General features: G+C 38.1%; 6 protein-coding genes across 18 annotated transcripts; 3 read left to right on the forward strand and 3 right to left on the reverse strand.

The window, feature by feature from the left end:
* Nucleotides 1-8863: 8863 nt before the first annotated feature.
* On the reverse strand, nt 8864-17392 carry LOC113282158. 10 transcript variants are annotated; one of them, XR_003326655.1, is made up of 5 exons: nt 17219-17392; nt 14922-15292; nt 13798-13988; nt 13473-13559; nt 8864-9970 (listed from the first exon to the last, which is right to left on the reverse strand). XR_003326655.1 is itself a non-coding variant. In XM_026531103.1 (4 exons), the coding sequence occupies exons 2-4, from the start codon at nt 15095-15097 to the stop codon at nt 9963-9965; spliced, it is 375 nt and encodes a 124-aa protein (XP_026386888.1). In that variant the 5' UTR covers nt 15098-15292; nt 17219-17392; the 3' UTR covers nt 8864-9962. The 10 variants fall into 10 exon arrangements, 1 of the variants encoding a protein (XP_026386888.1); XR_003326656.1 differs by lacking the exon at nt 8864-9970 and adding an exon at nt 13026-13266; XR_003326654.1 differs by having other exon boundaries at nt 13473-13988.
* Nucleotides 17393-18637: 1245 nt separating this feature from the next.
* LOC113282160 lies at nt 18638-21699 on the forward strand. Of its 2 annotated transcripts, none has more exons than XM_026531108.1 (6): nt 18638-19079; nt 19617-20019; nt 20108-20179; nt 20271-20333; nt 20642-20854; nt 21016-21699. In XM_026531108.1, the coding sequence occupies exons 1-6, from the start codon at nt 18745-18747 to the stop codon at nt 21625-21627; spliced, it is 1698 nt and encodes a 565-aa protein (XP_026386893.1). In that variant the 5' UTR covers nt 18638-18744; the 3' UTR covers nt 21628-21699. The 2 variants fall into 2 exon arrangements, with proteins under 2 accessions (XP_026386893.1, XP_026386894.1); XM_026531109.1 differs by having other exon boundaries at nt 20642-20837; nt 21016-21171.
* A 74-nt stretch (nt 21700-21773) lies between these two features.
* LOC113282161 lies at nt 21774-23273 on the forward strand. Its single transcript, XM_026531110.1, has 4 exons — nt 21774-21914; nt 22036-22743; nt 22862-22980; nt 23157-23273. Exons 1-3 carry the CDS (start codon nt 21900-21902, stop codon nt 22868-22870), a joined length of 732 nt encoding a protein of 243 aa, XP_026386895.1. The 5' UTR covers nt 21774-21899; the 3' UTR covers nt 22871-22980; nt 23157-23273.
* Nucleotides 23274-23298: 25 nt separating this feature from the next.
* Nucleotides 23299-29042, forward strand: LOC113282159. Of its 3 annotated transcripts, none has more exons than XM_026531105.1 (7): nt 23299-23431; nt 25431-25943; nt 26332-27094; nt 27285-27343; nt 27435-27917; nt 28433-28471; nt 28565-29037. In XM_026531105.1, the coding sequence occupies exons 2-7, from the start codon at nt 25608-25610 to the stop codon at nt 28748-28750; spliced, it is 1866 nt and encodes a 621-aa protein (XP_026386890.1). In that variant the 5' UTR covers nt 23299-23431; nt 25431-25607; the 3' UTR covers nt 28751-29037. The 3 variants fall into 3 exon arrangements, with proteins under 3 accessions (XP_026386890.1, XP_026386891.1, XP_026386892.1); XM_026531106.1 differs by having other exon boundaries at nt 28573-28743; XM_026531107.1 differs by lacking the exons at nt 23299-23431; nt 25431-25943 and adding an exon at nt 25960-26222 and having other exon boundaries at nt 28565-29042.
* A 14222-nt stretch (nt 29043-43264) lies between these two features.
* Nucleotides 43265-44090, reverse strand: LOC113277624. Its single transcript, XM_026526670.1, has one exon. It carries the CDS (start codon nt 43811-43813, stop codon nt 43343-43345), a length of 471 nt encoding a protein of 156 aa, XP_026382455.1. The 5' UTR covers nt 43814-44090; the 3' UTR covers nt 43265-43342.
* Nucleotides 44091-44949: 859 nt separating this feature from the next.
* Nucleotides 44950-48410, reverse strand: LOC113282162 (guanine nucleotide-binding protein subunit beta-like protein). The gene is made up of 2 exons (XM_026531112.1): nt 47462-48410; nt 44950-45403 (listed from the first exon to the last, which is right to left on the reverse strand). The coding sequence occupies exons 1-2, from the start codon at nt 48302-48304 to the stop codon at nt 45302-45304; spliced, it is 945 nt and encodes a 314-aa protein (XP_026386897.1). The 5' UTR covers nt 48305-48410; the 3' UTR covers nt 44950-45301.
* Nucleotides 48411-71839: the final 23429 nt, after the last annotated feature.

A 71839-nucleotide genomic window follows, 5' to 3' on the forward strand; every position in this document is an offset into this window, starting at 1 on the left:
GGATGTTCTTTGGGAATATAAGACCGGATTATCAATTGGTTCATGTTCACCTTGATTTATCAAAAGACGGAACAAAACTTCAAAAGTACTTCTGTGGGAGAAAGATTTGTCTATAAGAATATACTTTTCTGTGGGAGACAGATTTTTTTATAAAGTCTTCGAATTTGGGTCGTAGCAACTCTTAGTTGTGGGTGAGATCAGCTATGGGAATCGAGTGCGTAGAGTCCTGCTGGGATTCAGAGGCGTAAGCAACGTAACTGTACCTTAATCGGTGTGAGATTTTTTAGGGTTCAACTACATTCCAGTCTGAAGTTAACTTGTAGTATGCTAGTGTCTGTAGCGGCTTAATACAGTGTGGTGTTCAAATCTGGACTAGGTCCCGAGGTTTTTCTGCATTTGCAGTTTACTCATTAACAAAACTTCTGGTGTTTGTGTTATTTCTTTTCCGCATTATATTTGTTTATATAATTGAAATATCACAGGTTGTGCATAGTTCAATCAATTGGTAAATCCGACCTTTGGTCTTTGATTGAAATTGATTGACACTATAACATTGGTCTTTGGTATTGTTCAAGTTATTTCTCATATCAATCAGGATCACAGATTTCTATTTGTTCGATTTCAAATTGCATTGAGAAATTGAGATATAAATCTTGGATGTTTTTCCTTGATTGAGTCTTACAGTTTAGTTGTTTCTCTTGGAATTCTCTTGTAGTTTGTCCATACAGATTGTCGAACGAAATATTAGGTGTGGTTGTTAGACCCTCATTTTTTCAATCGGTATTAGACCAGGAAAACATGCCAAGACCTCATAAGTCTGTGTTTGTAGCAATCTGACTCCATGGACAGAAGTGCTATCTCAAACAACGGATCACCAGTTCAGAAATGTTCTGACTTGGTTCAAAGATTTGTTTCTCCTGAGAAGTCTCTCACGTCCTCTCCATTGTCTGAAACTCTGTATAGCTGGGAAACTCGCCTAGATGAACAATTGGATGACCTTTCTGATGAAAATGATTCAGACGATGGAAAAGATGTTGATGAGGAAGTCTCGCAATACATCAATCTTTTTGACCATCTCATAAAGAAAAAGAAGTCAACATCTTGCTTGATTGATTTTCTGACTCCTCTATGTCTAGAAAACAAGAAAATAATAAAACTCTTTAAGGGTTACGATTGTGGATACAATCTCTTCTTAAAGATCGTGAAGAAGATGTGCGTTCAAAAAATTCTGAATGTGAAAATCTTCGTTGAAATCTCTTTGTGTTAAAAGAAGAACTTGCATAATATGAAACAAGATGTAGCTCTCAACAAAGTTGTTTTAATGACAGAGAAAACATTTTTCTCTCACGAGAAAAACAATTGGAGGATGACCTAACTGCTGCTTAGAACAAGGTCAAGTTGCTGGAAGAAAACTTGAAAAAGTTTAACTTTAGTTCAACAAAATTATCCACTATGCTTGGAGCATGTAAGAAACATCGTGATACACGAGGTTTGGGATATGAAGGAATAGACGCTCCAAGTAGTTGTATTGATTTTGTTTGTACTAATAACAATTTCCAGCGGAAAGATTTCACTGATGGCAAAAGTGAAAAATTACCTTCAGCAACAAAAGTTTCAAAGAACAAGGGTAGTCAACCTCCAAAGACAACTTATATGAGAACAATTAATAACATTCCTTTCATTTGTTATTATTGCGGAAACAAGGGTCACTTTGAAAGGAGATGTCGTTTTCGCTTGTACAATGAAAAATTTCATAACATTCTTATCTGGATGTCTAAGGACGTTATCAAACATGTTTCTCATATTACTGGGTCTAATTGTCCAACCTTCAGACAAGGAAAGTACTGTGATGAGCCAATTCTTACCTATAAGGATAACACAACCTTTTTACAATTGTAAAAAGAATAGTGTTATAAGGATAAATGACTGCTTTGCTGGTCCAATGAGTAGAAAAATTCTTCAAACGAAGGAATACTAAATTTTGACACTAATACATCATTTGGTTTAAGATTTTCAAAACTAAGGAATTTGATTGGTCATCCTTTTCTTAAAATTGTATTCCAAGGAATGGATTTCTTAATAAAAGAAATAGTGTTTGGTTGAACCAACTGAATTACATGGTAATCCGAAATATTAAAATTAATTTAATTCAATTCACATATTTTTCTTCCGAAATTAAAGTGTTTACCATAAAACTTACATCGCGAACGAAAATAAATTTTAATGGTATTATATTCCATGGGAATCCAATTTTGAATTTCGAATTGTATTCAGAATCTAATTCCCGAGCTTCAAAAAATATGAGCTAAAACGCATTGTAAATGTTTCGTATCTTCTATTACGGTTTGGGATGTCATTGAAACATTTTTTTGTGGAGTTTGTACTTTATATGTCCATTATTTACTGTGACCTAGTTGCACGGCAATGCGAACACGACCCGAACGGCGACACGAACCAATTCCGAAAAATTTAGGACGCGGACACGTATATATAATATAATAATAAATAAAACATAATATAAATAGGTTTTAATTTGTACGCATAAGATAATTCATAATGCAATAAATGCCTAACATTAAGATGTAAGTATATAATAAATCTGAAATAGGTACAATTAATATTAAACGAATGAGTTGGTGTCATGGTTAAGGGTTATTATAAGAAGTTAGGTGTTCGAGGATTCGAATCCCTATCATGGTATCTCGAGCTATTCATGTTTATGGGGAAAAATATTGTCCAATTCCAGAGTTCTGCGTCATCCTCGTGTCTAGCATGCGCCCGACTTCAGATTCACGTGGGTCGTACAGTGTTGCGTTATAGCCGCGTCGGATCTGTGACTGTTTTGGATTACTAACGTAATTGGCATCTCATATAATGGCTCTGTTCATTTTCATTTGAGCCATACGGCTCCTCTTTTGAACTTTCATTATGTATGTTTCTTTCACTCTCGGAAAAAAACACTTTTCTTATTTTTTCTTTTTTCTTTTTGTCTAATTCACGGATGGCAATTTTCTCCACCTAAATCCATCCATGTGGGTACCCACTCTGTTTGAGTAGAATTTTTTCTGCACAAACAGGGGCGGGTCGAGTGTGAGTAATACCCGAAAGTGTTGTTACGGAGATGGGGCGTGGATGAGATTCAACGTCCCCGCCCCATAGCTTTCATATTCAAGGATTTAGATTTTTTACATAAGAATTTGTATAGTATCTATTTAGTATTCATTAAAAATTTCAAGGTATAAGGTAGAATTTCTCCATAACTCTAAACCTTTATGCCAATGTATGTTGTTTTTCTTGCCGATCTATTTATTTTATTTATTATACTCGTGATTTTTTTTGTCCATCCATCACTTTCACTTTTTTATACTGATAACTGATCAAACACATTACTTACAATTAAATAAAAATAATTGAAGTAGATGATAATACGGTTAACGAGGTGGAAAATGCTTAATAATGAGGAATTAAAAAATACTGAAAGGCTACTATATATGGAACAATCTTTTCCTTTGTTCGTTTTAAAGAGAATTTCTGAATCTAAAATTTTCGAATCCATTATTTTAGGTTATTATTGTTGTTTGAATCATATATTAACTTAATATTATGGATAACCCACTCAGATATTCCCCGTATCCTAACCGCCCTAATTCATGTGGGTAATGTGGAGGATGTGAGTATCCTTTTAGGGTCATGTTAACTTGCGTAATCGTATACAAGTTAACATGGGTATATTTAATTTTTTGTTACATGGGAAATATAAAACGTTAATTAAATTAATAATAAATTTATCAGTAATTGAGACTATGTTCCGTTGATACCCTTTAGATTTTTTAATAAAAACTAATAAAGACAATTACACAATCACAAGATTTTCTCCGTCTTAAACTCATTCCTTTTTCCATTTTCATCTTCCTCTTTCGATCTTCTTCTTCTTCTTCTCCATTTTTATTTTACTACAATATCCTAAACTAAATATTAAAGTATATTTATTTTGTTTTCTCTCTACAAAACTTTAGTATAATTTCTTCTTCATCTTATCTTATTAAAACTCAATTTACTTTTAGTCATTCAATAGAAATTTATTGCCACCGTCTCTTTTTTCTTATGTAAAAATTCATATCCACCCAAACAAGGGTAATCAACTTCCAAGTTTTGTTAATTATTGGTTTATAATCAGACAAATGTAAATCTTTTCATCAAGACTTAAAGCTTAAATTAACATGAAAAAAAGGATTTTCTAACTTTTATAAATCAAATATTAAAAATTAGAATTTTGATGGTATCAAAAAAATTTTCTGATTTAGTAAATTTACCATCATGAAAACACTACATTTCTATGAGGAAACAAAGATCATGAAGATTCGATTTTTTTCCTTTTTGATCGGTTGCATTAGGTAAGGAGATGATAGTTCTAATGGTGTGATTGAAATAATAATTAGGTATGGATTAAATTTGTTTGAGTTTTTTCTTTTTTCGTGGGTTTATCTGTTACCATTTTAAAAGAGAAGAGGAAAAGGAGAAGACATAAGAAAAAGAAGAGATTGTTTACATCCATAGTCTCAGTGGGGTTGTATAAGAGCTAATTGTTTGACTATTATATGAAGATAAGGATAATAATGGAATAAAATACTTTTTTGACATTCATATGGATTGTTATCCCGAGAAAATCAGAACTCCAATAAAAATTATGAATTCCAAAACAAAAAATAACTTATTAATCTCTCCTTACCATATATCCAAATATATAAGATAATAATTTCCTTTTAACAAACAACACGGTGATTGGGATTGGCATACCCATCCCTCCCATACCGGCCCCATCGCCATCCATACCTTAATGGTATAGAGTTACCTCTGTGAACGAGTTTTGTCTATTTTTTTGTGTCACGACAAATTAAATTTTTTGTTTGTCCATCTCCACTGGACTTGCCTTAAGGTTTTGCATGATTGCTAAAAGGGGTTCCTGGAATTAGCAGCGGTGTCGTTTCATCCGATCCTAACTGTCAGATTAATCAAACGGTACTCTTGTTAATTCCGGTAACCCCTTTAGAAATCACGAGGTTTCAGCCTCATGGGATCAAAAACGAAAACGGAGTCAACCCCGGGTGGGGCAGAATCTGAATTTAGTTACCCGCTCCCGTTTTTCTCGTGCGACAAAAACAACTTCACTTTGGACTTCTTCTTCAGTTCTCAATATTTCGTCTTCTTACTTATGTTTCCATGGATTCAATAGTGTCAGCCTAACAGAGATATGTTCACAAGGCATTAATGGAATTCTCCTCAAAGTTTTATGGCCAACATTACAAGATACTCTATCTTCATCCGGTCTTAGTTTATGTGATAGTAGTGTGAAAACCACAATTTATGATCGGCTTGTTAAAACATCTGGTCTTGAATTCAAAGATTCTTCCACCGCTACTAAAAAATAATCATCATCATCATCATCTTGTAATTCTTCATTTGGAAAAACTTGTTGTTTTCAAGAAGCTGAGAAATTAGGGTTGAGGATTGTTGTTGTTGAACATCTTAGAGATAGTTTTGTTGGTGTTTATGATCTTAAAGTTGTTGATGCTTGTATTTTATTCCTCAAAGATGTACCCTTGAGAGACCTACTCGTGCTAGGTTTTTTTAATTCCGTCTTTTTCTTTTCCTTTTCAACTATCAATTTTATCATATTTGATTTGAAAAAAATTACTAGTAATGGTTGCCGTTTGTGCAGACGTAAGTTTTGACGCGAAATATATTTGAGAGGTTTCAAAACGAATCAATGAACCTCAACAATCGCGATGCCTACGGGTTGAGTCAACGCTTCAATACAATCAATAAGGAAATTATTAAGTATGTTGCTTTAGTTCAGCAATCGGGTCGAAACATGAGGGATGGTGAAACCATGATGGACCTTGAACAAAGGTGTAACGGACCAGAGAATCTGGACTTCCAAGGAACCGGGTTTCGACCCGCTTGGCCAGCTCCGACTCTCTGATACGCTACTCAAGTAAATATTGTGTTCATTCATAATCCTGCACACAGTAAAAAATCTCATTAGTCTTAAGATCAAAATTCTATGAGCATATGTCCCATACCATAATACTCATAGAATTCGACCAGGGTTCCAATTTCGAAAAATAAGAGATGTCCGATTGCCTAAATAACAGACGGCCAGTTGCCAAATAAACACGGGCCAATTGACCAAAGTAACACATGGCCAGTTAAAAAATTAACACGGGCCAACTGCCCAAAAATAACAGACGGCCAGTTGCCAAAACTAACACGGGCTAATTTCCCAAAAATGAGAGACGTCCAGTTGCCAAAACTAACACGGGCCAATTGCCTAAAAATGAGAGATGACCAGTTGCAAAAACTAACATGGGGCAATTGCCCAAAAATGAGAGATGGCCAGTTCCCAACTCTAATAATTTACACGGCCAGTTTCCAAAAGTGAGAGATGGTAATGATCATTTATCACTAGGTAGTATGAACAACTAATACTGCAACTACCTCTTCCTGCCAAGATTACAATCATCTCAAAATGGATGGTATGAACTACGAAATAGCAACCAACCCATTTTAGATAGTATGAATAACCTCGCGTATTTGTGTTAAACCGCATAGCGGCTACCTACGTACCCTTTCCGTTGCTCGAAGGGATCAAGCACGACCGTAGTTCGTCACATATTTATTAAGATGATATGAACTACTCATTATGGTAGCAATTATGTCTTACTAGATGATCTGAACTGTCCCGATTGGATAGCAATCATCTCTCAAGCAGATTTGTATGAATCGCTTAGAGTAACAGAAACTATCTCTAGTATTGGATAATATCAGCCGCACACATTGCTTTACGAATAATCACGTTAAAGAACACCAACAAATGAAAAGATGTCAAACATCCGTGTCCTTACCTATACCTGCAACTTAAACTCCGTACCTATACCTGCAGCTTAGACTTAACAGTAGACTATAATTGTTTTATACATGCCGCCATACATTTACATTTTGCAAGTATCCCAAAACAGAAAACTATGTTAAGGTTGTCGGGACAACACTTCCATTCTTTAACTATCAAAAAAAACATCCCTACCACAAGCACCATTAGATTGACACTTTCTTATAATTTCATTTACGTAAAAATAAGGTCATGAATGGATGAATATTAAGAATAAATTCTACATTCGCACCCACTACTAAATATACAAACCAAAGTAATTTAGTAGGCTAGCATAAGTGGAGTAAACTCTTCATTTAGCCTAGCAAGCCCTGATTCCCTACCGTTACTGCAACCACAATTTCAATTATGAATTGAAGACTATAGACAAATTTATCAAGAAATCTTACGAAAATGATAGGTTGTACAAGGTTACTGCTTGCCCTTTATTATGGCAATTGCATCCACTAAATGATTACATATTCCTCATCCGTAATCATGTTTTGACATGTCCACTAAAGGCAACGTCCACACTATTATATTGTGGAAATAATTTATGAATGTAGACTATAAGGGACAATCTCATGACTCAAATATAACTTCATGACATATTTTATTATCAATAATCAGATTAAAAGCACCACGTTATTAACATTTCACCTGGCTGTGCCACCAAAGACGACAACCATACACACATATATACCAAATGCAAAATGGATAAGCCATGTTCATAAATTAAAACAAACTCAGGGACCTATCATGGTTCTTATACTAAATAAAATGCTTGGAAAATAAGAATTATTTAGGAATTCTTCCCTACTCACACAGTATATATCAAGAGTCTTTTACATGTTAAAAACATCTACCTTATTGCAATACAAAGTCTCTTAATTCCTTTCTTCACCGAAAAGTTCTCATAAATACCTAAAATTTCTTGGTTTTAAGTCCTGAGCTAATTCTTGCTCTAAGTTGTTCAAAAATATGGGAACACACTATGAGAACAATCCCTACAAAGCCATTTTCCAGAAATTTCAGCACCAAGATGTTGTTTTTGCAATGCAATAACTCCTAACTCAATGAACTGAATCAAGCATGCTACACCTTTCCCGAAAGCTCTCACAACCCTCTACAACTTCCTAGAAGGAACTCATTCCAAATTCAAAGTGTTAATGATTCAAAATCACAAGACAAGACTGTGTCAGGTGCTGCCTTCAGGAAAAATCAGCTGCGACTACATGTACGTTTCAAACTGTAACTTCTAAATTATAAGTCCAAACATCATGCTTTTTTAACAAATTATAGAGAAGACCGAGACGATCATTTCTCGTGAAGAAAGCATTCACAAAATCCCAGTAAAAATGTACTTAAACTGGACTCCGAAATGGTTGTCCATGCAATTGTAGGAGACTTATCATTTTGTTGCTTTTCATTGCATACACTAAATTATGTATATATTCCTAGGCATTCATCCAAAATCGACGAGAAATAGCTTCCTAAAGTCGTTGGATAATTACCTATAACTATCTTGTTCAACTCGAGGCTAACCCATGTCATGGTATCCATCATGGAACTACAATCATGCTACCAATAGTAATTCTTTGAGACATTTCAACAAACAATTATAGGACACATTAGAAAAGTAAAATCTAGAGACTTTCTTGGTTTGAAATCAAACCATTTTATACACTTCTTGAACATGCCTTCCATTCTCACACAAACCCAACAAAATATACCATTCACAGCATGCATTTCATAAGCTAAATACATCATTTGTGCACTTGTAAAGATTCACTGACAATTCAAGGATTAGCAAAACCAATTCTCATCTTCACTAACTTCCATTGGTGAACCCACCAATTAACCAAATCTCATGTCATATGAGGATAAAACATGTATAACATAATCAGTATAACTAAATTCATGCAACTAAAACGATTAGCCATACACTAATTAAATTGCATGAAAAACCAATGTACACCAAAATCCAACAAGTATCTAATTTGGAGAAGTAGTAGAGCATTAATATAAATTAAAACATGAATTTAGAGAGACTAAAGACACTAGCCCCTATGCTTGAATAGTAATTAAGAATTAAAGATTTAACATTGAATTAGATAAAAAAACCCAAATTTTTAACATGAACCCTAGCTTTAAGGTTTCACCTAATTCAACCCATAAATCAATAATTCAAGGTGATAATTAAAACCCATTTTCTCATATAGCCAAAGTACATGGATCATGATGAAAATCCATGAAATTTGCTAAACAACAATTTCATTGTAAAATCCCCACCGCAATTGCATCTCATTCTTCAAGAGCTCTACAACAACAATAGCATGATGATTCTGTAGCTATAATACTCTTCGATTCTTAACATTTAAGAACAATTTCTAAAGTTCATTACTTTGTTTCATAGAGAAATTTTAGTGATAAAAGCAAAATGATAGGGGAAGAAGAGAAAGAGAACCCTGGAAAAAGAAAAGAAAACATCCCCCCTCTTCTTTTCCATGTACAATATTTATTTTACCTCAAGGAGAAATTACCGAAATGCCCCTTGATGCCTTCCCTACTCAACATGTGTACATATGAGGTGTCTTGGTGCATGCAGCTCTATCTGTGCACCCAAGGTTTGGCTAAAGACAAACCATTCAATCTAGGCACAAACACATATTATTTGAGGCAACTTCAGTGATAAAAATACATGAATATCATTATAGGCACTCAAGGTGCAGAATTCGACTAATGGGTTAAGTTAAACCCGAGAAGAAAAACTTTGGCTTGTTACCCCATTAAATCCTTAAAAAGAACTTCGTCCCGTAGTTCAAAATAAAACTACAGGTAAAAAATGTTACCAGTGATCACCGCACGAGCAGAACGCTGATGAGTTACCAATACGCACAATCCCGTCTGAACCGAAACTGCTCTGATACCAACTGTAACGGACCAGAGAATTTGGACTTCCAAGGAACCGGGTTTCGGCCCGCTTGGCCAGCTCCGACTCTCTGATACGCCACTCAAGTAAAATTGTGTTCATTCATAATCCTGCACACAGTAAAAATATCTCATTAGTCTTAAGGTCATAATTCTATGAGCATATGTCACATACCATAACACTCATAGATTTCGACCAGGGTTCCAATTTCGAAAAATAAGAGATGGTCGATTGCCTAAAATAATAGACGACCAGTTGCCAAATCAACATGGGCCAATTGCCTAAAATAACAAACGGCCAGTTGCCAAATCAACACGGGCCAATTGCCCAAAATAACACATGACCAGTTGCCAAATTAACACGGGCCAATTGCCCAAAAATAACAGACGGCCAGTTGCCAAAACTAACACGGGCCAATTGCCCAAAAATGAGAGACGGCCAGTAGCCAAAACTAACACGGGCCAATTGCCTAAAAAATGAGAGACGACCAGTTACCAAAACTAACACGGGCCAATTGCCCAAAAATGAGAGATGGCCAGTTGCCAAAACTAACACGGGCCAATTGCCCAAAAATGAGAGATGGCCAGTTGCCAACTCTAATAATTTACATGGCCAGTTGCTAAAAGTGAGAGATGGTAATAATCATCTATCACTAGGTAGTATGAACAACTAATACTGCAACTACCTCTTCCTACCAAGATTACAATCATCTCACAATGGATGGTATGAACTACAAAATAGCAACCAACCCATTTTAGATGGTATGAATAACCTCGTGTATTTTTGTTGAACCGCATAGCGGCTGCCTACGTACCCTCTCTGTTGCTCGAAGGGATCAAACACGACCGTAGTTCGTCACATATTTATTAAGATAATATGAACTGCTCATTATGGTAGCAATTATCTCTTACTAGATGATCTGAACTGTTCCGATTGGATAGCAATCATCTCTCAAGCAGATTTGTATGAATTGCTTAGAGTAACAGAAATTATCTCTAGTATTGGATAATATCATCCGCACACATTGCTTTACGAATAATCACGTTAAAGAACACCAACAAATGAAAAGATGTCAAACATCCATGTCCTTACCTGTACCTGCAGCTTAAACTTCGTACCTGTACCTGCAGCTTAGACTTAACAGTAAACTATAATTGTTTTATACATGCCGCCATACATTTACATTTTGCAAGTATCCCAAAACAGAAAACTATGTTAAGGTTTTCGGGACAACACTTCCATTCTTTAACTATAAAAAAAACATCCCTACCACAAGCACCATTAAATTGACACTTTCTTATATTCATTTACGTAAAAATAAGGTCGTGAATTGATGAATATCAAGAATAAATTCTACATTCGCACCCACTACTAAATATACAAACCAAAGTAATTTAGTAGGCTAGCATAAGTGGAGTAACCTCTTCATTTAGCCCAGCAAGCCCTGATTCCCTACCATTACTTCAACCACAATTTGAAGAATTGAATTGAAGACGACAGACAAATTTATCAAGAAATCTTACGAAAATGATAGGTTGTACAAGGGTATTGCCTGCCCTTTATTATGGCAATTGCATCCACTAAATGATTACATATTCCTCATCCGTAATCATGTTTTGACATGTCCAGTAAAGGAAACATCCACATTATTATATTGTGGCAACAATTTATGAATGCAGACTATAAGTGACAATCTCATGACTCAAATATAACTTCATGACATATTTTATTATCAATAATCAGATTAAAAACACCACGTTATTAACATTTCACCTGGCTGTGCCACCAAAGACGACAACCATGCACAAATACATACCAAATTCAGAATGGATAAGCCATGTTCAGAAAGTAAAACAAACTCAAGGACCTGTCATGGTTCTTATACTAAATAAAATGCTTGGAAAATAAGAATTATTTAGGAATTCTTCCCTACTCACACAGTATATATCAAGAGTCTTTTACATGTTAAAAACATCTACCTTATTGCAATACAAAGTCTCTTAATTCCTTTCTTCACCGAAAAGTTCTCATAAATATCTAAAACTTCTTGGTTTTAAGTCCTGAGATAATTCGTGCTCTAAGTTGTTCAAAAATATGGGAACACACTATGAGAACAATCCCTACAGAGCCATTTTCCAGAAATTTCAGCACCAAGATGTTGTTTTTGCAATGCGATGACTCCTAACTCAATAAACTGAATCAAGCATGCTACACCTTTCCCAAAAGCTCTCACAACCCTCTACAACTTCCTAGAAGGAACTCATTCCAAATTCAAAGTGTTAATGGTTCAAAATCACAAGACAAGACTGTGTCAGGTGCTGCCTTCAGGAAAAATCAGCTGCGACTACATGTACGTTTCAAACTGTAACTTCTAAACTATAAGTCCAAATATCATGATGTTTTAAAAAATTATAGAGAATACCGAGACGAACATTTCTCGTGAAGAAAGCATTCACAAAATCCCAGAAAAAATGTACTTAAACTGGCCTCGGAAATGGTTGTCCGTGCAATTGTAAGAGACTTATCATTTTGTTGCTTTTCATTGCATACACTAAAGTATGTATATCTTCCTAGGCATTCATCCAAAATCGACGAGAAATAGCTTCCTAAAGTCGTTGGATAATTACTTATAACTATCTTGTTCAACTTGAGGCTAACTCATGTCATGGTATCCATCATGGAACTACAATCATGCTACCAATAGTAATTCTTTGAGACATTTCAACAAACAATTATAGGACACATTAGAAAAGTAAAATCTAGAGACTTTCTTGGTTTGAAATCTAACCATTTTATACACTTATTGAACATGCCTTCCATTCTCACACAAACCCAACAAATATATCATTCATAGCATGCATTTCATAAGCTAAATACATCATTTGTGCACTTGTAAAGATTCACTGATAATTCAAGGATTAGCAAAACCAATTCTCATCTTCACTAACTTCCATTGGTGAACCCACCAATTAAAACATGTATAACATAATCAATATAACTAAATTCATGCAACTAAAACGATTAGCCATACACTAATTAAATTGCATGAAAAACCAATGTACACCAAAAACCAACAAATATCTAATTTGGAGAAGTAGTAGAGCATTAGTATAAATTAAAACATGCATTTAGAGAGACTAAAGACACTAGCCCCTATGCTTGAATAGTAATTAAGAATTAAAGATTTAACATTGAATTAGATAAAAAACCCCAAATTTTTAACATGAACCCTAGCTTTAAGGTTTCACCTAATTCAACCCATAAATCAATAATTCATGGTGATAATTAAAACCCATTTTCTCATACAGCCAAAGTACATGGATCATGATGAAAATCCATGAAGTTTGCTAAACAACAATTTCATTGTAAAATCCCCACCTCAGTTGCATCTCCATCTTCAAGAGCTCTACAACAACAATAGCATGATGATTCTCTAACTATAATACTCTTCGATTCTTAACATTTAAGAACAATTTCTAAAGTTCATTATTTTGTTTCATAGAGAAGTTTTAGTGATAAAAGCAAAATGAGAGGGGAAGAAGAGAAAGAGAACCATGGAAAAAGAAAAAGAAAACATCCCCTCTTCTTTTCCACGTACAATATTTATTTTACCTCAAGGAGAAATCACCGAAATGCCCCTTGATGCCTTCCCTACTCAACATGTGTACATTTGAGATGTCTTGGTGCATGCAGCTCTATCTGTGCACCCAAGGTTTGGTTAAAGACAAACCATTCTATCTAGGCACAAATACATATTATTTGAGGCAACTTTAGTGATAAAAATACATGAATATCATTATAGGCACTCAAGGTGCAGAATTCGACTAATGGGTTAAGTTAAACCCGAGAAGAAAAACTTTGGGTTGTTACACCATTAACTTCTTAAAAACAAATTCGTCCCGAAGTTCAAAATAAAACTACAGGTAAAGAATGTTACCAGTGATCACCGCACGAGCAGAACGCTGATGAGTTACCAATACGCACAGTCCAGTCTGAACCGAAACTGCTCTGATACCAACTGTAACGGACCAGAGAATCTGGACTTCCAAGGAACCGGGTTTCGGCCCGCTTTGACAGCTCCGACTCTCTGATACGCCACTCAAGTAAAAATTGTGTTCATTCATAATCCTGCACACAGTAAAAATATCTCATTAGTCTTAAGGTTATAATTCTATGAGCATATGTCACATACCATAACACTCATAGATTTCGACCAGGGTTCCAATTTCGAAAAATAAGAGATGGTCGATTGCCTAAAATAATAGACGTCCAGTTGCCAAATCAACATGGGCCAATTGCCTAAAATAACAAACGGCCAGTTGCCAAATCAACACGGGCCAATTGCCCAAAATAACACACGACCAGTTGCCAAATTAACACGGGCCAATTGCCCAAAAATAACAGACGGCCAGTTGCCAAAACTAACACGGGCTAATTGCCCAAAAATGAGAGACAGTCAGTTGCCAAAACTAACACGGGCCAATTGCCCAAAAATGAGAGATGGCCAGTTGCCAAAACTAACACGGGCGAATTGCCCAAAAATGAGAGATGGCCAGTTGCCAACTCAAATAATTTACACGGCCAGTTGCCAAAAGTGAGAGATGATAATAATCATCTATCACTAGGTAGTATGAACAACTAATACGACAACTACCTCTTCCTGCCAAGATTACAATCATCTCAAAATGGATGGTATGAACTACAAAATGGCAACTAAACCATTTTAGATGGTATGAATAACCTCGCGTATTTGTGCTGAACCGCATAGCGGCTGCCTACATACCCTTTCTGTTGCTCGAAGGGATCAAGCACGACCGTAGTTCGTCACATATTTATTAAGATAATAAGAACTACTCATTATGGTAGCAATTATCTCTTACTAGATGATCTGATCTGTTCCGATTGGATAGCAATCATCTCTCAAGCAGATTTGTATGAATCGCTTAGAGTAACAGAAATTATCTCTAGTATTGGATAATATTAGCCGCACACATTGCTTTACGAATAATCACGTTAAAGAACACCAACAAATGAAAATATGTCAAACATCCGTGTCCTTACCTGTACCTGCAGCTTAAACTCCGTACATGTACCCGCAGCTTAGACTTAACAGTAGAATATAATTGTTTTATACATGCCGCCATACATTTACATTTTGCAAGTATCCCAAAAAAGAAAACTATGTTAAGGTTGTCGGGACAACACTTCCATTCTTTAACTATAAAAAAAACATCCATACCACAAGCACCATTAGATTGACACTTTCTTATAATTTCATTTACGTAAAAATAAGGTCATGAATGGATGAATATCAAGAATAAATTCTACATTCGCACCCACTACTAAATATACAAACCAAAGTAATTTAGTATGCTAGCATAAGTGGAGTAACCTCTTCATTTAGCCTAGCAATCCCTGATTCCCTACCATTACTGCAACCACAATTTCAAGAATTAAATTGAATACGACAGACAAATTTATCAAGAAATCTTACGAAAATGATAGGTTGTACAAGGATACTTCCTTCCCTTTATTATGGCAATTGCATCCACTAAATGATTACATATTCCTCATCCGTAATCATGTTTTGACATGTCCAGTAAAGGCAACATCCACACTATTATATTGTGGGAACAATTTATGAATGCAGACTATAAGTGACAATCTCATGACTCAAATATAACTTCATGACATATTTTATTATCAATAATCAGATTAAAAACACCACGTTATTAACATTTCACCTGGCTGTGCCACCAAAGACGACAACCATACACACATACATACCAAATTTAGAACGGATAAGCCATGTTCACAAAATAAAACAAACTCAAGGACCTATCATGGTTCTTATTCTAAATAAAATGCTTGGAAAATAAGAATTATTTAGGAATTCTTCCCTACTCACACAGTATCAAGAGTCTTTTACATGTTAAAAACATCTACCTTATTGCAATACAAAGTCTCTTAATTCCTTTCTTCACCGAAAAGTTCTCATAAATATCTAAAACTTCTTGGTTTTAAGTCCTGATCTAATTCGTGCTCTAAGTTGTTCAAAAATATGAGAACACACTATGAGAAAAATCCTTACAAAGCCATTTTCCAGAAATTTCAGCAGCAAGATGTTGTTTTTCCAATGCGATAACTCCTAACTCAATGAACTGAATCATGTATGCTACACCTTTCCCGAAAGCTCTCACGACCCTCTACAACTTCCTAGAAGGAACTCATTCAAAATTCAAAGTGTTAATGGTTCAAAATCACAAGACAAGGCTGTGTAAGGTGATGCCTTCATGAAAAATCAGTTGCAACTACATGTACGTTTCAAACTATAACTTCTAAACTATAAGTCCAAACATCATGTTGTTTCAACAAATTATAGAGAAGACCGAGACGTACATTTCTCGTGAAGAAAGCATTCACAAAATCCCAGTAAAACTGTACTTAAACTGGCATCCGAAATGGTTGTCCGTGCAATTGTAGGAGACTTATCATTTTGTTGCTTTTCATTGCATACACTAAAGTATGTATATCTTCCTAGGCATTCATCCAAAATCGACGAGAAATAGCTTCCTAAAGTCGTTGGATAATTACCTATAACTATCTTGTTCAACTCGAGGCTAACCCATGTCATGGTATTCATCATGGAACTACAATCATGCTACCAATAGTAATTCTTTGAGACATTTCAACAAACAATTATAGGATACATTAGAAAAGTAAAATCTAGAGACTTTCTTGGTTTGAAATCAAACCATTTTATACACTTCTTGAACATGCCTTCCATTCTCACACAAACCCAACAAATATACCATTCATAGCATGCATTTCATAATCTAAATACATCATTTGTCCACTTGTAAAGATTCACTGACAATTCAAGGATTAGCAAAACTAATTCTCATCTTCACTAACTTCCATTGGTGAACCCACCAATTAACCAAGTCTCATGTCATATGAGAATAAAACATGTATAACATAATCAATATAACTAAATTCATGCAACTAAAACCATTAGCCATACACTAATTAAATTGCATGAAAAACCAATGTACACCAAAATCCAACAAATATCTAATTTGGAGAAGTAATAGAGCATTAGTATAAATTAAAACATGCATTTAGAGAGACTAAAGACACTAGCCCATATGCTTGAATAGTAATTAAGAATTAAAGATTTAACATTGAATTAGATAAAAAACCCCAAATTTTTAATTTAAGGTTTCACCTAATTCAACCCATAAATCAATAATTCAAGGTGATAATTAAAACCCATTTTCTCATACAACCAAAGTACATGAATCATGATGAAAATCCATGAAGTTTGCTAAACAACAATTTCATTGTAAAATCCCCACCTCAATTGCATCTCCATCCTCAAGAGCTCTCCAACAACAATAGCATGATGATTCTCTAGCTATAATACTCTTCGATTCTTAACATTTAAGAACAATTTCTAAAGTTCATTATTTTGTTTCATAGAGAAATTTTAGTGATAAATGCAAAATGAGAGGGGAAGAAGAGAACCCTGGAAAAAGAAGAAAAAAACGTCCCCCCTCTTCTTTTCCATGTACAATATTTATTTTACCTCAAGGAGAAATTACCGAAATGCCCCTTGATGCCTTCCCTACTCAACATGTGTACATATGAGGTGTCTTGGTGCATGCAGCTCTATCTGTGCACCCAAGGTTTGGTTAAAGATAAACCATTCTATCTAGGCACAAACACATATTATTTGAGGCAACTTCAGTGATAAAAATACATGAATATCATTATAGGCACTCAAGGTGCAGAATTCGACTAATGGGTTAAGTTAAACCCGAGAAGAAACACTTTGGGTTGTTACAAAAGGTCTCGTGTGTAATATCGTCACATCAACGGAAAAGACTTCTAATTTGGAAGTTGTTTTGAGATTTTAAGAGTGTTGTCCAGATATAATCCAATATTTATGTTTTAATTTCTTAATTGTCAACCAGAATCTAAGTATTAAGTTTTAATGTTTGTCTTACTTTATTAGCTAAAATTAAAATGTAACTCTAATTAAATTGTAAAACTGAATTAATAATAGAATATAAGCTTAATTTTCAACAATACGTGTCAAATTTTCATATTCATTAAACTTCAAACTAATCATTAATAGTCATTTTACAAGACATAAAACTAGACAATAATAATTTAAAATATAGATTTTAAAAATAAAAATCTGGGACAATGTTCTTCATCTTGTTTATCTTCTTCATTTCACATAACTTCTAATCAATGCGCTCATGAATTGAGTTTCTTTTGTTTATCTTCTTCTTTGCGTTCAATTTTGCTTTTCCTTGATTTTCCTTGTTTTGAACTCTTCTTTGTCTTTTCTTAGCTGCAGGGTTGAGTAGGTTAACATCAAAAACTTAAAGACTTTTTTGTTTTTACTTATTTCTTTATAACTATCACATATCTTCTTAACAACACCTTCAAGTACTACTCCACAAAAATCAAGCTATATTGCCGAATCAAATTGACTCTGAAACTCTGCCATTTGAGAAAATTTTAAAAAAATTAGATTGAGAAAGAGAAAAACAATGAATTTAAAAGAACTAGCCGTTGACGGTAGTCATTAAATCGTGCGACATTATCATTATATCCAGTGATAACTTCACCGCGACGCTATTGACAATATTGCTCACCAGGAAAACGAAAACGGAGTCAACCCCGGGTAGGGCAGGCTCTGAATTTAGTTTACCCGCTCCCGATTTTCCTGTGCGACAAAGACAACTTCACTTTAGGCTTTTTTCCTTCTTCTTGTTTCTTATGTTTCCTCTTTAACAATGGATTCAATAGTGTCAGCAGCTGTAACAGAGATATGTTCACAAGGCATTAATGGAATTCTCCTCAAAGGTTTATGGCCAACATTACAAGATACTCTATCTTCATCTGGTCTTATAGTTTATGTGATACTAGTGTGAAAACCACAATTTATGATCGGCTTGTTAAAATGCCTGGTCTTGAATTCAAAGGTTCTTCCACTACTGTTACTAAAAAATCATCATCATCATCTATATGTATTTCTTCATTTGGAAAAAATTGTTGTTTTCAAGAAGCTGAGAAATTAGGGTTGAGAATTGTTGCTGCTGAACATCTTAGAGACAGTTTTGTTGGTCTTTATGATCTTAAAGCTGCTGATGCTGGTATTTCTGTACCTCAAAGACGTAACCTTGAAAGACTTGCTCGTGCTAGGTTTGTTTCAAACTCTTTTAATTCTGTCTTTCTTTTCAACTATCATATTTGATTTGAAAAAATTACTAGTAATGGCTGCTGTTGGTGCGGACGTAAGTTTTGACGTAATTCCAACGGACAATGCAGGCAATTGGAAGAAATTGTAGTGAAATTGGAACAAACTAGAGGGAAATTGGCAAAAATAAAATAAAAATTATAGTAGTTATTTCTTGCCTAGGAGTTGTGAGTAATAAGAGTCATTATTAGTCACCACAAGAGGGTGTCCTATGTCTCCCAATTATCTTCCGGTGCTTACAATTAAGGGTAGAAACCTGGCATCTGCAACATATTCACATGACTATATGTGAGTTCTAAGGTGATCCTTAGAAACAACAATGTAGTACTATGGTACATCGAATTTTTTTGATCGAGTTGTTTTCAATTTCGTCGAGTAATAGGGAAGATGGATCATCAGTCATCTCACTGTCGATGGTCACAAGTTTGTGGTATGCTAGGAAAAACTGTTATGTTTTTTTAACGTGTGTAGTGTGTTTGCAGAAGTGCTGGAGTAACACAAAGTCAACTTGCTAAGGAATTTGGCATGAAAGGAAATAATATTTTCTATGTGGTGAGGAACTTGGAATGCCAAGGGTTGGTTGTTAGGCAATCAACTATGGTAAGGACAAAAGAATCTGCAATGGAGGGAGAAAGTGTCTCAAATAACACTTCCATTGTCCACACCAACTTGATTTATTTACATCGTTATGCTAAGCATTTAAGTTCTCAACAAAAACTCGAAATCACGAAAAGAGATGCGATGGAGAGTCCAAAGCGTGCGGAAGAAAGTACCTCAAATGGGGATGCGGCCATAGGAGATCATGTCATTGAAGATGTTCTTGTAATGGATTATATACCAGCGTTGAAAGCTGTTTGTGATAAACTTGAAGTCGCCAAAGACAAGGTCAGTAAAGATTTGAGATATGTACATGTAAACCTTCTTTAAGACCTCAACACAAGAATTTTGCTGATTTTCTTTCTGTAGTATACAGGTACTGGTTGTCTCAGATATTAAACAGGCTCTTGGTTACCGGGGGGATCGCGGACATAGAGCTTGGAGAAACGTGAGCTGATACTGTCTTTGAATAATCTTGTTGTACTTTGTGTTTGAGGTGTTCTTATAACTTTATTACCTATTATGAAATGCGTCTACAGATCTGCAAACGGTTGAAAGATGCTGGTCTTGTTGAGGAGTTGAATGGAGAAGTGAACGGGAAGGTGAGCTACTATCCATGTTTTGGGAATTCATGAGCACGGTGTACATCCTTCTTGAATCCATTATCTGTTGTCTGTGAGATTGTTTTTAATGGTGATTAGGAGATCACAAAACAGAAAACAACTTATTGAAAATTCTCTCTCTAATGCATTTATGATGTCCTTACCTACTTGTCCCTTTAGAGGTCTCCCCATTTATTTATTTTTGGACACGAGACAACAAACCAGGCTTTATCTTTGTTTATCTCATCATTCTCACTTTCTATCTGTGTGCATCAAATTCTTTATTGATGTCTTTCTGCCTTTGGCAGGTTGGAAGGTGTATGCAGTTATTGAAAAAATTTAATCAGAAGCAACTTGAGGCAAAACACGCTGTATGTGGAGCTGATGATTTCAACTCAAACCGGCAAGTGAAATCTGGAAATAGAGGCCAAGTAAGCGCACAGATTTTTGAGCTTCCAATCGAGCATCAACTGCATGATATGATTGCCGCCGAAGGAACAAAGGGTATAACGATTAATGAGGCATGTGGTTATCTATGTTAATTGAGTTTACCAAATTTTGTTCTCTTCTTCCATGTATACATGTATGCTTATATTTTCCCTGCTTTCCCTCTAGTTTCTTAAAGTTTCCTTAACATATTGCTAAATCTTTTATAATTTTGTTGTTTAATGCATAACACCAGATCTTGAAGCGACTAGGGCTTGGTAATAAGAGATATTATATTCGTCTTCTCAACATGTTCTCAAGGTTTGGGTGTCACCTGCAATCTGAGAGCCACAATAAGTCCAAGCTCTATCGAGTTTGGACATCTGGAAACTTCAGTAGTTCCTTGTCCACTCTTCCGAGTAAACTGACAGATGTTGCCGATGTAGTTGAGCCATCCTCGCAAAGCAAAAAGGTTCTGGATCATCATGATAAATCAGATGAGGAGACGCTGCCGTTAGATTCCTTGACCATTAACGAAGAGTCCGCCCCTGAGAAAGTGGAAAGTGAACAGAAAGGAAGAGAACCTTTCTGTAGCCCTGGTGCAAAAACTGAGAATAAACGGATGGTTATCAGCGGAAGTCATCCAAATGATTTTGCTAGTTCGGGTGGGAATGCAGAACTTGATTTAGTGCAAAATGAATCAAATTTTGTTCCATCAGACACACCTCCTTCCTCAAACCATTCCAGGGTTCGATCATATCAACAGTACCCGTGTCTTACGCTGACCCCTGCTAGTTCCCAGAGGGAGCAAAGGCTACTCGAACGGATTCAGGTTTTTACAGTCTTTTTACTTGTATCTTTTATCTAATTGTGCTTCTTTATTTTTTTTTAGCCTCACCTCGACCCCCTAGCCCCTCAACTTTTTGACTACTACCACCGTGGGGGATGATCCAAGGGATGAGTACTAGCGTTGATGTTCTTCACCATCTATATCATTATCTCGGAGAAATTCATTCTGAAACTCCTGACCCCAACCAAAGATTGTTCCAAATGAACAATAAAGTAAACACTGTAATATTGCCTGTATATTAAGGGCTGATTCAAGGGGTTAGAAGTTTCGCATAGGTTATAATTTGAGGCATGGTGATTTACATGGTAAGGAGACTTTGGACTGATGAATTTTGAATCAGTCGTTGGATCAAGTATGAGAGTTGCACACTTCCCCTCTTTTAGTTAAAATTTATTTAGTTTTCTTTTTTTTTTGGTTATTCTGCAGGAGGAAAAGTTTATTCTACTGGTCGAGCTTTATAAGTGGCTGGAGAACCTTGAGAAGGACAAACCCACAACACTGGCTAAGAAAACCGTGACACGTGCTTTAAATAAACTTCAGAGTGAAGGGCACTGCAAATGCATTCATGTTAGTGTTCCTGTTGTTACTAACTGTGGTCGTAAACGCTCAACAGTGGTGGTATTGCACAAGTCCGTTCAATTAACTCCTGAACTAAAGGGTCAAGCTTACGAAAGATTAAGATCTTTAGACAAGCTAAGTCGTGGGCAAGGTTTAACTCATAGGAAGAATGAAGAACCAGTTCCTGTACTGATTGGTATCAATAGGATTACCAGCAAAGTTACGTCAGACTCCCAAGCTGATAAAGCAAAAGCGTTGCATTCTAATGGGTTTGTTCATGCAAAAATTGTTCGCGCTAAGTTGCTGCGTAACTTTCTCTGGAGTTATGTGAGTGGTTCATCTGATTGGGATGATGCTTTGTCCTCTGGGGGTCATGGTTATGACCTGAAGAATCCTCAGAGCACTTGCAAATTGTTTGCACTGGACTTGGCTATAAAAGCAATGCCACTCGAGATTTTTCTTCAAGTTGGTGGATCCACACTAAAGTTTGAGGATATGGAGAGTTGCAAGTCTCCGACGGACACTCAAGCTACTGGACGACTCTCGTGTATTATTGATGTATTACAACGACTCAAGGTATAGCACCAGTAGATCATAGGCTTCAAATGAGAATATATATGCAACGGTTAATCAGTTACATTAAACATAATGCAGGATGGAATGGCTCAATAACGTTTGCAATATCATATTGTAGGAAACTTAAATTGCTGCTTTTCGTTAGATAATTTTTTTGATAAGGAATGAATTTCGTTCTCTATAGAGAATTCAAACATTCAAAAGGATTTGCTAAAACTATTCTGTTTCTGATTGTCAGTAAGTTGCTTGTTACCTCTCATCTCACATCTACTCTTTATGTGCTTTTGTTTTTCTTCGTTGTCTCTTTTAATGAATAACACTCCTTTGGCCCCCTCCAGGGTATGTGCTTGTATTTCCATTTTCTCTTTCATTGTACATTGCACTAAGCTAACTGTGTTATCTTTCATATGTAGTTGATTCGGTTAGTAACTGATGGACAAGTAGAAGATTCCCTACACATTTCTCTTACCCACGCTATGGAGCTTAAACTTTACATTGAGGAACCTTCGCCGAGACTCCCACTATCACTAGGTGTCAATTCTTCAGATCTTCGACCAAGGATCAGACATGACTTTATCCTATCAAATAAGGAAGTTGTGGATACATATTGGAAACTTTGGAGTATTGTTACGCTACCGCGGATCCTTCTGCTGCAGTGCATGCTTTCCCTGGTTCTGCTGTACATGAGGTAACATGTCAACCTTTTACGCCGCCGTCTTTGATTCACCCAGACATTCGCACCTAAAATTTGCTTAATGTTTACCCTACCTGTTCTAACTAATTCTGCTCGATATGAAAGCGAAAAAATATTGGATCTGTTCTTCTGCGTGCCAAGCTTCTGTAAAAAAGCGCAGCACAACATGAAACATATAATTCCTGGCATCACACTAGCACAACACTGGCATGTGCCACATCTTGTCATCCAGGAACACTTAACAACTCTAACTAACCTAGTCTGACGATGATTAGAAATTGGATACTTCAGATGAGCCCTTTAATGGGTTTAATGAAGGGCAGAGTAAATGCAAGCGCAAGTGGTGTATACTAGTTTGTAACGAATGAATTTATTCAACTCCATACTAGTTTGCCATGAATGAATTTATTCAACTCTGCAGTTAAGAAGTTGGGGTGACCTGTTTGTGTCATTTGAAACACAACATTCAAAAGTTTGCTACAGATTGAACTTTTGTTATTGATCAGAGTTGACTAGTTGTTTAGTTTGCAGAAGGCTTATCTGTTGTCTATTTGTGGCAGTTGCTGAGAATTTCGAATTTAATACTTTGTTGTTTAGACCTACAATTGCAGATTGGCATTTCCAGGTTGTAGCCAGCATACTGGTACCCCCACCATCTATGAATTAGTTTGCTATCTTTGATTATATGCTAGAGTTTCCTATGTTCCCTTTTTATGGTTTACGCAGCAAGTCATGTTTAGCTTAAGTTAATTTTCTATTTATTATAATCTAAGCTGGAATATTTATAAGCTAGGTTGAGGTAACATTAAAGTCAAGGTTATTGTAGGTTAATGCTATATTAAGGTTAACCACCTTAGGTGTCCTATAACTTTACCTAGTGAAGTGTCACCCAACTCATGATGGACAGGTTGGATGACATATTGCTGCTGACTAGGCTCTCTTCTAGCCTTGTGCAATAAGTAGAAAAATCTGATTCTATCTATCACTTAAGCAAGAGGATATTGAAGTAGAAGCAAGTCACTGAACTTATTAAGATAAGATGATGTTTCTATTTTCTTCTTCTAATCATGTATGATGTTGTGTATCATGTTGTTATGCTGCTGTTAGTGATTATGTTCAGGTAATTTATGGAATGAATTGATTGTACTGTATTGCTATATACATGGATTTCTTGTACCAAAATCATAACTGAGTATGTTAATACTAGGGTTAATCTTGTTTTCAGCATAAGATATAGTTAGTATCATGTTTCAGTTTTGAATTATCATGATTCAAGGAGCTGATATTTCAACATCCTTGACTTATCACTGGCTTGTTTTTTTTTTTTTTTTTTTTTTTTTAAAAAGTCACTGGCTTGTTTTATTTCTGTTGAAAACAAGTTTGCATCCCTGTAGACCTAGTTTTCTTGTAGTGTTCTTATAATGCTGGTATTCCAAAGTTTTCTTATTCTTGGATGCCTAGTCATGTTGCTTTTTGTCATAACCGATCAGTATGGTTCCCTTTTCCCTTACTGCGATTCTGCAAAGATGAGAAGCCTATCTGTTTCAATGTGCCTACGTTCGTGTTATGTCAGCTGACCAGTGTGAACTGCTGCTCAAACGTGGAGTTAAAGATGATCTAGCAAATAAGATTTCTTTCGAGGACCGTGTACCGATTGCTAGTGATTTAAATCTCACATTAGAGCAGTTATATTTTGATCTTAGCCTGTTCGTTATCTAATATTCACATCGAATCCTTTTTACCAATCGCCACCTGCTTCCAAAGGACTTTCTACTTCGATATAATTCTCAGATTTTCATATAGCACCCACCCTAATATCCTGTAAGGTGAAGAATGAAGGAGATATTTTGAGAGGGAAACAAACCTATAACTGAAGCTCTTCGATAGTTTAATGATCTGTCACGTTCTAAGCGTTTTTTATCTTTCCACTTGAAAAGAGAAGACATATTTTAGCATTCTAATTCTTCTTCAATATCATGTATAATGCTTGCAGGTGCTTCGTTTCTCTAATGGTAGGAAACAGTCGCGTCTTCCTAGATTCCAAACAGATTTCAATAACCACAAGCCGGATTCTCTACCAGAAAAAAGTAAATGCAGATCTCGTAAAAGGAAGAAAAGATCCAAAACAAAGTCATTGAAACATAGAAAATCTGTAAACCAAGAATCAGGTATGTTAAAAAGCCCCTTACCTGAAAGTAATTGCGAGGATACGGAAGAAGAAATTGCTAGTGGTGAGGAAATGCAGAATTATGGTGGAAAACGACTAAAGAGAACCAAGTGCCATAGCCTGCCTGGAAAGTTCCTCAAGCTTAATGAAGGAATCAGTGTTTGCAAAAGGGCATATGAATCCCTAGCAGTTGCCAATGCTGTAGAACTCCTAAAGCTTGTGTTTTTGAGCATATCAACTGCACCTGAGGTGCCGACTTTGCTGGCAGAGACTCTGCGGCGTTATTCTGAGCATGACCTATTTGCAGCTTTTAATTACCTCAGACAAAAGAAATTCATGGTAATGTCAACACACAATTCGAACTTCAATTTCATGTCACTGAATTTTAGGTTCAGGAATATCGTTGTTAACAACTTTGGATAGGAAGTTTTGAAATTGACATAGATCAACGTCACTGCTTACACTGTTATCCTTCAATTACATGGTTAAAGTAGATTTTACGATATGATGATGTATAACCTAGTTGCAAGGCAGAGCTGTGTGAATGCACGAGTTTAGTTCTGGAAACTATTGGAGTTGCAAATGTACACCATATATGACCATATCCATCTAGCGAATGTGAGTTGTTTGTAAAATTGATTCAAAACAGCTGATTAGGCATGTTTGTGTGATGTCAATTACAGCTTTATCAGTGTGATGTAAGTTCTCATTGAAAGTTATTGTACAGGTGGGTGGAAATGGCAGTCAGCCCTTTGTACTATCTCAACAATTTATGCAGAGTGTTATATCTTCTCCTTTTCCAGATAACACTGGAAAGAGGGCTTCTAAGTTTGCCAGTTGGCTGTGTGAAAGAGAAAATAGTCTAATGGAAGAGGAGATTCATCTTAATGCTGATTTACAGTGTGGTGACATTTTCCATTTGTTAGCTTTAGTTTCTTCAGGAGAGCTGAGCATTTCACCATGCTTGGCGGAGAAAGGCATTGGAGATGTTGAGGAGAAGAGAAACTCTAAAAGAAAAACTTATGAGGATGAAATATGTAACAGTGATCACGTTAAGGGGGAATGTTGCGATCGCCGTGAGAAAGGTTTTCCTGGTATAAATGTATCCTTAATCCGTGCAATAATTCCGAGAATTGACTGTGGGGAAGTTTCGTACAATGGAAATATTTGCACACGTGCATCCCGGGTCCATGAAAATGAGCAGTCCATCTGTACGGCAATGGGTGTTGGTGGCGATGGCTCTTTTGTTTCTGCGAAGCTAAATTCACGAAATGATGTTGGCAGTTGTGCTGCATCATCAGTGACTGTCAATGAATCCCCATGGAAAGCTGTAGCTAACTATGCTGAATATTTGGTGTCTAATCTATCTGATAAAGATCGAATGGGCCCTTTGTATCCTGAAATCTTCCAGAATCTTCATTCAGATATTCTTAAATCTGGTGACCAGGGGTTGACGATGCTGGAAATTTCCAAGGTTGCAGCTATTAGGGGTATTTCCTATATCTCTTTCGGCAGTTTAATCTCCTTTTTACGTACTAGGCTGGTGATAATTAATAGTTGAAATGGGTATAGTTTTAGGTGTTGATGACAAAATTACTTAACTAGAAATTTAAGAATTATCTTTCATTCTCTATTTTTGGGGATATTAATGGCATAGGGATCAATATCTTCATTTTTCAGGGGAAAAGATGGCTGAGCTTGTTGTAGATGTGCTTCAAGCATTTGGATTAGCTATGAGGGTAAGATTCTATGTCGCTCATAGCTATTTGAAAATATATTTGCAATTTGCTTATGAAGATCAAATGAAGTTGACCAAGCAGTATAATACAGGTCAATGGATACGATGATGTTCATGTTGTTGATACTTTGTTCCGTTCGAAGTACTTTTTATCCTCTGCTGATGGTCGTTATCCAAACATAAAGTCTTCCCCACACAGGAAGCATCCAAGGATAAGTAATGACAATTATTTGACAACCTCACAAGAGTGTTGGCAAAAGGATGTTACTAACATGGAGTCTGAGGATGTGCATAAAGTAACTATGCTGAATCTACCGGAAGAGGTTTCTCAACTCTCAGCTGAGCATCAATCTCATGAAGTTAATGTTACATTTCAAGCAACTGCGCAGGTCGAAGCTGTTTCTTCAGAAGGGCAGAGAGAAAATTTCACATGCACAATGACTATGAGTGATTCGCATTCATTTAGACCCATATTGCCGTGGATAAATGGTGATGGAACAACTAACCATATTGTCTACAAAGGACTTACACGGCGTGTCCTTGGAATGGTGATGCAAAATCCTGGTATACTAGAGGTACGTAATCTATGATACATAATTCAATATTTACCAAAACATAGAAGTAGAACCAGATTAATTAGACTGCTCGTCACTTACTCTGTAATTACCTATGTATATAGTTTCTAATGCATGTCAGTTCAGATAGATGATAAAAGTTCACAGTAGATGTTTATAATTGTTTTAATTCGATGTGGAATTTGAATGCAATAAGTCGAGAACGAATTATGTTGCTTTTTTAGTACTTAGCCTTTTTATTTATTCAGGACAAATTTTAGGAATACCTAGTTAAATAAGGAGTCCTACTTTTTTACTGTTTTTGTACCGCGTGCCTGCAACATATTAATACCGCCTGATTTATAACTTGGGAAAATTCTTCGTTGGGATTATGTTGAAATTACAAAGTCAATGCCACCATCACATAGTGTAGTCGTCTTGGTCAAGGAGATTCGCACATCTTGTTAAAAGGATAGACAGTACATTTAGGATTAATGAGCAGTTGGGTTTTAACGTTTGCTTTGTAATTGTGGCAGAATGACCTTATCCAGCAGATGAACACATTGAATCCTCAGGTATGTTAAATATACATGACATTTATTCGCTTTTTGCCTTTCGTTCCTGGTATATAAACCAAAAACTAGTACACGTATTGAAATCATTGACAGAACTGTAGAAAGCTGTTGGAGTTGATGGTTCTTGATAATCACCTCATTGTGAAGAAAATGTACCAAACTACTTCGGCTGGGCCTCCTGGTACATTATTGAGCCTATTCTGTAAGAATCTCAAGAAATCGGAGTCGATATGTAGAGAGCATTTCTTTCCAAACCCCATGAGTACCTCATTCTTATAGGAAATGCTCTTTCCATGTATCTCATTTAGTGTTTCTAATCAAAAAGAATCAGGTGTTCATATTGGTTCCCGTGCCTTCATAGTTTAGCAATTTCTTCAGTCAATATCTTTTGTGGCTGTTTAAGTATGTTGCATTTAAAAACTTACTGCTTCCAAAAGTTACTGGTCAAGTAACAATGCCCAAAAGCACAAACCATGTACTTGTCAAAATTAGGCAAAAAAATATATGCCATTTTGTGTCGAACCAAAAGTTGGTTCTCCTTTTGCAACTCTAAATTCGAAAGTATCAGAATTCTCCATTATATCCAAAGAACATGGTTGGATGAAACCTCCAAATAAAAATGATTGGATAAAATGTAGCTACAAATTGTGGTTGTGTGTACATATTTCATCATCAAACACGTGTTTGTGAGAAGACACGTGGAGAGCATGCGGACCAAGTCATCAAAACATGATGACACACGCCCACCGCCAAGAAGCCCATCCCGTCGACGTCGGATCTTCGCCCGAATAAATCCAAGGGCAGAAGTTAAAGGATGTATCAAAAGCACGGATCTTCCTCTATGTGAACGCCTCTGGTGATGATATTAGACGAGGCAATGATAAACCCGAAGGTTTTGAGCCAAGGAATCAATACAATCGTCTCATCAGTGCGAGCATGTGTATAGAATGCGAACATTGTTTTTGAACATATAGATGCCTTCGTGATTTACGTGTTCACAATCTGGCGCTAGAAACAGGGACTCTGTCCCGGTAAAAGATTTATCTTATCCTATGATTTCACCTTAGAACACGCACTATGGTTGTACCCTTTTTTGGGTTCAGCGTGTCTTCAAAACCTTTTTTATTTTTTGGGTTCATGTTCTTCATTTTCACAAACACCATTTTAAAGCAGACAAACCCGCGGTTATCTATCACCGATTTGCACGTGAGGTGTTTTCTCCAACTAAGACTTAATAATCCAGATTCGTGAGTCCTCGTGACAGATCTGCCTTTTCAAGAGTTCTTTTTCATAATTAGTCTGAAAACAAGATTCATGATCGTTTATTAAAAGATTTGTATTTCAAAAGCTAGACCCATGAAATCTTTGCATTTCTCTTCTATTAAGGGCCCTTGGGCAACTCATTTCATTTTATTCCAATAGTCTTGCAGGTACGAATGATGCTAACCCTATCCTCGTGGATATCTTTGGTTCTCCTTATTTATTTCCCTATGCAGGAAAGGATTAAACATGGAGAAGATATTAGAGGCAGGAAAAACCAAAGCCTCATCAAAGGAGACACCGAGGGTTACCTCGGTCATGACCCGAAGCAAGCAGAAAGGAGACAAAGCTAAAACAACTGCTCAGAGGCAGGATGCTGCGGAAATCACTTCACCCATGAACACTAACTCCATAGCAGCCGCGACCCTCAAAGTTGCAGCCACGAAGACTGTTGTGGCCCCCCAGACTACAGAAGCTAACAAGACTTGGGTCCCAAGCCAAATCCATCAACAAAAAGAAGGGGTAGCAGAATCCATGACGCATCAGCCCGCACATTCACCAATCTTCGGAATGCCGTCAACCAACGGTCAGAATCAAACCATACCAGTGCTTTTAGGACCACGGACGGAAATTCAACCGAGGGGACCAAACTTGGAGATATCAACGATTGAAGCAGATCCTCGGCCACCCTTAATACACACTGTAGACGAAGGGGGAACTGTGGCCGTAGGGGTACCAGCCGGAACTCCCAATCAGGGATCAAACCAATCCCACCGACTGATGGTAGAACTCGAAGAATTGAAAAAGAGCCAGCAGGTCTATGCAGATGCCGTAGCTCTTCTGGCCAGGGAGAACCAAGACTTGAAAGATAAGATTTCCCAGAGCACGAAGACTAGCCAACAACTGGACGAAGCAAATTCTAAAGCGCCAAAGCCCAATCGTGACCGAAGAGTCATCCTAGCAAATGACGCCAGGGGAAGCAGCGCATCAGATCCGGAATATGCCACCGAAGAGTTAGATTATTATGACAGCGAAGATCGAAGAAAGAAACGCTCAACTGAGCATGAGAACATGGGATATTACCGCGCAATGGAGGAGCTGCGCGATGATATGATGGCTGAGATAAAACAGTTAAAAGCCAGACAAGGCGGAGGAAGGCTCGAAGAGGTGATGAAAGAAGCTAACTCCACGCCCCTAACTCATCGCCTGGCAAATGCCCCCATTCCGTTAAAGTTCCCTGTCCCAACTTTTGAATGCTACGACGGATCTAGTGATCCCGCGGCACATATCCGGTATTATAACCGTATCTTAGCCCGATGGAGTCAGAACGACGCCGTCCTCTGTAGATATTTCCCGTAAAGTCTGAAGGGATCGGCTTTGTCTTGGTTTGACAACCTACCACCTGATTCCATCAACTCCTACGATCAACTCGCAGAGAAATTTCTGAGGACATACATGTACAACAAAGCTGTCAACACTGGAATGGATAAGCTTTTTTCTCTGGCAATTGGCTACAAGAAAAACACGAGGGAATACACTAACAGATGGCATAAGATCTGCCAAGCCATAGGGAGTGTGGACCCAGTAGTAAGTATCAACTGCTATAAGTGGGGATTAGACCGAATGAGTCCACTATTTGTTGAGATTCATGGAAGCGTGCCTAAGACAGAAGGAGATCTTCGAATAATTATTAAAAAGTACGCTCGTCTTGAAGAAATCCAGCGTGAAAACCCGAAGGCACACACACAGAGGTCTCACCGTACCAATTCCGCAGAACAAACCAATAGGTCCAAAAGAAATATCTCAGTGGAACGGCCTCACGAAGATAAGAAGGAACGAAGAGATGAACGACGAAAAGACGATCGAAAATTCGAAGATCAAGTTTACACGAAGCTCAATGCTAGCTATGCTCGGATCTTGCGAGAGATCAAAGGAAGGGAAAATTTGGAGTGGCCGTGGTCTAAGGGAAAACAACCCCCAAGAACCGAGAAGTCTAAAGATTACTGTGAATATCACTGCTTCAATGGACACCGGACCGAGAAATGCAAAAACCTCAAAATAATGATCCAAAAACTGATTGATGCTGGCGAACTCAAACATTACATACGAAAGGAGGTCGCCGAGGATAGATCCAAACGGACCAAGCCAGTCCAACTTCCAGACGGAAATCGCACAATCAACACCATCTCGTGTTCCGAAGCCGCGGGGCCCTCCCTTACAGCGCAGATAGGAAAGAGGCTACGGAAGCAGTTCGAGGACCACTGCGTATTATATAAGATTGATGGTGTAGAGGTGGACGAACACGAAGAGTGGATGGACGCACCTATTATCTTCGATACTGAAGATATCGAAGAAGATATGGAAGATCATAACGATCCCTTGGTCCTAACACTACCAGTGGCTGGATGTAACCTCAAAAAGATCCTCATAGACGGGGGAATCTCAGTAAACGTTCTATTCTACGACGCATTCAAACGAATGAAGCTCCATGATGAACAGATAATGACCTCTTATTACACCATCTACGGATTCAATGGAGCGCCCACGAAGCCATTGGGAGACATCATGTTGCAGATTAACGCCGGACCCATGAAAGTAGAAACACGATTCAGCGTGGTTGACGCCCCATCCCCCTATAACGCCATTATTGGACGAAAGTGGTTACATAAACTCAAAGGAGTGGCGGCAACTTACTACCAATATCTCAGATTCCCTACACCTGAGGGAGTGATGGAAATCAAGGGAGATCATGTCTCTGCAAAAGAGTGCCAAACCACTCAGGATCATATCGACAACGAACAAGAAGAGCAGCGAAAAACCCGAAGAATTAAAAATAAAGAAGCCGCGAAAGAAAAGGCCATAGACCTGTTCCTCAAGGAAACCACAGGGAGGGGTTTGACAAAAGATGATAATGTCCTAAACACAGAAACAGGTACTTCAGCAGCCAACGAAGGACAGAAACATACCAAATAACAATCAAAGAACGTCTCAGTCCTCGGGGATCCGAAGCCGGTGTTCACACCAGTAGAGCCCGTAAAAGAAATCAACATAGGAACGGAAGAAAACCCGAAGATGATCAAAGTAGGGACCATAATGGACGAAAGAAGAGAAGATTCCTTAACCAAATTACTTAAAGAATACGCGGATGTATTCGCCTGGAAGCTAGGAGATATGCCGGGGATTGACCCGAAAATAATCCAACACGAGCTGCGCATCAAACCAGGCACGCCACCTTTCAGGCAGAAAATAAGAAAAGTTGCACCAGAGTATCATAAGGCAGTGGAAAAAGAATTTCGGAAACTACTAGAAGCAGGGTTCATCAAGGAAGTCAAGTACCCTACATGGATCTCCAACATGGTCGTCGTTCCTAAGAAAAATGGAGGGGTTAGGATATGCATCGATTTTACTAACCTCAACAAGGCATGTCCAAAGGACAGCTATCCCTTGCCAAGCATAGATCAGCTGGTTGAAGCAGTAGAAGGATACGAAGAGCTGTCATTCATGGATGGATATTCTGGCTACAACCAAGTAGCCCTGGCAGAAGAAGATCAACTACACACAGCATTCTACACCCCACATGGCCTTTATTGCTACACTAGAATTCCCTTTGGACTTCGAAACGCAGGGGCAACGTACCAAAGAATGGTCGATGATATCTTCAGGCCATGGATTGGTAGTACCTTAGAAGTCTACGTTGATGACATGCTCGTCAAAAGTAAGCTGCGCAAAGATCACCACCAGGATCTGAGAGATATCTTCGAAGCAATGAGGAAACATCACATGAAAGTAAATCCAGAAAAATGCACTTTCGGTGTCACCTCAAGGAAATTCCTCGGATATCTGGTAACAAAAAGGGGCATTGAGGTAGACCCAGCGAAGATTCAGGCCATAGTAGAAATGCCATCCCCGAAGAATTTAAAAGAAGTGCAGAAGCTCAATGGGTCCATAGCAGCCTTGGGCAGATTTATTGCCCGATCCTCGGATAAATGCAAACATTTTTTCAATATTCTCAAAAAAGGAAGTAAGTTTGAATGGACCGCAGAATGCGAAGAAGCCTTCCAAAAAATCAAAGAACACCTGGCTTCAATTCCAATCCTGCAGAAGCCTGATCCTGATGAGGTTTTGGCATTGTACATAGCAGCGACAGAAGACGCAGTTAGCGCAGTGTTGGTCAAAACCAATACGAAGATAGAACATCCTATCTATTATGTCAGTAAGACCCTCAATTCTACGGAAAGGAACTACACGAATATCAAACAACTTATCCTGGCATTGGTATGGGCTACTCAAAAGCTGAGAACCTATTTCCTAACTCACTTCATCCGCGTCCCATGCAAAGCACCACTGGAAGCAGTCCTCAAAAGCGCGGGAAAAGTAGGCAGAATAGCCAAGTGGAACACCCACCTGGACCAATTCAACATCATTCATGAAATTCAACATTCCCAAAAATCCCAAGTTTTGGCGGATTTCTTAGCAGACCTCCCCCTGGACAACGACGAAGAGATTAAGGGAATACCATAAGCCGATGAAGAAAGGAAGGATCCAATTGATGTCCTCGAACCCGCGAGTCAAAGACAATGGGAAGTCTTCGTCGATGGTTCCAAAAATAAGGAAGGGGCAGGAATATGCATTGTCATCACCACCCCAACTGGAGAAAGGATCGTACAGGAACTCAGGTTAGAATTCAAAGAGCATACTAACAACATCATCGAATACGAGGCAGTCGTACATGCCCTCCGCTTAATAATAGAGATGGTGGTAACCGATGTAAGACTGACAAGTGATTCGCAGCTTGTCATACGGCAAATAGCGCTCGAGTACAATGTGTACGACGACACCCTCTCAGCTTACATGGCCTTGGTCCAAACATTGGCATCACAAATTCCGAACATCAAGTTCCGGCACTTATGCAGAAGGGATCTCAGGCACGCGGATTCCCTAGCATATATATCATCCATGCTGAAGGACAAAAGCATCGAAGCTATTAAAATAACAAGGGTATACGAGCCTTCAATTGCATCGCAATTCTCCTTTGCTACCAATCAAGATACAGAGGAAGAAAATATCGAAGATCAGGTAGGAGAAGACATCCATAACGATTTTGACGAAGAAGATATCATGTCAAGAGCAAATCAAGACGAAGATTTCAGCAACGAAGATGATTGGAGAATGGTGATCCATGCGTTTCTCGAAGATGGAACCTTACCCGCGGATCATAAACAAGCCAGGAAAGTACTCTCCAAAGTAGGAAGATATGATCTTCGGGATGGGGTCCTGTACAAGAAATCCCTTCTCGGACCGTTACTACGTTGCTTATCCAGGAAAGAGGGGCATCGAATTCTAAACGACATCCATTATGGTGACGCAGGGAATCATAGCGGCATGAGATCACTAGCCGACAAAGTAAAAATGCAAGGATATTACTGGCACACAATGATACAGGATGCCGCAAGAATGTCCCGACGATGTGAAGAATGTCAGTGTTTCGCCAAAAAGATACACGCGCCAGCAACAACGTTAAATTCTGTAGATATCCCGTGGCCATTTGCAAAATGGGGCATAGATATCGTCGGGCCTTTCATCGAAGGATCAGGGAAAAGACGATTTTTGATAGTAGCCACGGACTACTTCATTAAATGGGTGGAAGCTAAAGCCTTAACCAGGATCAGAGACGTGGATGTGTTTACTTTCATATTCCAAAACATCATTTGCAGGTTCGGCATACCAGCGGAAATCGTGTCCGATAATGGTAAGCAATTTCAGGGGAAAAATATAGACATGCTCTTCGATACTTTCAAAATAAGGAAGAACAAATCCACCCCCATATACCCTCAAAGCAACGGACAAGTGGAAGCCACTAACAAGACCCTCGCCCTTATCCTCAAAAAGCAATTAGACGAACATAAGGGGCGATGGTGTGAACAGCTGCACAATGTGTTATGGGCATACAGGACAACACGAAGATCTGCCACTGGGGAATCCCCGTTTCTCCTCACTTATGGAGCTGAAGTAGTCATCCCAACAGAGATCCTCATGCCAACCACAAAGACTGAAGCATGGGAAAAAAATCTCACAACAGACATGATGTTAGAGAGATTGGACGACCTGGAAGGAAGGAGGGAAGCAGCATTGCAGAAGATGGAAAATTATCAACGAGGACTAGCGAGGGAGTACAACAAAAAGGTAAAGCTTCAAAATTTTGTAGAAGGGCAGTATGTGCTAAGAACAATCCCACAGTATCAACGAGAGAAGAAATGGGGAAATTTAGCACCTACATGGGGAGGACCTTTTATAATACACGACATTGCGGGAAACGGTTCCTACTATCTTCGCAATCGGAAAGGCGAGGTCCTCCGGAATCCTTGGAATGCTAAGTGTCTCAAACCGTACTACCCATAGAAGCAACGCAGCTTTGCAGCTGCGTGAACAATACCAGAAGAAGAAGGCAGCGTAACCTCTTTACTTGTTTCTATATCTGGACGAGGATTAGCAGACCTCAATCTATCAATCAAACGAACTCTTTGCAAATTCCGAAGCAATTCCGCGGGATGAACAAACAGATCCGCGGGACGAGTACCTGTACATACGGCACATCGAGTAATAAACTATCAATATTGGGGAAAGTAGTTAATCTACAATCTCTCAGGGCTCCCCCATCAGTGTCTATGAGTGTAAGACCAGGGGGAAGGCACCCAGCAGAAATAGATACCCAACCAATCTTAAGGCAACGGGTCGACGAAATGGGTGTATGTAAATATTTTAACCCCATATCCTAGAACGTTTCCTCGGCCCCCACCGTCTGGGAATCCTCTGGCCCAGGGTTCGCCAGCGGGGTGACAGGTCTCAAGACGATCACGAAGGTACCTCCCTTCGGTATCGCACCCAAACACTTAAAACATTCTTCTTTTGTTTTTAATGTCCTTCCTCACAATGCTTAAAATAAAAAACAAACTGATACTGCAGGTATACCAAAAGAATGATCCATTTCATAAGGGTTGGTTACAAAGAGCGGCAAGGCCAATTCAAAGAAAAAACACATCAAAAACATTCTCTTTACAAAATACTAGCAAAATCTAACTGAAGGCTAATGCCGTGGTTTCTACTTGGAAGATGCCGCCCCATCAGCAGGGTTTTTCCGAAGAGTTGAAGGGACGCTCCCACCAGAAGAGGGTCCCGAGGAGCCAGGCAAGGAGGCAGGTACAGGACGACGTGGATAGCTCTTGACGAGGCCATGATCGGTCTTAAGGCCAAGCTCAATCTTCTCCAGCATCTTGTTTGTCTCCTCCGCCAATTGACACCGAGCCTTATGCATAATAACTGTCGTTCGCTGGTGGGCTTGAGATAACAACGAGGACAGACGATTCACTTCTTTAGAAGCAGCACCAACGGCCTCCTCGCGGGATGCCACCAGACTCTTAAAATAATTAGTCTGTCCTTCCTGCTGCACTAAGGAAGATTGAGCCTTTTCAAAATTTTCATTTGCAGCGCGGAGTTGTCCCTCGATCTCTGAAAGACAACACAAGGGAGTTAGCACATAAAATACATAATCACAATCGATGAAATGAGGTTATACCTTCGACCCAAGCCGAAGCCTCTTCATACTCATTAACAACCGCGTCTCGCGCTTCGTCAAGATAGTCATATTCCTCGGATAGTTTCTTATAATCTAGTTGAAGGTTGGTGAGAGCAAATTGACTTGCATATAATTCTAACTGCTTCATCGAATCCATGTGACGAAGATGGTTGACTTCGTTTTTTATCTCTGTTACCCCTTTGTTAAGTCTGTACATGCATACTTCGAGATTTCCTCAGACTCATTCTGGCGGGCTATTTCAGCGCGAGACGCAGCAAGGGATTTGCTGAGAGCCCCAACCTCGGCTCTGGCATCGTCCCTTTCTCTGGTAAGACACAGCATACTCTCCCTAATTCCCGGAAACGGAAGGGAGCGAGCCTTTCGTAATTCCTCTTCCAGAAGATGTATTCTAGCCTCTAATAACGAAGTACGCTCACGGGATTCCCGCAGATTCTCACGTGTCCACAGCAGCGTACCATTGAACAAAATACGGTCATGGTTATACAGATTCTGCATATCAACCATCTGAACATGCCTTGCGCGCCATCCCTCAGCCCGAGCGTCCCACTTTTTGGCTTCGCTCTTAATTTTTTCGACCAACTCTTTGATACGAGATTTTTGTCGTGCCCTTTCATTCCGAAGCCATATCAGCTCGGGGACTCCACCCACTGAATATAGGGTGGGGAGACTCAGACAGAACAACAAAGTAGTAGAAAGGAATTACGAGGGATAAAAGATGGAGAAGAACTAAACCTGTGAAAGATGAAACTTTGCCGCGAGTTTGCTCTAACTCAGCGCGAACGGTAGCAAGCTATGAACGAAGTCCAGCCTCTGCTTCACCCAGCCTTTCTTTCTCTTTAAAGCTATTCTTCAGTTCTTCTATCTCCACCTCAGCCGCAGATAATTCCTTTTCCCTGTGACGAAGCTTAGCCTCCAGCTTCAAAGATTTCTCTTTAAAGAATTGATACATCACATGGTTACAATGCTCACTCCTCATCATCTACACATCAACGGCAAACATTATTACACCGAAGGATTCGAGTGTCATGAAGAGATATGTACGAGGACTTACCTCCAAGACACGCTGCTGGGGAAAACTATATTGGTACCCATCGGTTATGGCCATCATTTCAGCAACATAAGATGGAGGGTCCGCTACGAGGGTAGCCTCTGGAACACTCAATCTTTTCCCCCACATCTCGGCAACACGCGCCTCAAAAGATAGTTCCATCATCCGACGAGTATAAGCATCAGAATCTTTCTCGCCAGCAACCACCGGGGCAGGATGGGGAACAAACAGCAGACTCTTTTTCTTGAGACAATCCATTATGGCATCCTCACCCTCAAACATCAGCGAGTGAGGGAAATCCTCGGAAGGTGAGTCAACCACAGACTTCCCCTTTGCTGTCATTTCCCCATCAGCACAAGTCTCGGCATCACCACGCGCAATGTGATCATCCGCGCCCTCATTCTGAACAGCGGCATTTTCCTTACCGAAATCCCCGAGCACATCCCAATCATCATTGGGGGAAAGCAAAGAAAATTCTTCGGGAAAACCGAGGGCATCATCAAAGAGTTCCCCCGCGGAATATATCTTGTCAAAGGAGAACTCTTGAGAAATGGTGGGGAGAGTTTCCGCATCCTCACCCCCTCCGATAAATTCCGGAACACCAGGGTTATCACCAGCAGGAGCAGACATTTCCGCGGTAACACTTCCCTCGGCCACCGCGGTATTATTTCCCCCATCAACACCATCACAACCCGCACCAACCTCTTCCTCGACATCAGGAGGGGAAGTATCAGTGTGTTCTTCCCCATCAGACATTGCCTCATCCTCGGAAAACTCTTCGTTCACTGGACTGGTAACTTCTTCATGAACCTCAGCCTCACCCGTCACAATGGTAGAAGACTGCTTGGGCCCAATCTTTTTCTTTTTCGACACCTGCAAACCAATACACGTTCCACAAAAAGAGTTATTTCCTCATACACAAAGTTTGATTTTCAAAAAAGGAGGGGCGCGGCCAGAATCTGCAATAACCATACCTTGGTAGTAGCGGCACTCTTCGGTGGAAGTATAGCACCAGAACCCTCTTCCTCGTCTCCATCAGCAACGTCGAGAGCATAAGGAAAGTTCATGCCTTCGAAATTTTAACGCCAGGGACAGAAATCTCCATAACGAGCAGGAGGAGATTCACGAGGCCTGCTACTCTCAGAAGGACGCCAACCGCGCGGACCGGGAATCCAACCATACGCCCAAGGACCAACAATTTCAATAACAGTGGCATGCCACTCATAATCATGGTCACGCTTGATCCTTTCACGAGCAGGAAAAAGTTTCCGCTGAGCCGACCCCTCGGTGCCTGAAACGTATTTCAGTTTGGCATCGCTCACCTCACTTAAGAGACGAATTTCGCCCCGAGGAGCAGCAAGGTTACGAATACTAACACTCCACGGTTTACGTTTCCTACTATTGACATAATCCCCAAAGGATCTGTTGAAGTTTTCAGGAGTATACCACTCCCTCTCAGCGGGATTTGGAACGTAACATGTCATCGTCGTCTCCCCCTTACTCCGCAGATAACATTCCCTCAGTGCACGGAGATAGTTCCCCGATAATTGCGACACGGAACGACTATGAGTATTGGTGGAAGAGCCTTCGCGACCAGCCAGCACATCATAATAAAAGGAATCACCAGACTTATACAACGGCAGCATAAGACCCGCCTCGAAGGCTCCAACCGTAGTCAACAGATGAAACTCATCAAACTGATACGTCGAGATGAGCTCGTAAGTAATATCATCCTCAGGGGCATAGAAACGAACATCGAAGGCTTGGAGCTCATGCTTTTCCTTGAAAACTTCAAGGTCAATGTGCTTAAACGTGACTTTCTTCTTGCTAACCGAAACGCTGCGTATCACCGGGACAACCTCCTCTTCTTCCGCGGGATCGGACGAACCAACAAAAGCTTCGGAAGCTTTTCTTTTGAAAGGAGGATTTTTAGATGATTCAGCTCTCGGCACAACACCTTTGGAGTTCTTCCCTTTGAAAGAAAGTATTGGAGGCGGCGGCAGAGTGTTCTGCACGGGCACTATAGAACGAAGAGGGGGAATATCGAAGGTGTCACCGCGAGGAGGTGTCTGCGTACACCTGGAGTCATCACGAGGACGATAAGGAGCACGACTGGCAGCGTATCGAGACCCAGAAAGGCCCTTCGATGGATCTCCCTTCCTAGGAGGTGAAGCCTTCGTCCCAGAAGAAGACGAAACTCTATTACCGCGGGGATCCATCTGCGACAATTTAGAGAAATCTCCCCCATGTGGAGATGTATCAGACTCTCTACGCGGAGGGGATCTCGGCAGACTGGAAGGCGGAGTTTGATAAGGAAGTCGCGGACGGTCAGACATGGCTGCGAGGAGGTACAAAAAACAAGTTAGAAGCAAACACGAGGGCATCACCAAAGATCAAAAAACCACAAAATTAACAGTTCATCTCAGCATAGCCCAGAAACCCTAAAACTAAAAAAAAAAATCAATCAATACAATTGAAACAATGGCCTCCTCGACTTGAGAAGAAGAACAGGGGAAAACTAGCATACATGCATCGAAAGATGTTCTTCATCACAAACAAGGTACAACAGCAGCAAGAAATTTACAATCAACACAATCAACACAAAATTTAAAACAAAAGAAACGAAGAAAAGAAACCTTACCACCACAAACAAAATCCCAAAAGAAGACAAATGAGAGAACAAACCAGAAACAAAGAAGAAACGAGCGTGATTAATGCTAGGGCAGAGAGAATTTAATGGTTGAAGAACAAAGGATGAAGTCTGACAGGGAGAATGAAATTAATTTTCAAGGAGAATGAAATTAATTTTTTCTCCTCTCCTTTATATACTCGAAAGAAAGAGAAGGAAGTTAATGGAGGAATGAGAAACGTGCCCATTAAATGAGAAGTTAATGCACGAGTGAGAAACGTACCCAAGTATATAGGAGAAGTTATTAGGAGAGGGGAGGAATATGTAACGTCTATTTTCTTCAATGCTCCCACTAAAAACTCAAGCCCGAAGAAAAGGGGCAAATTGTGTGTACATATTTCATCATCAAACACGTGTATGTGAGAAGACACGTGGAGAGCATGCGGACCAAGTCATCAAAACATGACGACACACGCCCACAGCCAAGAAGCCCATCCCGTCGACGTCGGATCTTCGCCCGAACAAATCCAAGGGCAGAAGTTAAAGGATGTACCAAAAGCACGGTGGACTGCGGAGCACCAAATAACTCCCGAAGAGTTGCTTTATCTCATCCCCAAAAGAAGCCAAGATCAACGGTGAAGAGAAGGTTGACTGACATGGACGTGACAGGGGCAGAAGACACTTGTCTGACACGAGCATGCGTCTCAACTACCCGCATTAAACACTCTGAGCAGTGTACGTGTCGATCAACCCGTGGAACGAACGAGGATGACTCTGCGTGATCAAGCAATGAACGAAGACCTTTGCGTGATGGGCACAAAGCACAAGAAGGTAAGGTTCCAACGGCTCTCAGAAACGGGTCCCACACTCTAACCCTATAAATACCCCCTCTCCACCAAGAGAGAGGGGATCGAAAAAGAGAGGGAGGTTTAGAGAGAAGTCGAGAGAGAAGAATTGTTAGTGTAAGTTTACCTTTTAAAATTCGCAGACCTATGTAAACTCCAAAGTCATTCGACTACCTCTGTAATCATCAAATGCATAGTGAAAACGACAACCCCGTGGATGTAGGCCTTAGTGCTGAACCACGTAAATCCCAGTCTTATTTACATTTCAGCTCTTTACATCCAGTTCATACTCCACGAGTATTACTTTTACACTTCGTTTTCTTTATCTTCCTCTATGTGAACGTCTCTGGTGATGATATTAGACGAGGCAATGATAAACCCGAAGGTTTTGAGCCAAGGAATCAATACAATCGTCTCATCAGTGCGAGCATGTGCATAGAATGCGAACATTGTTTGTGAACATATAGATGCCTTCGTGATTTACGTGTTCACGGTGGTCTGTTAACACCCATCACTAGTTGACTCTTTAATTTAAGTGTTCACGACTTGTGCTAAGCTAATCCATGAATTATTAACATTAAAATGTTTGTATATAGATCAATAATTGCAGTTGTTGTTCAGTTGTCAACGGCAGATATATATACATCACATACGAGATTCTTTGGATGGCCAGAATCACCTCATCTATGGCGTTTGACAAATAATTGGTCATACATCATTACATCTGCTGCTTGTCTCAGACAATTCTAAAGTTTTATTAGTGACATGTGACGAACTAATTTCCTAATAAAATATTTATTTATTGCAGAAGCCAAAAATTCGACTCTGAGCAATCAAGATTTTCTTATTTCTAACACTAGAAAGTTTGCACAAGGATATAATACTTGTAGGCAAGTTAGCATTTCTATACCTTCGGGCATTATTGCGGTTGACCGTGCTAAAACAGAGCTCTCAATTTCAACCAGTTTATAACGTCTTTTGGGATCTCCAAGGTTCACTACTCTAAAGTGCAAAGGTTGCTGGTCAAAGAGTCGGGCAATTCTCGTATTTTAGTACTGAGCAAATCAAAGGGGTGTCAACACTCCAAGGTTAGGGGGTAATGCTTCTAATTCTACGCAAGAAATGAAGTTCAACCTCCTTAACTTATAAATGTCGGTTTATTCGAATAACACATGTTTTTCTGTTAGAAGAAATATCAAGAGACGAGAGTCCCAATAATTGCCAGTAATTAGGTTGGTAAGACTCTTATCTGACAAAGGTAGATATCCAAAGTCTGCAAAACTAGTTGTAAACCGTAGAAAATTGCAAAGGATACATATTCCTTTCGCATGATCGCTAGTTGCTGTAATGGCCTGAACATTGCGCAACTTGTATCGCATAGCATCATAAGACTTGAAACTCCAAGCATATAAAGAAATTAGGAAAGAACGAATATAATTTTTCAATGAGAAATTTCTTCATTACTACTACAAGTATCTCTTTACATTTGAATACATTAATGAACACCAGCAGATAAGACAGTATGAACAATCTGGAACAAATGAAATCCGATCATGGCAGTCGAAACCGGAACACTTAACGTGACAATAGCAATAGTACCGAGAGCAACACTAGGCCTCATATTCATCAACTTATCTTGTAAAACTCCAACAACACTACAGATATTCGCATCATAACTAGTATAATACTTCTTCTCCCAGTCCATCCAATCCGAAGGTGGTTCGTAATTTCTTTCTATCATTTTTGTTTCATGTATGCGTTTTCTTAATACAATCATATTCTCATCAACTAATCTTCCACCATAATAGTACCTATTATCTTGAGAAGAATCTCCCCCCATTGCACTTATCTTCGAAATCGATTTCCTCTTGTTGCTCATCTTCATTTTCCGAGCTGGTAGTAACAGTTTTTGGCTACGTAATTCCGGTAGTAACAGTAATGAAGAAGAAAGAACTTTCGATTCCATAACTCAAACTAAAATTTGTTTTGAGGGGTATTGATATTAAAAGATTTTGATAGTGGATTAAAAAAAATTGTTCTTGTTTTGGTTTTGGTTTTTTGTTCTTGTTCTTGTTCTTGTTTTGAAGGAAGTAGGATTTGAGGTGGTTGTATTTATAAGGAGAGAAGGAAAGAGGTAGCGTGAAAGCGAGATTAACAAAAAAAAAGAAGAATTGGTAGTTTATTACAGGTGGATTGCAGCAATATTTAGTCGGTTGATTATTGCGTTAAATATTGTATTTGGACTTTGGATTTGCAAGAAATGGCAAGTTATGGCTTAGTTTAAGTAATTTAAAACTCAAGTTTTGTACTTTTTGACGCGTTTTTATGTGATGGGGACCTTCTTATCTATCTATGCTGCATAATTTCTAGAGAGGGAAAGTGGGACGAGAATCATTTGAGGATGGAAAAGTGGATATTGACGTTTGTGTGACAGACAGACTTGTTACAGGGAAAATAGCTAGCAACTGATCATCTTTACGTCTGTGTCTTCCGGCTTCTATGAAACAACAGAAGCCTACCACCGTGGCGGAGAGGAGACGTCTACTCTACAACTTGCAACTTTTGCGACAGTACTTGTACGTAACTCGGAAGAAACACGGTTTCCAGACCGTGTCTAAAAGATGAGTTAGTGTATCAACTTGGTGCAAGGGGAGATGAATGTTGTTCAGGTTTTACATGTATTTTGGGGGTTGGAGATTCTACTTTTTTTTCAAGGAAAAACACTCGAATATACTACGCAGTACTACGCACATAATTAGACTCCAAATATAAGCCTTTGAACATTTCGGGAGCCTGCCGAGCAGAAACTTCATATAGTTAGAGACTTGTAACTACAACAGGTAGAAAACTAGAAGTTGAGAGGAATTAAAAGACACAATTTGTTTTTACTTCTGCTAGAAAGTAGAAACTGATAACATGTACTCTAATAAGAAACAATTAGTAGTTCTCATTTCTGCTAGAAACTGATAACATGTGCTCTAATAAGAATCAATTAGGATACAAAATAGCTATAAATAAATTTTTATAGAAGTTCAATTAATATTTGGAAAATAAAATGTAGGAGAGTCTCCCTCCACGATATGCAACACAGACAAAATTATATGTGGCAACTCTACTATATCTTTTTTACGGATTTAGAAATTCAAAATTGCTGACCCTGGAAGTGGAACAGAAGGTAACTACAATTGATCTTATGAAAAGTAGAACTTACTGCACCTTGTCCCAAAATGGAAAAGCTGTTTAATCTAAACAATCAACTCAAACAAGCAAAAAAAATGAAAAAAAAAAGAGTAATAAAAGCCCAAGTATAAATATCTCGCCTCATTACTCATGGTCTTTCACACCAGATCAAAGAAACGATTCAAAAAAATTAAACCTGCAACCGTTGTCTTTTCCATAAAAGACCATACTCTACCAAAAAGGTTTTACTAACAGATTCATAAGAAGCTTTATCTTAAAAGCGGCCAACTCCCCAAACTCTAATGCCACCATCTGTGTAGCCAGTGAAAAGGGTACTTCCATCGGAACTCCAGTTCAAGCTTGAGCAGTAAAATGTCTGCAGAAGAAACAAATGAAGAAAGCATCCTTGTTAACAAGAAATATTATCCGATTTGGAAGCCAGGTGATACATGCTTCAACAATTAAATCGCATGCAAAATCGGATGCAATGACTGAACCAACCAAGAGATGTTTCACGAATTGCATAAGAAACAAATAGCCATGAGTTCAGACTGCTTTGGTCCAAGTAACCATGTCTATCACCTTGTACCAGTGTTACATGCACTGACATGCAACCCCGTACGATGTCAGATAGCCAAGAGTATTATAACAGTACAGCACAATGGTGGAGCTGAGATTCTATATAGAGTGGCGCAACATAAATGAATAACATACCACGATGTGGGGGCAGACAAGAAAATAACGGAGGCATGTGAAAATAGGCTTAGATAAGCTTGAGGAGCCAGCTGGCAAGTGGGGGCAACTGACCCCACTTGCCCATACCTGGCTCCGCTCCTAGTACCAGTACCAGCAGGTATATATGAAAAGCGAGACATTTATGTAAGCATGTCTGTCAAACAATCCAGACAAAGAATTGTACATATGCATAACAGTTTAGAAATAAAACGAGTGAGAAAGTGGGAAGCATCATATTGCTTCAATAAAAAAAAAGCACATTTGAACTACCAAGGCAAAATTTGTAAAAAGTCAAGGGAAAATGTAAAGAAATATGCACGCATACCCAACTGATACGAGAACATAGTTTGTGGGTAAAATTGGAGACAAAAATGACTACTTTTCATGGGGACGTTCTAACCCAGAAAGTCCATTAAACCTAAAATTTGTAACCCCATCATCTGGTGATTGCTAAATAGTTACAACTTAGTAATAAACAAACCACAAGATGATGGAGCTGCAAATTTTAGGATGAACTGAATCACAATGAAGAAGATCTACTTGACAAGTAGAACATCACTATTAGGAGTCGGTCCTCCATCAATGGACAGTCTATGCATCCTTTACCAGTTGTGTATGCCGTAACTGTTAAGGGCCTACTTAAATACAATGTGGCAAATAACTGTCCATATCCACAGACTGTTATTTAACAGTAGACTCCCCTCAAAACAAATTATAAAACCAACTGTAATGGAATGGTAATCTAAGCAAAAAACAAAATGTGTAAACGAAAAAAAGCCATGAGTAACCAAAATTAGTATTCTCTTGACTACTGAAATATCTAAGAAACCGAATACCATAGTAATTATTATTAAACGAATTCAGCGATAGTGAAAAAGCAAGTTAAGGCATATGAGCAATCACACAAGAATATGCACTACTCAAGCTTCACCAGATGCATTTGAAAACACAAGGTTGAAATTCAGGACAAGAATATAAGAAAGGGAAAATCCACATAATTAAATAAGGGGAAAAAAGCATTATGGCATATGAGTTGAAGCAATCACACAAGAATATGCACTGCTCAATCTCCGCCAGAAGCATTTGAAAAGACAAGGTTGAAATTCAGGACAATAATAAGAGAAGGAAAATCCCCATATTTAAAGAAGGCGAACAACAAAAACCAAATCACTAGTCCAGGGGCAAAACCAGGTAGGAGCAAGTGGGGTCAATTGCCCCCACTTGCCAACTGGCTCCCCAAGCCTATCTAAGCATATTTTCACATAAACTTCCTTCAATTTATGTATATATTTCTTGTCTGATCCCACGTGGTGAAAATTTCTGTTTGCCACCCTTTACCTAAGAACCTAGCTCCACAAATAACTCAGTCACACAAATAGTTTAATACACCAATTCATAGGATGTAACGAGAATACATTCCTCAAACTTGATATTTGGTATGCATGCCATATACAAAATGTAAAGTTATGTCAACAACAAATGACCTATATCGAAACTAAACCTACAGACAAGGTGATACTGAATACAACATACAGAAATGCACATCAGTAATATCAAAATCCAATACAACTACTTACAAAAACACAGAAACGACATGTTAATGAACAACAACATCTTAGTAATAAAGCATATCAAAAAATGCAAATTCAGAATAACGTCAAAACATGAGGAGCATTAAGACACAACAGAAATATTTTACCTTATTCTTTCCTGCATCAGGTTCAACCCTCAATTCCTGAACGACACTCTTACTCTCAAGATCCCAAATCTTGACACCTTCCTCAGTAGCAGCACAAAGCCAATACCTATTTGGGCTGAAGCACAAAGCATGAATAATACCACCAGCATCAAGTGAATACAACTTCTTACCCTCAGCCAAATCCCACAACAATGTAACACCATCTTTACCACCACTTGCACACAATGAACCATCAGGTGAAACAGCAACAGTGTTAACATACCCACCATGTCCAGCCAAAGTATTCCTCAACTTACAATTACTCAGATTCCAAACCTTAACAGTCTTATCCCATGAAGCAGATACAATAGTTGGTTGAAAAGTATTAGGACTGAACCTAACACAACTCACCCAGTTAGAATGTGAATCACCATCTTGAATCGTATACTTGCATTCACCCAAAGTATTCCAAAGCTTAATAGATCTATCCCTTGAAGCAGATACAATCTGACGATTATCAATCGAGAAAGCAACAGACAAAACATCTTTAGTATGACCAACAAATCTTCTTGTAGTTACACCAGTGTTAAGATCCCATAAACGAAGCTCACCATCCCATGAACCCGATAATGCAAACTGACCATCAGATGATAATACAACATCTTGAACAAAATGACCATGACCAGTGAGACGACGTTTAGGAACTCCATAGTTTTCTCCTTGTTTGGTAAGAGTCCAAACCAGAATGGATTTGTCACGAGAAGATGAAACAATCATGTCTGAGTTATCGATTGGACAAGCGATGGCTGTAACCATGTCATCGTGACCTTTCATTGTTCCGCGAAGGAATAGATTGTCTGCCATGATTTGTGATAACACAGAGAAACCTTGACGATGAAGCTCTGGTTTTTTCTAGGGTTTGAAGAAGCGGCAGCAGGGGAAATGTAGTGTTGTAGAACCCTAAATGATTTTAGCTTCGGATTTTATATGGGGGTGTACTTAGACTTTTACCCTAAATTTGTGTTATAAATTACGTTTCCTCCCAAATGTTTCTGGAATAATTGGTTTTACCCCCTTGGGAGTTTTAGGTTTTGTGCGGTTCGATTAAAAGCATGGGCCGAGTATGGATAGGCCACAGGCCCACAGCCACACAGGGGCTATTTCTAGTCCAGATTGGGGAATTTAAGAAGCATTTTACATGAACCATATCTGGGGCATGTCCAAAAAGTTTAGGGAAGCAACCATTTTCACTTTTTCAACACGAAAGTTGTCCAGATCAGATGAATGAGTCTCGATCAAACGTTTTTCTCTAATCAAATCTTCTTTAACAATATCCTCAAGAGTACCAATCTTTTCACGTTGTAGAGTAGTTTCTTGAGCAAGTTTTTCGATATTGTTAGAGAAGGACTCAATGATGTTATAGAGTTCTCGTTCTCGACCAAGAAACTTTTCAAGTTCATCAATAAGCTGATCATGTTTTTCTTCAAGAGATTTTATCTTAGCTCCTTGAAAAACAATAGTCTCAGCTGATTTTTTTTTTACTTTTGGTGAGTTCCATTTCAGCTTTAGACATGGTGTTAAATGTCACATCAGAGGGAATATTATCATAATCTGATAGTGAAAAATTCCTACCTCGGGATTCGGAAGAATCAGCAAAGGAGATATCCTTGGAGGTAAACCCAAGACATTTAGGATAATCAAAATTTTGGAACTCATTTTTTTGTGCACCAGTTTGAGATAAGCAACTATCCACACAGATCGGATTGCCACAAACACAGACTTATGAGGTATTGAACGTGTTTGCCTTCTTTGATACCAATTGAAAAAGCGGGGGTCTAACAACCAAACCCAATATTTCGCTTAGCAATCTGTATGGACTAATTCCAATATAGTTTCAAGAGAATCAACTAGACAGTCAGACTCAATCTTAAGAAAAGTATATCCAAGAGTTGTATCTCAATTTCTCAATTCAATATGCAATCAAACAAATAGGAATTTGCAAGACCGATTGAATATAAGAAATAACTTGGACGGTATCAAAAATCAATATCCAAGTGTCAATCAATTTAATCAACAACCAAAGGTTGGATTCACAATTGATTGAACTTACGCATAACCTGTGTTATTTCAATTATATAAAAAATATAATGCGGAAAAGAAATAACACATACACCAGAAATTTTGTTAACAAGGAAACCGCAAATGCAGAAAAACCCCGAGACCTAATCCAGATTTGAACACCGCATTGTATTAAGCCGCTACAGACACTAGCCTACTCCAAGTTAACTTCGCAATGGAATGTAGTTGAGCCCTAACCAATCTCACACTGATCAAGGTACAGTCGTGTTCCTTACGACTATGAATCCCAGCAGGATTTTGCGCACTTGATTCCCTTAGTTGATCTCACCCACAACTATTGAGCATTGCTCGGTTAAACCCACCAAGCGTTGGTATGTCAAGTTTGGTTGTCATATTTTAGTGAACCAAAACTCAATTAAAGAGTCGCTTGATTATTTACTAGAATCAACTTCGTATAGGTTAGATAGAAAGTTATTAGGATATGAGACTTACAAGTATTACTCGAAGACTTGAAGAATGCGAAGAAGTAAAGAGCTACATCGACGACATCATCCTTCCTCTTGAGGTCAGTAATATTTTTACTTGAACTGTTTCATTCCTAACGTATCTTTCAAGTCGTGTTATATTAAAAACATAACTGCGAAGCTGTGAATGATTATACTCTAGTTAGACGCGGTATTAAGGAATTATAATACGAAGTATAACGCCTATCTGTTGAACTTCGTATATAACACATTGACATAATCGTATGAATACTATTGTGATTATGTATGGGTATGGGTGAAGATTTCGTCCTAGGGAACAATGTTACATTCGTTTAAAGGAAGCATAATTCATAAACTTGTTCTGTGAATCGAAAGGGAAATCGCTGGGCTTATTGGTATTGTTATTCATTGCAAATCTTTGGATTACCAATATGCGTGTTTAGTATAACCACTCATAACTTGTTTATGTATCTGGGTAAAACTGTTCACAATGCCAGACTTATGTATCGGTATGATTTTTATTAGTGAAACCAATCTTAAGTAGTCACCTGAGATGGTATGATCGATATTTGTAATTGGTGTGACCATTCCTAGGTTTATTGGTATTGTTATTCATTGCAAATCTTTGGATTACCAATATGTGTGTTTAGTATAACCACTCATAACTTGTTTATGTATCTGGGTAAAACTATTCACAATGCCGGACTTATGTGTCGGTATGATTTTTATTAGTGAAACCAATCTTAAGTAGTCACCTGAGATGGTATGATCGATATTTGTAATTGGTGTGACCATTCCTAGTCATTGGGTAACCGATCCTAGTACTTGGTGGGACTAATCACAAGATGTGTAATCGATCCTTGTAGTAGGTTAACAAGTTTTAGTAATTGGTGTAACCGATCCTATAACTTGTGCAACTGATCACAAGTAATACCATGAGATAGTGGTAACCGACCATGGTACTTAGTTAGCCATTTTATGGAAACTAGTGTAACGGATCCTAGTAGCCACTTGGAGGTAGAACCGAACTTTGTGTTTGGTAGAACCGTTAAACCCATGAATGGTGATTGAATATTTTTTGATCAATCACACAGTTCTTGGAAATCAAATGAACCATTTCTAAACTCGTTTGGAAGTGTGACAAATCTGTTCCAAGATTGTAAATATGAAAAAGGATTTACAAAGTAAAGATGTCGACATACTTTGAACATGTGCAGTAATTCTTATCTATTATTATTCAAAAATATTCCTTAATAACTAAAGGAGAATCCCGGATCGAAATAAATTGAGAATCTTTTAATTAAGGTTTTTAATTTTATATGATTTTAATTTCCAACAATTAAATGCATATCTTTAGAAAATAAAAAATGGTAATGTGCATTTATTAATTGGAGATTTCCTACTGAGATTTCGGTCAATATTTGGACATAGTATTTCCAGGAATTATGAAAACCGATTTTGGCTTTATTGCATATCTTTGAGAATATTCGGTTCTGGAAATTCCTTGGTGTCCAAACTTCCTTGGTCTATAAATATTGAAGTTTGTATTTCGAGCAAACTAATCCTCAGAGCCAGCAAAACTACCTAGTTGTGTTGTTACTGGTGGAGCCGTCTATTCGGAAAGGAAAGTACCTTAATTAGGCGAAATCTCTTACGACCGCTCGTTTTAAAGACTTCTTTAGGATTGAGAAGCTCTACGAGTGCCGTTGGTGGGAAACCAGATAATTGCAGTTTATTATTAGTTTTCGATTGATTTGATTGACTAACGGTTGTTGAACTTTGATTTCACCTGGTTTGTTTATGCTTGAGAATCTTCTATTCTGATATAAGATTCACTCAAACTAGATCGAAGTATAGATGGAGATCTTTAGACTGTTTGTAGATCTAAAGACGTCTTGTGATAATCCATCGTTAACAGACTTCGTTTTGTGTGTGATTGATCACAAGAGATTCAAGTTGTTTGTGTAAAAGTGTTTATTGAAGATTTAAGAAGATTTGAAGACAAATAAGATTTCTTATTTGAGTTCATAATCTTTGGTATGCAGAAAACTTGATCGGATGGGGATCCAACTATAATCGGTTTATCTTTTGATAGATTAGATTGATTAGTTGCGTAGATCGGCATCAATACATTTCTTTGTGATTCATAGTATTGATTGCATAGTCTAAACAATGACTTTGGTAGTTGTTGAATAGATTGATCTAGAACCCGATAAAGGAGTTTATTGGTTAAACGGAAGAGCCTTTTGTCAAACTCATATCACGTTGATTGAAAATAGTTGTTACCGAACAACATTGTTGTTCCTTTACTGTTTGGAATACGAACCAAAGGAATTGTTCCAAGTGCGTGACTTATTGCAAGTTGGAGGCGCAGGGATACTGAGGGAACTTGTGAACTATAGGTTTAGTTCTTTGTTCTCAACTATATGAAGTTGGTTTAGATTTTGTATAGCGGCTTAATTCTGAGAGTATTCATTTCTGGACAAGGTCCAGGGTTATTTCTGCATTTGCAGTTTCCTCGTTAACAAAATCTTGTTGTGTCTTTTACTTTTCTATTTTCACAATTATGATTGATTTATTATAATTAGAAATAAAATACACAAACGTTAATTCCTAATTACTTGATAGCAATCCTATAGTGTTTGTTGAAGTCCGAACCTATTATCAAGTAATCATATTTCGTTGTTGTATTGTCTCATCTTGTATCCATAGTCAATCACGCAAGATATCTTGTTGGCGTATTGTCTCGATCTCGTATCCATAGACAATCACACGAAGTGTGAACCGATTCGTTGTATTGTCTCGACTCAGTCCATAGACAATCACTTTCGGAGAAAGGACTTATAGGTGGAAAAATTTTAGATTGAGGTATATTTGGGTACCCTCGTTGATGCAGTTTTTACAAGTAGTAAGTAAAAGGATTCGATTCTCGGACTTTTCAAAGGTTTGATTTCAAATTAATAAAGAAAATACTAAGAAACACTAATTAAATTTGATTGTTTTTAACCAATGAGAGAAGAATCTAGGGTTTTGGATTCAACTACTTCTAATATTTGTAAACTCAATAATAATTTCTTGACAAAGTACTCTTAATTTACTCAAAACAATTCGAACCCAATCTCATGCTTTGGAAGATATAACATTACAATCTCTTTTATTGACTTTCGTCACTATTCTAAAGCCTAATTTTCCTTCGCTTATAAAAGATCGATAGATGAACTACCCAAAACAATTATCATGAAGCATGTAAATAAGAGAAAAGTAATTTAAAATCACAACATTGGAATAAATATTTTAAAGAAAATTATATACTAAGAATTACTCATAGAAATAGTTTCTTCCAAAACCCTAGAAAAGAAACTTAGCTACTCATGAATCGAAAAATGGAGAAATGTTGATTTTTCATTGTATTCAAAAAGTAATTAAAATAGCTTACAATGATTTCCAAAATGTTTAGCCAAACGGTTACAACAGTCCAGTTGTGAAAGACCTACTCCAACCAACACTGTATACGATATATTGGCCTTGTTGTTGATTAACGATACTTTTCTGCGACTGTATTTTGCAGGTGTTTGTTCTTCGTGTTTTTGAGTTTGCAGCAGCAGCAGAACTTCCCGGAGCTTTGATTTCTCTCGATTCTAAGAACTACTTTTCTACCAGACTCTATCATTTCTTCTGACATCCCAGAGGCATTTATATACCCAACAGGTGAGAAATATCTCCAGTTTAATTCGTATCTTCTCATAGTAATGATGATCATCTCGGGAATATTTTCTTTCTCTGTGTGGGAAATTCTTTCCTTTTATTCCTTCTCCACGCATCTGTTGTACACAGAATTGCTCCAACATGTTGCCATCACCTTCCAAGTCGTGTTTAAGTCCTCCAACCACAAGCAATCTTCCCAAGTTTAGAAAACCATACCCGATAAAACTCTTCTCCCCTGTTTAACTTAAAGTGCGTGGAAACTTCCTTTTAAATTGATTCCAAGAACCTTACCAGCCTTGTTTAACTCCATAAAGCCCAATCCAAACGAATTCATTGGTTGAATCTCTCTAAATCGTGTGCAAGATTCTCACAGAACTTCCAGTAAAACAAACTCCCTTGTTTTATCCAAATCCACGTTCCAGCCAATTCTAACCGAATCTGGAAACCGTATCCGGTCTGTTTAGCCCAAAGGGTATGGTCCAATCAGTTCTAGCGATTTAGTCTCCTCGTAACATGTCCAAATTCCGATCGAAAATTCTGCAAGTTTAAAACCCATATTTCCCGCCGTTATCCGTGAGCTCTGATTCATCTTCTGCCGATTATCTAGCAAATTCCGGTCAAAACAAAGAGCATTACCAACCCTGTTTAGCTTAAACGAACAACCTCAACAAATTTCAGCCGTTGAGTCTCACTCGAACTCATCCAAAACGCAAACCCTAATTTTGTTTCTTCGAAAACCAACTTCCCGCCAAATTTCAGATTCAAAAGGTTGAAGAAAGGTGTCCCTTATCCGAGTTGTTGGGGTGCCGATAGCAATCAGGGTGCCCCTTAGTAATTTGGGTACCCCTTATCCATTTATGGGGTGGAAATAGTAATTCCTCCGGTGGGTTGCAAATATCACTTTTTCATCCAATTTCTCTGCAAAAGCTTATTTCTCCAAAAATACCTACAAAGACATAAAATACCAAAATAAATACAAAAATGGGTACTAACAATATAGAAAATTGAGATCAAAATAGACACATAAATTCATCTATCAAATACCCCTAAACTTACTATTTGCTAGTCCCGAGCAAATCTAATTCAAAAAATAAAATCCTAACTCACTGTCGCAGGCATCGTTGTTGCACTTAGCGTGTGCAACAAGCCTTTAAACCCCTAGATGGGCCTAGTGGACGATTTATAGTCTCGGGAGGGTTTACAAGAGGTGTACCCACAAAAACATAACTCCTAATTGGTCACAAATATCCAACGAGCTATGAGGACAAACATATTCTCAACCTATCGCCAGGTAACTAGAATGCCAAATAAATTAAAGGTATCCGCTCAAAAGATGAATAAAGAAAAGGGGAGACACATCCGCAATATTGCTAGATAAAGAGATATCCGCTACACAGTTAGATAAACATTATCAGATGCATCCGCTTTACAGCTGGATAAGATTATGAGAGAGATAAAGATGAGAGGGACATCTGTTACACTGATGGGCTAATTACGTGTGATGAGTTGAACCAATGTTAGAAAGATCTTGTGCCAGTTGGAAAGCGTAATAACAAAGCAACCAATATGCATCTCTCTTTGTGTGACGGACCAGAAAATTATGCCTTTGGCGCGTTGCCCCGCAGGTCGTAAATCCCCCGATGCGCCATGATAATGCTACGATCCGGGCCTTATGGCTAGGAAAACACATGCCCATTTGCCCTTGCAAGCATGCTCGTGGAGCATGATGCAGCTAAATTAGCTTCCACACCGTTCCAACTTACCCTCGTTCCCCGCAAAGAGTTCATTAAGAAAATAAAGACTTTCTTAAAACAGCCAAAACGGCCTTTTGAGGCCCAAAACAATGGAATTTGGATAAAATCCCAAGACCATGATGCGTAGTATCACGTCTTGATCATTGGTCCGTTTCCAATCAATTTAGACCCGTCTTGAGCTAAATTACGACATTCGGGTTTTTAGCCTCCAGATAGACTATAGTTTGCTCATTTGCATCAACTTAACTTACTCTTTGTAGCTTTATATGAAGTATGAGCATCCACTTGTTGGCATGCAACTAAGCCTCATCAAGCTTGGCCACAATCATCTCGTGCATCTTGCTACCGATCTTAGATGATATGAGGGGCCAAAGTGCCGCAATCATCTCACAATTAGATGATATGAGCGACAAAGTGCTGGACCGACAATGCTGCAACTCATTGCGGCTGCCTACGTACCCTTCCCTACTCTAAAAGGATCAAACACAGACCTTAGTTCATCCCGAAGGGACAAGCAACTTATTCCAACTCGTTTGCAATACCGTGGCATAACAATAAAGGTAATGGCTTAGTCCGTATAGGTTGTTCCGTCAAAATGCATTCAGGTGATGCATATTTGGTTCGCAGTATGGCATAGTGATGCCTTTGCATCATATGACCCATTGGGAAGGCTACGGAGCTATAAATGGGACTTAGGCATCATTTATACCTTTCGGTTAAGTTATGAAGCTTACTTGGTGCATGGTACGCATATGCACCTTCAACCAACTACCCCTCCCTATATATGTAAACTTTACATTTTTACAACTTAGATTATGGGAGAAAAAATCATTCATCAACTCCCCAGGCCGTGATGGCTGCACCTCACCATCCTGGCCAACAACGATGTACGGCCGTGATGGCTGTACATTCGATTCTGGCTCACAGGTCAGTTCTAATGTCCGGCCATGGCGGCTGAACATTACCTGAGCCAGGTACCAAGAAGGGCCGTGATGGTTGTACTTCCGTCTTTATCCCATAATCCACTCCAATGTCCAACTGTGATGGTTATACATCTCTAAGGTTATCTCACTTGGTGCATGGTCCGTATATGCACCTTCAACCAAGTACCCCTCCCTATATATATTAACTTAACATTTTTAAGACTTTGATTAGGGGAGGAAAAATCATTCATCAACTCTCGCTTTTACTATTCATGGTCGTTGCCATATACCTGGCCATGATGGTTGTTGGTTGTTCGTTGTCAACCCGATGTCCAGCCGTATTGGTTGTCCGCTGCCAACCCGATGTCCAGCCGTGATGGCTGTCTGCTGGCCACCCGATGTCCAACCATGTTGGCTGAACATTGTCAACGCATTGGCCAAGGGCCAATGTTCCTTTTCCTACGCAACTGAAGCTTTGGATGAAGCTTCATCTCAGGCCATGGAGCATCTTTTAGAATGCGCCATGCTAAAAACACGGGATGTTACACTTTGACTCTCTCATAGTGCTCAGTAGAAACAACGTCTTCTTCGGCTTCAACTGTTGATGATAAACTCTTGAACTTCGTAGAACCTTGACAATTAACTCTTCTCTTCGATTTCTTGCTTGAAACTTCCTTATAGATTTCTAATTCCCTATGGCCTTATTGGACAAAACTAACAACAAAATTTAAATGTACATATATATATTTATATGTTTTTTTTTGTTTTTTTTAAACACAATAATAACAAGACTAAAATTTACATGGCCATGAGACAAGGACTTTAGCACTTGGATCTTTGCAACTTGTAATATCTTGGTATCATGAACTTCAACAACTTACATCGTTTGATTTTCTTTGCTCTAAGTCTTCAACTTTGATTTTGAATTTTGCTTTTCTTTATATTGTTTTCTTATAAACCTTAAACGTTTTCAACTTTCTTCATAGATTTTGATGTCGCTCCGCTTGTTGATGATGACAATTTTCTACTGAGAGAGAGTCGTAATCCAGTAACTAAGACTACTTTGTGAGGTTGCTTTGTCTTTCTAGCATTTCTTTTTGACCGAATTTTCTTTCCATCATGGATGGTTAGGTCCATCACGATTACCCTCTAAAAGGTACATGTTCTCTCCTTATTGTCAATGATATCAATGTATTTTTCTCTAATGTCTTATCCCTATCAATTTTAATTTCCATCTTTTCGGTGGGAAACAATATGTAACTTAGCTAACTGGATACTATGTGACACTAGAAGTTTCTCCCTTACCCCCAAACTTAAATCTAACATTGTACTCAATGTTTCAAATTAAAATACAGTACCAAAAATATAAGTAGCACGAGGCATTAGTAAAGAGAGAAGTCAGAAAGATAGTACCTGGATGAAGCGTAGCAATCCTTCCATGGGGAGCAAGAGAAAAAGAAAATAATAACAAAAATAAAACCAATGTACAACAACAACAGGGTCCTCCAGAGGGACCTTAATATCACCATGTATGGGTTGCCTCCCATTAAGCGCTAAGTTTAGTGTCTTCATCCAGACTTTGTTACCTGTTAAAATTAATCCTGGTAGACAGGATCTCTCAGCTCCAATTTTTCTATTGCATGACTGGGTAACTCCAAGACTGGTTTCAACCGTTGACCGTTAACTTTGAAAGTTTCTCCGTTCTTAGGATTTTCAACTTCAACTGCACCATGAGGAAAAAATTTTTTGACAAAGTATGGTTCGGACCACCGAGACCTCAACTAATCCCCGGCAGCGGCGCCAAAAACTGATGCAGTTTTTACAAGTGGTAAGTAGAAGGATTCAATTCTCGGACTATTTTCAAAGGTTTGATTTCAGATTAATAAAGAAAATACTAAGAAACACTAATTAAATTTGATTGTTTTTAACCAAGGAGAGAAGAATCTAGGGTTTTGGATTCCATTACTTCTAATATTTGTAAACTCAATAATAATTTCTTGACAAATTACTCCTAATTTACTCAAAACAATTCGAACCCAATCTCATGCTTTGGACGATATAACATTACAAGCTCTTTTATTGACTTTCGTCACTATTCTAAAGCCTAATTTTCCTTCGCTTATAAAAGATCGATAGATGAACTACCCAAAACAATTATCATGAAGCATGTAAAGAAGAGAAAAAATTTAGTAATTTAAAAGCACAACATTGGAGTAAATATGTCAAAGAAAATTATATACTAAGAATTACTCATAGAAATAACTTCTTCGAAAACTCTAGAAAAGAAACTTAGCTACTCATGAATCGAAAAATGGAGAAATGGTGATTTTTCATTGTATTCAAAAAGTAATTAAAATAGCTTACAATGATTTCCAGTCACTAAAAATGTTTATCCACCAAACTGTTACAGCACTCCAGTTGTGAAAGACCTACTCCAACCAACACTGTATACGATATATTGGCCTTGTTGTTGATTAACGACACTTTTCTGTGACTGTATTTTGCAGGTGTTTGTTCTTCGTGTTCTTGAGTTTGCAGCAGCAACAGAACTTCCTGGAGCTTTGATTTCTCTCGATTCTAAGCACTATAACAACCCTACTTTCCATATAACCCCGGACGATAATTAAATAGAAAGTACGTCGTCAATTTCCTGCAAAGGGGTACATAACCCAAAGAAAACTAGGAAGACGGTTCCATTATAATTGAATATGCAGAAGGGAATTTTATATCTTAACAAAATAACGATGTCGAGTAATTAGGGTGTTCTTGACTTCAACAATATAATTCATCTTTAAATAACGTCGAACTAACAAAAGAAAATAGTAATGAAGTCTACCCAAAAGAAAGTATCCCCAATGCCTCACAACTAAGTAACGAAAATAAATAAAAGAATAAGTACAGATGTCCACCCTCAGTTGGATATCTTCAGAATATCCACCGGAACTGGAATCAATCAAACTCCTTCACGATACCTAACAACACCTGAAAAAGATAATCAACGGGAGTTAAACTCCAAAGCAAGCTCACTCGATCACAGATTCACGAAAATATATAATAATAGTATACAGATATATCGTCAACCTGGATGTCACAAGAAAATAATTACTACTACAGCATTCACTGCGAAAAGAATCTAAAGCCTCCCCATTTAACAAAACTTAACAGCGTAATACGAAAAGGACTCATTTCTAGGAAAAGACTACACCTCAATGTGATACCGAAATCTATCCGAAATCACATTAATTGCGTTTGGGACACATCCGCAATGTCTAACACCCATTATATACCGCGTCCGGAACATATGCGCAACAACAAAACCACATGATATATCAGTATACACGGCTGTACTCTTAGCACATATATAAATGTATTAAGAACGTATTCACACCCCATCTCCTCTTAAGGAATAATATTTAGTTCACTTCATTAGTGGCCTACTCAAAACCACATATTTTAAGGTCTCACTGCATTATTACATTCTCCACTTATGAGCCCATCAATTTTGCAGTATACCAGCAAACTGGTGACGAAAGTTAACACATTAAACAAGTCCACCTATACCGACGATAGATAGTCTACACTAGCTATCAATCAATCGTAGTACTTCCTAGTGCAGGTCGCTCTTAACATGTTGCTCCTCCTTGAAGTAACACTTATCATAGATACTACAACTTACGCCAACAACTTCAAGTAGCTCACTGTATTGTACCTATCAGATTAAGTTCATAACATTTCTATCTCTACTAATAGGTAATAGTAGTCTAATCCTCATTACGGTTGACATTCAAACCCCACTAACAATGTTTTATTAGTGCTCACGTCAAGACTTTGTTTAATTTAGGCCTCAGATGTTAGGATCATGATACATATGATTAAGTTCTTAACTAAAAAAAATCAAAGACCACCCTATGTCCACTACCAGTACACCACTTGCATCCCAGAAATCAATTCACTATACCTTTAATTTGCTACCTTATCACTAGATTAATTTAATAGGCTAATCCTACAAACAACATAATGTCTCGAGCATCAGAAAATCATAAGTCCGGAAACATACTAGGCACACATAACACTTAGCAAGGAATTCACATCTAAATTCTAGTTCGAACCGTTTTGCTACCATGCCATTATGCTCACCGAGTCCTACCATAGCTACATGAATTCACCACACGGACAACCAAGATATCTAAAGTAAATTGATTAGAAAAGAGAGAACAAAATAAAGAAATAAAACTCAAGAACGAGATATTTGATCGCTACTTCTACATATATCCGAGATTAAGAGATCCAGTAAACTTGCCTCAAACTAGTAGCACTCAAGTTTTCTCTACTTGTGCACAATATTACTTCCACGGATCTTACCCTGTAGCAAATAAAACAAAAGAATAAATCTTATAGAATTGGAATTTAATCATATACACAGAAGAACAAAAAAAAATCAATTTACTCATTACCTTCTCCAACGACAAATTGATAAATCGCTTCATCCACTAATTTATCAATCCGATATACTAAGTACGACGACTATTTTCTTATGATTCAATCTTTAATAATTCCTCCTATAAGTATTCCACTTTCCCATGCGATCAGGAACTAGGCTGAAGGGTCAAAGACCTAATTTATATTTTTTCTTCATATAGTCACTTATGATAATGCTAAATAAAATACCATATCGGTTAAGGACAACCTTAACACTATTTGTAAATATACGTTGATAAAAATTTGAATATTACAGTCTACCCCACTAGGAAAGGATTCCGTCCCCGGAATCAAAATTACCTCGTTTATTGAAAAGATGTGGACGAGAACGACGAATAACATCTTCACGTTCCCAAGAAGCCTCTCGCTCGTCTTGTGGATTCCACTGCACCTTGACAAATGGTATTGCCTGAGATCGTAGTTGTCTTACTTGTCGTTCTAGAATACAAATCGCCTTATCTTCATAGGTGGCATCCAGTTTCACAACCAACTCACTAAGGTCTGCTTGTTGTGCTTGTTCTTCATCCCTTAAGTGTCTATATAGCATAGAAACATGAAATACGTTGTGCACTCCAGACAATTGCGGTGGTAACTCCAACTGGTATGCTACGTTTCCAATCTTCTTAGTTATGGGAAAAGATCCAATGAACCTAGGAGACAATTTTCCTTTCTTCCCAAACCTCATTACTCCTTTCATCGGAGACACCTTGAGTAAAACTTCATCTCCAACTTCAAGAGGTAATGGTCGACGCTTCCTATCTGCATAACTTTTCTGCCTACTCCGAGCTTTACGAAGACAATCCTTAACCACTAGGATATTCTCCGTAGTAAGCTGGACCAAATCAGTTCCCAAAAAGCTCTTTTCTCCCACTTTACCCAACATACCGGAGAACGACAAGGTCTTCCATAAAGAGCTTCTAAAGGAGCCATATCAATACTCGACTGATAACTATTATTGTAAGCAAATTCTGCCCAAGGTAAATATTCATCCCAGTTTCCTTGGATATCTAGCACACACGTTCGAAGCATATCCTCAAATATTAGATTAACTCTCTCTGTCTGACCATTAGTTTTAGGATGAAATGAAGTACTTAAATCCAACTCTGAACCCAAATCTTGCTGAAAGCTTCTCCAAAATTTGGAAGTGAATTAAGCACCCCTATCAGAAACAATTGAGACTCGTGTTCCATGCAATACCACAATCTTCTCTACATAGAGCTTGCATAATCTATCCACGCTGTAAGTAGTATGCACTGGTAAGAAGTGTGCCCACTTAGTCAACCGATCTACTATTACCCAAATAGAGTCATGTCCTCTCTTTGATCTCGGTAGTCCAACTATAAAATCCATGGAAATATTTTCCCATTTCCATTCTGGTATTGGGAGTGGTTGTAATTCTCCAGATGGCTTTTGGTGCTCAATATTAGCTTGCTGACATGTTCGGCATTTAGAAACATATTCTGCAATATCTCGCTTCATACTTTTCCACCAAAACTGTCTACGCAAATCCTTATATATTTTTGTAGCTCCAGGGTGGATAGTGTAGCAACTACGGTGATCTCCATCTAATACCTCACGTGTCAACTGGGCGTCCACGGGTACACATAACCGACCTCGAAGTCGAAGCCCACCATCCATCCCTACATCAAAATCTTCACTTGAGTATCCAGCTCCAAATAATTTTGCACACCATTCATCCTTGAATTGAGCCTGAACAATACGGCTAATAAGTGCCGATTGTACCACAAGATTACCCAAAAAGGCATGAGAAGTGGAAGAATTCTTAATGATTAATTCAAACTCAGCAACTATCTCCAATATCTTTCACTCTTCAACCATCATGGAAGCTAAAAAACCCCTTGGTTTTCTGCTCAAGTGATCAGCTACAACATTCTCCTTACCAGGGTGATATTATAAGCCAAAAGTGTAATCATTGATGAGCTTCATCCATCGACGTTGTCTCGTATTCAAATCCTTATGGGAAAACAGATACTTTAGACTCTTATGATCAGTGAAAAGTTTAAATCTCTTGCCATACAAGTAATGACGCCATAACTTCAGAGCAAAAACTACCGCCACCAACTCCAAGTCATGGGTTGGATAATTCTTCTCATGGACACGCAATTGCCTAGGCGCATAAGCAATAACCTTACCTTTCTGCATCAAAACACATCTCAATCCCATAAGTGAGGCATCTGTGTAAACCACAATCTCCTTTCCTTCTTCAGGTAAGGTCAAAACTGGTGTTGAAGTAAGCTTAGTGTGAAGCTCCTGAAAAGCGTCTTCACACTTAAGATCCCAAACAAACAATACTCCCTTCTTAGTTAGCTTCGTAAGTGGTCCAGAAATTCGAGAAAAATCCTTAATGAAACGATGGTAATATCCAGCTAAACCAAGAAAACTTCGAATCTCTGAAACCGTTGTAGGTTGTTTCCAACTCAAAACTGCCTTAATCTTGGAAGGGTCTACAGAAACTCCGGATTCAGATATCACATGCCCCAAAAACTTAACTGATTGTTGCCAAAATTCACATTTCGAGACCTTTACAAACAACTGATGCTCTCTCAAATTCTGCAACACTAAGTGTAAGTGTTCCACGTGTTGTTCCCGATTCTTAGAGTAGACTAGAATATCATCGATAAAAATAATAACAAACCGATCAAGAAAATCTCTAAATACTCGATTCATCAAGTCCATAAAAACCGCTGCTGTATTCGTAAGCCCAAAAGGCATCACCGGAAACTCATAAGAACCATAAAGAGTCGGGAATGCAGTCTTGGAAATATCTTGTTCTCTTACAAGAAGCTGATGATAGCCTGATCGCAAGTCGATCTTCGAAAACCATATAGCCCCTTTCAAATGGTAAAATAGATCATTAATCCTAGGTAAAGGATACTTGTTCCTTATCGTGACCTTGTTTAGTTCACGGTAATCAACACACAATCGTAACGAACTATCTTTCTTTTTCACAAATAAAACAGGAGCACCCCACGGTGAAGAACTACGTTGAACAATAGACGATGTGCACTTGCAGTTGGACATAGTCGTAGGCTTGTTTACATACCTACCAGTATCCAACAAACTAGGTTGGATGTCTGTACTATGATTGATTAATGCACAACCTGTGATATTTCAATTATAAAGATAAACAATATAATGCGGAAAGAGAAATGACACATTCGCCATAAGTTTTGTTAACGAGGAAACGACAAATGCTAAAAAACCACGGGACCTAGTCCAGATTGAACACCAAACTATATCAAGCCACTACAGACACTAGCCTACTACCAATTAACTTCAGACCAAAATGTAGTTAAGCCATAAAAGGTATCCCGCAGATTAAGGTACAATCACTCTCCTTACGCCTCTTGAATCCTAACAGGACTCCGTGCAATTGATTCACTGAGCTGACGTCACACCAACTAATAGTTGCTTCAACTCAATTGAAGACTTTGAACCAATCTGCCTCCCACATATTAATCATATATGAAAAGACGAGGGTACCCAAGTACACCACAATCTTTTTATTTCAACCTATAAGTCCTCTACCGAATGTGATCGTCTATGGACAGAGTCGAGATAATACTACGATTCGGTTCACAGTTCGTGTGATCATCTATGGATACGAGATCGAGAAAATACAATAACAAGATAACTTGTGTGATTGACTATGGATACAAAGATCGAGACAATGCGACAACAAAGTGCGTACTTGATAATAGGTTCGGTAATAACCAAACTCTATAGGATCACTATCAAGTATTACGGAGTTAAGGTAAAGTGCAATTTACTTTAATTATAATAAACAATTATAATGCAGAAGTAAAGTAAATCACACAACAAAATTTTGTTAACGAGGAAACCGCAAATGTAGAAAAACCCCGGAACCTAGTACAGTTTTGAGTACTCTCAGAATTAAGACGTTATACAAAATCTAGTGCCAACTTCGTATAATTGAGACCAAGCAGACTACCCCTAGCTACTTAGTTCCCTCAGTATACCTGCGCCTTCGATTTCTAGAGTCACGCACGTGAATAGCAAGTCCTTTGGATCGTATTCCAAACATCAAAGGAAGAATCTGTTTGGTAACCACTTTAATCAATCTTGCTACAAGATATAGATGAGTCGTTGACAAAAGCTCTTCCGTTTAAACTAATAAACTCCTTTGTCTAGTTAGATCAATCTGTTAGAGCATAGCTCGGTCGACCTCGCATGCGTTGCTATATCAAGCATGTTTGTCAATGTTAGTGATCAAAACTATGAGTCTTGGTTTCTAGTCTATTATAGCTAAGTCTCGGACTAGGATAGAAAAGTGTAGTTGATCTCAAGGACTTCATGGTGATTCATCATACAACGACGAAGATCTACTCAAGAAACCGTGGAACTTCATCAACAAAAAGGTATGTGGAGACTTGAACTTATATATCACTCAAAAGTCTATCTATTCTATCTCCTACTTCTTATGAGACAAAAATTCGTATGCTATATAGACTGGATCATACACATTTGACATTTCGAGCTGAGTATTCACTACTTATCTTTTTCTCGAAATTGTGTGTTGGTAAAGCATTTCGCTTTGATCAAGTTTATCTTCACCTAGTGACGAAAGTCATGAAAAGTTTCAATTACTTTGAGAATTGCTCTGACGTGAAACGGTCTGTGAATAACGGCTATATAACGTCCTTTGAGAATGTATCAATGATTGGAATGAGAGTTTAGATTACATAACCATGTATTCCTTAATCTGAAGTTTCCGAACTTTGTTGATTGTGAGAAACCGGAGGAATTAGCTTTGCCAAGTCCGCGAACTCAGTCCGCGAACTGACGGAAGTTCTCTTGCCGATAATTTCTGCTGGGATTTTCCAAAAACTCGTTTGCGTGTTTATTCTGTGAACTCATTCCACGAACCTAGTCTGCGAACTGGCGGAAGTCTCTTTGCCGAAATTTTCTGCTGAGTTTGGAAAACTTTTCCGGTTACCTTAAGTCCGCGAACTTTTTTGAGAGCTTAAGTGGTTATGATCTAAAGATGTTCTCTGAACATCAAACTTAAATTACTAAGGAATACTTTATGCAAACCGTGGCTATAAAGTTCATGAGCCGATTCATCGAATCGAATCATCTTTGTTTCAATTGTATCTTGTGTAGTTTCATAAGATCTCATAGCAATTGAACAACTCTCTAACTAGTTCATTTGAGTCAATTGAACAAGTTATGGTGAAGAAGAAATAGGTTAATATGAAATGCTCATATGGTTAACTTTTGGGTTACTATGTTGAACCAACATACACGTACACGTTTGGGCATGGTTTTCACAAACCCAGTAAACATCTACCCAAGTGTGTGTGACAAGCTAAGTTTTCGATCTAACGGTTGAGAAATATTATCTTGAATCTAAATCAGGTTTTCATCTAACGGTGATACAGATTGCTTTGTAACTAAGGCAAAACCCTGATTTGAAGGCTATATAAAGGAGACATCTAGCATTGTGCAAAACTAATCCACACACGTCTGTGTGATACTAGTTCGCTCGCTAGAGTCGATTCTCCTTTAACCTTTGGTTTTCTTCTCTAAAACCAGGTTAACGACTTAAAAACTTCATTGAGATTGTGAAGCCAGACCGATACTACTTTTATCGTAGTTGTGTGATCTGATCTTGCATCTTCTATCGTACGAGTACAATCTATTGATTGGCTTGAGATCGTGAGAGTTCTCCGATAGGCAAGATAAAGAAGTCACAAACATCTTCGTCTCACTGTTTGTGATTCCTCGACAAACCGCTTGTGTAGTCAAGAAGGATTGTTGAGAGGTGATTGATTAATCTAGTCTGTTCTTCGGGAATATAAGACCGGATTATCAATTGGTTCCTATTCACCTTGATTTTATATCTTAAGATGGAAAAAAACCTAGGGTTTTTCTGTGGGAGACAGATTTATCCTTTGAAAGACTTTTCTGTGTGAGACAGATCTGTTTATTATCAAGTCTGTGATTTTGGGTTGCAGCAACTCTTGGTTGTGTGTGAGATCATCTAAGGCAATCAAGTACGCAGTATCCTGCCGAGATCAGATGCGTAGGAGTACAACTGTACCTTGGATCGGTGGGAGACTTATTGGGGTTCAACTATAGTCCAGTCTGAAGTTAGTTTGCAGTAGGCTAGTGTCTGTAGCGGCTTAATACAATGTGTATTCAATCTGGACTAGGTACCGGGGGTTTTCTGCATTTGCTGTTTCCTCGTTAACAAAACTTGTGGTGTCTGTGTTATTTCTTTTCCGCATTATACTTTATATAATTGAAATAATACAGGTTGTGCGTTAAGATCATCAATTGGAAATCCAACCTTTGGTTGTTGATTGATACTAATTGATCCTTGGATATTGGTCTTTGGTACCGTCCAAGTTATTCCTTGTATTTGATAAAGACTCGCTATTGTTTTTAGCTTGAGTAAAAATAAAATCAAGAGAGAGATATTAACTCCTTGAGATACTTTAATCTAGATTGAGTCTGACTGTTTAGTTGATTCTCTAGCAAAGTATTTCGGAGTTACTCCATACAGATTGCTAAGCGAAATATTGGGTGGTGTTGTTCGACCCCGGCCTTTTCAATTGGTATCAGAGCAGGCAAACACGTTTAAGACCTAACAATTTCGTGTTTTTAGCGATCTGACTCTATGGACAGAGGTGCTATCTCTATTAACGTACCACCAATCTTTGATGGCTCAAACCACTCAGCATGGAAAGTTGCAATGTGTTCTTATCTTCAACCATGTGATTTTAAAACCTGGGTATGTATTGTTAAAGTCTATAATCCTCTGGTTAATACAAAAGACGATGTATCTATACCAAAGGATGTTGGTAGTTATAGTCCTGAAGAATCTCTTGATGCAATGCAAAACTCTTTTGGATTAAATGCTATCAGACAAGCTGTTACCCCAGATCTTCAGTACTATGTGGATACTTGCACTAAGTCTAAAGAAGCCTGGGATATCTTAGAAATTGTATTTGAAGACAAGAGATACGTTTCTAAGAAACATGCCATCAATGGAGGAAAAAACTTCAACACTCATTCCACGAATACCTCCTGGGGACAGGTAACAATTCGTGATCCAAATTCTGTCCAAACCTTTGCATTCAATGCTGTTTCCGAGACAAGTAAATCCTCTAACTTATCTTGGGCCGATGAGTGTTGTTCATATGGTTATCGGTTCAATATACCGTTGTTAACAGAAAGGATCAAGGAGTTTATAAAGAGGAGCGTTAGATGTGATAAACATCCCCTGTCAGCTATTGCTTCTAAAGATTCTATGGAAGATAAATCTCTTTGTGTCGACGTCTTGAATACGTCTGTTGGATGTGAATCTACAACTCTCGCGGCAGAAACCTCCATACACTCAAAATCTGATTCAGAAATGGAGTCTGACACGGAGATTTTCGATTTCTTGAACAAAGAGGTCCTTCAAGAAAATCTTCAATTAAAAATTGAAGAAACTGGAATCTTTAATCCAAGTGAAGGATCTTGAGATGGATTGTCTTAATGATCAACTCACCAGGACCATTTTTCTAAAGGAAAAAGAGATTAATACTCTCAAAAATGATCTTCAACGATTATCTGGAAGTTCTAATAAAATCTCAGCAATGTTATTTGGTCAGGAATCCTTTGGAAACACTAATGGTTTAGGATTTAAGAGCAAGACTGCAGGTATCTTCAACTATGTTCCTAAGTGTCTTGGGAAAATAAAGGCTGGCAGTTGTGATAAACAGAAGGCACTTCAAAAATACAAAGGATCGCCGATTTGTTAGTTTTGTGGAAATGAAAATCATGTTCAAAACACGTGTTGGAGGTTCAAGCAGAGGAACAAAATAATGTCTAAACTACAAGAGAACATGCAAAAGTTGAATCTGGATAATCAAAGGTCGTGAAAAACCAATGCTTCCAGAATCAGAAGGGGGAGGAAACCTGTTTATGCAACAAGCCTTGACAAGCAAGGGGAGCATCCAGTTCATTTTGTCTCTGGTTGAGCTCGGAGACGCCTGCATCCTCATTCTTAGCTTGAGAGGTTGAGGCTCTGCATCTTGTGGCTCAAGTATGTATCTATGGTTGTTAAGAAAATTTCCTGCTAACGATATTGATTATGGATCCTTAAATTGTGGAAGACTGTGTCAAGGATTAGGGTTTGACACTTATAAATCTTCTTATCTTCTTCTTTCTTCTAATACATTTTCATGGCTTATGTAACTAGATGCGCTTCCAAAAGTAATGCAGTAGAACCAGTCAACGTATATCTGGGAAAAGGAATTACTTCCGCAAGGATGATAAAGAATAAGTCTACAATCAATAGGAAAAGTTCTTCCTCTAACTGTCTCTTTTCTGTTTGTCGTGCTGATAATCATTTTAGAGAAATGGTGAAAGACTTCATCAGCAAGAGAAATGATTTAAAATCTCGAATCATTTCCTCTGTGGAAGAAATAACTCTATGAACAAAGGTTGTCTCTAACCAAGAATACCTTGCGTGATCTAAAAAGGGAACTTAGTGAGTTAACTGATATTTCTGAAGATTTAGAGGAATTGAACGATCCCATAATCAATGGGTTTTTCAATAACAAGAAGGAGTTCTCTGTAGATGCCCTGAGAAAGATCTACAATACCTAGTAAGTCTTCTTTTTGATTTAGTAGGAAGAATAACTAGTGTTTTGAATAGCGAAGATTGTGACTACACATAGCTATTTTTGTTTTCATCTTCTTATATTATTTTTTTTAGGTTTATTGGTTTTAAATTCTAAAAATATTTGGAGGATGATATTATTGCAGTATTAATTTGTTTTGAAGTATTGCAATATTTTTATGGGATATGTATTGTTTGCGTCCGTGAACTTGAAGGTCCCATATTGTGTCAAAATTAAAGTCGTTCATAAATTGATATTCGTATTGATGAAAGGACGAATGGACTTTTGACAATTACAAAAGTTATGCCTATGCAGTCATTTATTTGATGAAAAATAGGATGAAATCTTTTGTTTGACAAGGATAAAGTCTATTATGTCGTTATGCAAATAGTGATGGAAAATAGAATAGATCCTTGTATGTTATCCACGGTATTGATATTCATTGATCCATTTTGTTATGTTTTACCGTGAAGGCTCCATTGTGTATCTTATGTTGAGTACCTTACAACTATGTCGATTAACATTGGCCTTGTTGGTTGTTCCATGAGATGTTATATGTTGAGCATTCTTGAACTAAATTAATCATCTTGATTGGTTTTTTAGTTATTTGCTCCGAAAGTCTTCTTTTGTCGAGCAAAATCTTTTGACAATTAAATTGATTGGTTCAGTGATTAGTTTGGTTGTGTATTCCAATTAAATTAATTATATGTTCTCTTGTAATTAATCTAGTTGAGTTTTTCATATGAACGGCTATACTAATCATGTTATATTGGTTGATGTAGTCGTATATTCCGTAAGGTTTTCCTTATGTTGAGTATTTGAACGATTAAGGTAGTCATCTTCGTGTGGTTATCTTAGTCGTAACTCCGTGAGTTTTCTTATGTTGAGCACAATCAATTAAATTGATCACTTTTGTGGTTTGATTTAGTTGCGTATTCCGATTAAATTAATCATGGGTTTACTTGTGATTAATTTGGTTGAGTTTTGGATATAAAAAATCATTTCCATGGTTTTTGGTGTCCAATTAAAAAATCCTTCTTTCCTTTCGAAATTAAGGTCGCTCTTGTTGTTCTTTCGGGAATGACATCAAATGGGGGAGAGTTCTTTTGAACTTGTGCTTAATGGTATTATCTTGCGAGGTGTGCGGCTGTGGAATTTTATAGGGGTTATCTTGTATCTTAAAACTCCTTGATAAATGCATTTAGCTTCGGCTTTATGATTGCATCTAAATTAAGTTGGTATGTATTTTTTTCTTTTAGTCTATGAATTGTCTCTTGTGGAAATTTCATTATGATCCCGTTCTTTTACCTTTGCCAATTTTATTGACAAAAAGGGGGAGAAATAATGTAGTTCACACTACAAATACATATGGTTTTCGGATCATCGTGTAAGGGGGTGGTTTCCATGATCGAGATGGAGTATTGACTAAGGGAGAGTGATACATATCACCATAGTATTGTTGTTAAAGTCGTGAAGCAATTGGACTTTGATGTTACATAATGATACTATGACACTGTATAATAATGATCGAGAATCTCGATTTCTCTCATTGTTATAGCTACGGATATTCAACAACGGTGGTGCTAAACTTACAACCTTTGGGATCATTGGAGTACTTGGAAGGATGAAGATTTCAAGGAATGTTGAAGATTAGTCTATGGAATAGGAGCCACTAAAGTTTATCTTTTTTGTATTCCATATGTATTAATAGTTTTGTCACAAAAATTGACAAAGGGGGAGATTGTTAAAGCATAGATCGGTCGACCTCGCATGCGTTGCTATATCAAGCATGTTTGTCAATGTTAGTGATCAAAACCGTGAGTCCTGATTTTTTAGTCTATTATAGCTAAGTCTCGGACTAGGATAGAAAAGTGTAGTTGAGCACAAGGACTTCATGGAGATTCATCATACAACGACGAAGATCTACTCAAGGAACCGTGGAACTTCATCAACAAAAAGGTATGTGGAGACTTGAACTTATCTATCACTCAAAAGTCTATCTATTCTATCTCCTACTTCTTATAAGACAAAGAGTCGTATGCTATATAGACTGGATCATACACATTTGACATTTCGAGCTGAGTATTCACTACTTATCTTTTTCTCGAAATCGTGTGTTGGTAAAGCGTTTCGCTTTGATCAAGTTTATCTTCACCTAGTGACGAAAGTCATGAAAAGTTTCAATTACTTTGAGAATTGCTCTAACGTGAAACGGTCTGTGAATAACGACTATATAACGTCCTCTGAGAATGTCTCAATGATTGGAATGAGAGTTTAGATTACATAACCATGTATTCCTTAATCCGAAGTTTTCGAA

This window comes from Papaver somniferum, chromosome 5 (assembly GCF_003573695.1).
Source record: "Papaver somniferum cultivar HN1 chromosome 5, ASM357369v1, whole genome shotgun sequence".
Lineage (NCBI taxonomy): Eukaryota > Viridiplantae > Streptophyta > Magnoliopsida > Ranunculales > Papaveraceae > Papaver > Papaver somniferum.

Bases quoted from the DNA above. Each gene is read 5' to 3' on its own strand.
- LOC113282158 (XM_026531103.1), bottom strand. From the start codon at position 15,097: ATGGATGTTTTTTTTATAGTTAAAGAATGGAAGTGTTGTCCCGACAAC. The intron at 13,989-14,921 runs GTAAGGACACGG...TACTGTGTGCAG, and splicing joins AGTTTAAGCTGCAGGTACAG to GATTATGAATGAACACAATT.
- LOC113282160 (XM_026531108.1), top strand. From the start codon at position 18,745: ATGGCCAACATTACAAGATACTCTATCTTCATCTGGTCTTATAGTTTA. The intron at 19,080-19,616 runs GTTTGTTTCAAA...GTGTGTTTGCAG, and splicing joins GAAAGACTTGCTCGTGCTAG to AAGTGCTGGAGTAACACAAA. The intron at 20,180-20,270 runs GTGAGCTGATAC...ATGCGTCTACAG, and splicing joins GACATAGAGCTTGGAGAAAC to ATCTGCAAACGGTTGAAAGA.
- LOC113282159 (XM_026531105.1), top strand. From the start codon at position 25,608: ATGTTAAAAAGCCCCTTACCTGAAAGTAATTGCGAGGATACGGAAGAA. The intron at 25,944-26,331 runs GTAATGTCAACA...GTTATTGTACAG, and splicing joins TCAGACAAAAGAAATTCATG to GTGGGTGGAAATGGCAGTCA. The intron at 27,095-27,284 runs GTATTTCCTATA...TTCATTTTTCAG, and splicing joins CAAGGTTGCAGCTATTAGGG to GGGAAAAGATGGCTGAGCTT.
- LOC113277624 (XM_026526670.1), bottom strand. From the start codon at position 43,813: ATGGAATCGAAAGTTCTTTCTTCTTCATTACTGTTACTACCGGAATTA.
- LOC113282162 (XM_026531112.1), bottom strand. From the start codon at position 48,304: ATGGCAGACAATCTATTCCTTCGCGGAACAATGAAAGGTCACGATGAC. The intron at 45,404-47,461 runs GTAAAATATTTC...TTTCTTCTGCAG, and splicing joins CTGATGCAGGAAAGAATAAG to ACATTTTACTGCTCAAGCTT.